The sequence below is a fragment of the Anopheles merus genome, unplaced genomic scaffold (genome assembly GCF_017562075.2).
Source record: "Anopheles merus strain MAF unplaced genomic scaffold, AmerM5.1 LNR4000161, whole genome shotgun sequence".
Classification (NCBI taxonomy): domain Eukaryota; kingdom Metazoa; phylum Arthropoda; class Insecta; order Diptera; family Culicidae; genus Anopheles; species Anopheles merus.
Window position 1 is genome coordinate 1 of NW_024427741.1, and position 70,829 is coordinate 70,829.

At 40.7% G+C, this 70,829-nt stretch overlaps 4 protein-coding genes across 4 annotated transcripts; 1 reads left to right on the forward strand and 3 right to left on the reverse strand.

Moving 5' to 3' along the window:
- Positions 1-5,709: 5,709 nt before the first annotated feature.
- Positions 5,710-13,995, reverse strand: LOC121601743. The gene is made up of 2 exons (XM_041930550.1): positions 13,893-13,995; positions 5,710-8,404 (listed from the first exon to the last, which is right to left on the reverse strand). Exon 2 carries the CDS (start codon positions 8,110-8,112, stop codon positions 6,865-6,867), a length of 1,248 nt encoding a protein of 415 aa, XP_041786484.1. The 5' UTR covers positions 8,113-8,404; positions 13,893-13,995; the 3' UTR covers positions 5,710-6,864.
- A 2,881-nt stretch (positions 13,996-16,876) lies between these two features.
- Positions 16,877-32,741, forward strand: LOC121601742. The gene is made up of 3 exons (XM_041930549.1): positions 16,877-16,926; positions 17,020-17,275; positions 30,050-32,741. Exon 3 carries the CDS (start codon positions 30,342-30,344, stop codon positions 31,587-31,589), a length of 1,248 nt encoding a protein of 415 aa, XP_041786483.1. The 5' UTR covers positions 16,877-16,926; positions 17,020-17,275; positions 30,050-30,341; the 3' UTR covers positions 31,590-32,741.
- Positions 32,742-51,523: 18,782 nt separating this feature from the next.
- Positions 51,524-57,312, reverse strand: LOC121601741. The gene is made up of 2 exons (XM_041930548.1): positions 55,063-57,312; positions 51,524-54,988 (listed from the first exon to the last, which is right to left on the reverse strand). The coding sequence occupies exons 1-2, from the start codon at positions 56,227-56,229 to the stop codon at positions 54,983-54,985; spliced, it is 1,173 nt and encodes a 390-aa protein (XP_041786482.1). The 5' UTR covers positions 56,230-57,312; the 3' UTR covers positions 51,524-54,982.
- Positions 57,313-63,866: 6,554 nt separating this feature from the next.
- On the reverse strand, positions 63,867-66,046 carry LOC121601740. Its single transcript, XM_041930547.1, has 2 exons — positions 64,589-66,046; positions 63,867-64,514 (listed from the first exon to the last, which is right to left on the reverse strand). Exons 1-2 carry the CDS (start codon positions 65,753-65,755, stop codon positions 64,509-64,511), a joined length of 1,173 nt encoding a protein of 390 aa, XP_041786481.1. The 5' UTR covers positions 65,756-66,046; the 3' UTR covers positions 63,867-64,508.
- Between the last annotated feature and the right edge of the window lie 4,783 nt (positions 66,047-70,829).

The following is a 70,829-nucleotide window of genomic DNA, read 5'->3' on the forward strand; positions in this document are numbered from 1 at the left end:
AGTTTCGACAACCCTGATTGTATGGCAGACTATAAAAACAAAGAATTCGGGAAGCGACAGTCAACCGATGTACAACCTTAACCGTAGAGTTGGCAACCAGATTTACACACGTAAGTTGGCAACCGGCATACCCGGATATTCCACAAGTTTTGATGCAAAAAATTGACGATTTTCATAGGTAAACAATGCTTTCTATATTTTAATGCTGTAAGCAAGTAATGCCGACCATATATTATCTTCTATTTCATTTTTCCTTAAATTTTTCATTTTATTATAAAAATAACGGTCAAATTTAAATTTGGAATCGCTTGAATATGACTCGAAAATAAGCGCAATACGAAAAGAGGAAGAAGAGAAACGTCATTCTCCATACAAAATGTATGGAATACCCGGGTATGCTGGTTGCCAACTTACGTGGTTAAAGTTAAAAAAAATTCAAAATAAAATACTTACAGGCTGTTTAAATTTATAACTTATGCACCAAAAAATCATAAATTAAAAGTTGGGAGGCTACGAGGAAAATTTCAGGTCAATAAAAGCAATGAATCAAAAGTTATTGCAGTTCGAAGTTGAAAAAAATACCCGGTATATCGGTTGCCAACTTAATTAAAGGTTAAAATAATTCACTTTAATAAAGAGAACTTTACATTCGGTGTCAGAAGTGGGATGAGCACGGATGATCTCGGATGAGCACGGATGAGCGCGGATAAGCAAAGAAATACGAGGACGTGAAATTGAATGATAAAGGTGTATGCGACTCGGAAATTTGCTGTTGACGAAATTCCTATGAACGACGTGTGTGCCCCGGTACCAAAATCCATGCGATTTTTCTCTAACGGATTGATTAAATGGCGCCCGATTAGGTGATCCGATAGAAGCACTTTTCAGGCTTAACGGATTGAGTCAGGTACACCGTCACGGCGACACGATACATGTTGTGTATGTGTACTACATTTTAAACCCCCCCCCCCCATCGCTTTCTTTCAGATTGCAATGAGTTCAGACACAATTAGAACTTCGTTCAAGCGATTTTCTTTTATTTTTCACTTTCTTTTCCTAAGCCCATTCTTTCATACTCACACATACACCCTGGTATTTTTCGAAGATTTTTTTTCTTCTTGAAAAACCAAAAAAAAACTGACACACACAAGGAGACCCGCGGGAGAGTGCGAAATGGCAAAGAAAAAAAACACACACACACCATCCTCCCCATGATGTTTTTCGCAAAGTGATCCACGAACGCAAAAAACACACACACACACACACACACACACACACACACACCCCTCGTGTTTTTCGCACGGTGATTCCGTAGGAGTTCGCGAAACAGCAAAAAAACACACACACACAGCCAATGCAAGCACACACACACACACACACCCCTTCATTACTCTTGGTGTTTTTCGCAAAGTGATCCCGTATGATCTCGTTACTGCGAAGCGGCCAAAACACACACAGCCACGCACGCAGGCAAGCACACACACACACAAAAGACGCGCGCGCGCACGCACGCATGAACGCACGAGGGAGCGTAAATGAAGAGGTTCTATGCTATGCGTTGCCGGTCTCCCCCTCTCGTGTTCTCGTTCTCCGACCAGACTGATGTGTGTACGTTTGTGCGTGTACCTATATATATATATATATATATATATATATATATATATATATATATATATATATATATATATATATATATATATATATATATATATCTTATATAGATATATATATATATTAAAACACACCGACAATACTTCATATCACCTGGAAGCTATACCGAAGCCACCTACCATTTCAGCGCGATACGAAGATGAGCACAAATCTGGGTGGTCTGTTTGAATTTGTTTAAATGAAGAATCGTCCAAGCCATAGTTCAACTATCTTCTGGCCAAGACTAGCACTAACTATCGATCAGGGAAGAACAAGAGCGCATTTGGGAATAAGGCGATACGAGCGGCTTCAAATTTCGTTTTTTTGTATGAAAGTCATTCAAGGCTGTATTATTTTGGTAAAACTGATTCGATTTAATTCTACTGACTATTCCACTGATTACTGATTCGAACACTTTACAAATAAATGATGCTTATACACATATTAACACTTGCGATTGCGAAAATAACGAGAAACCCGAGTTGTTCACATGTAAACTACGCGCTACGACCAAAACGACAGTGGTCAACAAAGCATCCTTAGCATACTGCGATATTTGGTACACCGAAGGTTAGTTGTACCAATTATGGACGTACAGAAAAAAGGCATATTTTCGATGAAATTTTGGTAAATTTTGATGTGTAGTCATTAAATAACTAATATTTTGCACCAAAATGATGATTTTGAGATAAAATTATGGTTAGGTGCTTGAAAATCGCTAATATCCTACAGTGCCGCTCTTAGCAAAATTGTAAGAGATACCAAAAATCTTGGCAACAAATTTTAAAAGGGTGATATTTTACAAACGGAAGTGACCGGCATGGAACTAATGAAGCACAAATGTGTTAAAATGTTCATAATTCAAATGAAAAATCCTTCCGTGGTTTTAGAATACAAATAGACTGTTTTAGAGCAATAATAGTGTTCGTCAATGCCATAATTGGTGCTATAGCCACAATTGGTACACTTACCCTATACAGAATTTAACAATATTGTAAACAGTTCGCAATAATAAATATCAAAGTAACTATACGTAAAACATGATTTCATTTATCCGATCTCATAGTACAGTCGTCAACTCGTACGACTTAACAACATACCCGCCATGGGTTCAAGCCCCAAATGGACCGTGTCGCCATACGTAGAACTGACTATCCTACTATGGGGGGACAAATAAGTCACTGAAAGCCAAGCCCACAAGTAGTAGTGGTACAGGCAGGCCTTTACCGACAACGGTTGTTGAGCCAAAAAGAAGAAGAAGAAGATACGTAAAACAATCAACCTATGTGTTAAAATTTTCGTTTTGTTACATCATTTAAATTATAACAGCAATTTATTGACTATTTTCTAAGCATACCATAAATAAATTTTTTATTCATTTTGTTTTTTCAACAGCGCCAGTCAATGAGTTACGTAATATTAATAGGTAATTAATAGCTTTAGGATGTGCACATTTTAAACATCTCATTTTCCATGTACCTCTTAAATACAAGATACTCATGAGGCCCAGATACTGCCCAAGCAAAATTTTTCGGGGATAATGTACACAAACTCATGCCATCTCTTTCTATTCATCAGCCCTACTCTCTCACACGCATCGATGAACTTTTACACATCTCTTTGTTCATAGTGCTATATTTGTAGGGTTTAAAACAGATAGATAACGTCTATACAATTTGTCATGAACTAGTTATGCTCAAATGGTAATAGTGTAATGTTTGCACCTTGGTCGACATGAGTTCAATTCTATCTTTATTGTTTTCATTGATGATTAAAATTTTATTTTTCACAGTAACTTCAGATCCCTTTACTCATTGTCAGAAATGCGTGTCAATCTGTTATTTTTATTGCTTTATTTTTTTCTTTCTTTTAATTCATTCAGTATCAGTACCCCTTCATACAACAAAACCAGCAAATAACACGATAATGAATAATTATATGGTGGCGCAACTGACTGGCGCAAGTGATTCGAAGTAGAACTAGCGATGTGGTCGGTAGCATCAAGGATGAAGCATGAGCGTGAATTGGAACATGAGGGGAGAGAGAGAATCAGAGTGTTCATTTCTATTTTTAGCTCTTTTTTTGCATGGGTTCATCCTTCACGTGTGTTCACAATCCCCGAAAATGGTCTGTATTTCGTTGATGTTTTCGGGGATAATTCGTCAAACAATTATCCCCGAAAAGACCAGCGAAAACCAGCGTGGTCGGGAGCTTGGGTGATTCTAAACCTGACACCGTAACGGTCCTGGAATTTCACTGATCTCATACCGGTTCTGGAAATGCTACAAAAACTGTAGCGGTCTTGGAACTAATCCCATACCGATCGTACTACCAACGTCGGAGAGTTGATCCCAAACCCATTCCATAGATTTACTCAGAATACATATCGGTCCTGGAAATGATCCTGACCCCATATATCCCGGAAGCTTTTTCTATCGTTCCTGGAACTGATCATTAACCCATGGTGGTCCTGGAACTGATTCCAATTATATATCAGAACTGAAACTGATCCTGACCCCATAATGGCTTGTGACCAGACATGGAGCTAACAAGTCCAGTGGTTTTCCTTTTTGTTTATTTGTTGATTGAACATTGGTGGGTCTTGCGATATTTACTGACCATCAGGCTACGTGATACTAAGGCTGCGTGATGTGTGAGTCTGTTTAGGCCTATAAGTCTTAATTTCAAAAATAACTCATTTTGATACAAGAATATTTTCGAAACGCTTTAAAACATGATTTAATTTTTACAGCCAAAAACTGAATAAGATTTTAATTATGATTTAAACTGAACAATTCTAAGCAAGAAGAATGTTGCCGTGACATTTTTATAGCTTGTTGACGCCACAACTATAACGGTCAACTCAAACCGGCGTTATAATTGATCAACGCAAGCAAATTGCGACTCACTATAATTTAACAAGACTAGTTAATGCCCGGTAAAATCTACCAGATGTCCTCAAATTTCGAATTATTTTCAAACTCTACACGTTCAGTGGGAACAACCATAACTCAAACACCTATTTGTTCTTATTTGTTCTTACAAATTTGTTAACCTTGTAACATCCTGGACAGTTCTTACTGTACATTGCAGAACCGTTAAAAATTGATGAGGCTACTTTTGAGCCATACTGATGTTAATGTTAAATATTAAATAACCATAAAAAACCACGCAATTTTGTATTTTTTTTAGTGGTGGGAGCTCGGAATCGGTCCTACCCGATTCCGATTCCGCCTCCGGAATCGATTCCGATTCCGACTCCGTCTCCGGAATCGGAATCGGCTCCGGAATCGGCTCCGGAATCGGCTCCGGAATCGGCTCCGGAATCGGAATCGGCTCCGGAATCGGAATCGGCTCCGGAATCGGAATCGGCTCCGGAATCGGAGTCGGCTCCGGAATCAGAATCGGCTCCGGAATCGGAATCGGCTCCGGAATCGGAATCGGCTCCGGAATCGGAATCGGTTCCAGAATTGAAATCGGTTCCGGAATCGGAGTCGGCTCCGGAATCGGATTCAGAATTGGCTCCGGAATCAACTCCGGAAGCAAAATCGTCTTCGGAAGCGGAATCGGCTGCGGAATCGGAATCGGCTCCGGAATCTCCATGAGAATGGATCGTTTTAAAGTATATTTGGATCTTTTGTGGTTTATTAAAAAGAGGACGAATAATCAATCAATTCGGGCAAAAACCGTGGGATCATTTTGACAGCTAGATGAAAAAGCATTCATCGTTTAATTGCAGCATGCTTTGTTTAGTTGATGTGCAATATTCTAGATGCATTTTCGTTCTTTTTTACAACGTTGGTAAAATTAAATTGATCTCCATAGCAATCAGAGCTCCAAGGAATTGGAGTACAGGTGCGTTATGCTACAATCCCTCATATGTCGATTTTTGATGTATTGATGTAAATTTGATAATGAAATTCGTAATGTAAATTCATTTCTTTATTAAATAAATTTTACCCAAATAAATCTACTTTTTCTGTTTTTTAATTACTATCTTCTTAATCTAACCTATTAAAACTATACAAACAGTTTGGGTTTGTTTTGTTATGTGTTACATTTATAGTCGTTTCGACATTCTTTCTTCAACTAAACCTTATCGATTCGAAATACCTCATTCTGGTCTGTAGTTATGTTGAATAAACATCATTTCTTTTAATTTTTGTGATGTTATGCGGCTGCGCTTTTCCGTTAAAATTTGGCCCGCTTTTGAAAAAATACGTTCACATGGAACTGAAGAGGCTGGAATTGATAAATATTGTTTCACAAACTTATGCAAGGTAGGATATACTTCACCACGAGTGTGCCACCAATGTAGAGGATCGTCTTTGATTTTAATTTTTTTATCCGATAAATATCTATCAAGTTCAGAAACGGCAGATATTCTTGGATTAAAATTGTTAACGGGTGTTTGCTCTTGGAATTTGAACACTTCCCAAACATCATCATTTTCAAATGTTTCTTGTTGTGAACCTTCATCTGAGCCATTTGCTTCTGATTGCAAAGGAATTAATTTGCTAACTAAATTATCGTAGCAAGATTCATATCGAGCAACGTCTCCTAAAAACCTTCTTTTTTGAATCGTGGATCTAGGATTATAGCGCTATTGATAATTTCTGAATCAAACATACATTCAAACTTTTGCTTAATACCTCGTACTATTTCTTTGCATAGTTTAGAAACTTCCTTACACATGCTTTCGTTTTCCATTTTTTCTGAAATTTTTTTTTTTAGCAACGATCTTATAAGAACACCCATTGTTGAAAGCGTGACTATTTTTTCACCTATAATTTCAATAGTGACTGCATTAACAAGTTCGAGAACACTTGTCGCTTGTTCGATTACGGTCCAATCACGTTGTTGCAAATGCAACTTCTTTCCTAATCGCATGGAATAAGACAGGCACGTTTTATAAAACTTTTGTTTAACGAACTATAAAGAACGTGTCTTTATTCGCGGTAGCAGGAAAAAAGGACGAGAGCGCATCTCTCGCCTCTATTTATAATATTATAATTCGCGATGGCCGCCGTCGTCTTTGATCGTTCCCTTTCGTGCGCCTCGTGGTTGACTTCTTAAACGTCAATTAGAGTCGACATTAGCCCATGCAGCAGACAGCGCTAAAGGGCCATTACACGTTTGTAATATTCTCCCCATCAGTGAAAACCGCTAGTTATCACTTTAAAACCCGTATCGCTGTTTAGTGCCCCAGGGTTCCTATCCCTCACAATCCTTAGTAGCATCAGAAACCTCGGCACTTTCTTTGTCTTCCATGGGCTTCACGTCCAGCACTGCGAGTTTTGTAGCTGGTCGCTCTAAAATTCCGTTTGCTGTTTGCACCGTGGCTCGTCTGACCTGTCCATCTCCAGATCGCACTACTGCTAGCACGCGCCCCTTTGGCCAGGTATTGCGGGGCAGGTTCGCGTCCACGATGATCACGACATCTCCTTCTTTGATGGGTCGTACCGACTGGAACCATTTCGAGCGGCGGGTGAGTGTGGGCAGGTAATCCGCGACCCACCTCTTCCAGAAGATGTCAGCGTTCCGCTGCGTTGTTCTCCACGTTACTGCTACCGCCGCCGGTGAATCATCAAACGGGACAGGGCGCTTGGTACCGTCGGAGCTGCCTAATAGAAGGTGATTAGGCGTTATAGGCATGTCCATCTCATCGTTTAGTGGTACATATGTTAGCGGCCGCGAGTTTACAATCAGCTCCACTTCGGCTAAGGTAGACTGCAGCACTTCATCCGATGGGAGTCGTGGCAGGTTGAACTTGCACAAGATTTGCTTCACACTTCGTACCAGGCGCTCCCAGCATCCACCAAAGTGGGGTGCTGCAGGGGGGTTAAACGTCCATCTAAAAGTTGAAGTAGAGAACTCACGCATTAATTCATCTTCGTTTACCTCTGATACTGCCTCCTTCAGCTCCCTAGACGCTCCGATGAAGTTTGTCCCACGGTCGCTTATGATTTCTCTCGGAGGCCCGCGCCGCGCCACGAAGCGACGTATGGCCAAGATGCACGATGTCGTATTGAGAGAATGCGCCAGTTCCAAGTGGATTGCCCTGGTTGTGAGGCACGTAAAGATAACTCCCCATCGTTTTTCTGTTCTACGTCCCACGACCACTAACATCGGTCCGAAGTAATCCAGCCCAGTATAAGTAAATGCACGTTGTCCAACCGCCGTTCGGCATCTCGGTATACTACCCATCATCGGTGGTTTCGGTGCTGCATTCGCATTTTTACAGTACTGACAAGAATGCCGTATTCGGTTATACTCGGCCAAGACTCGTGGTATGTAGTACCTCGCTCGAAGCTCGTTAACAGCGGTACGATGGTTGCAGTGGCGATATTTCACGTGATATGCCAGAAGGATCAGCTCGGTAACGTGATGTCGGCGCGGCAGGATCACCAGCTTCCTCAACGATTCACTAGCTATTGAACAGGTATCTAGACGTCCCCGCATCCTTATTAAGCCACAATCGTCCAGCTCCGGCGACAATTTGTAAAGGGCGCTGCTTTTCTGTAGTGCTATGTTAACTTCTCTTCCTTCCCTTGCTTGCTGCTTCAGCAACTTTACTTCTTCTGGGAACGCTTCCAGCTGAACTTGAGCAAATATAACGCGTTCAGATGCCAAGAGCTCCTCCTGTGTCAGCGGTCCTCGGGTTACTGGCGTTTCGGCCAGCCTATGTCGAGCATTGTTAACGAACCGGACCACGTAGCCTATCGATCTTTCAAGCCTCGTCCATCTGGAAAATCTAGCAAACGTGATTAGTGAATCAGTCACGGAATGATGGAGTACGTTACGGCGTAGTTCCTCCGGTGTATCGCTAGAGATATGGTTCTCGACGGGCCATTCGTCCTCGGGACTCCATAAAAAACTGGGCCCTCGAAACCATCTGCTCGACGGATTCATATCAGGGATCCTCTGCCACTTGGTTCCTTCGTCTGCGACGTTTGCCTTAGTAGAAAGCCACCTCCACTCCTTTACCTCTGTCGACTCTAGGAGCTCGCTAACCCGGAACGCGACAAACGGACTATATCTGCGATGATCAGATTTCAGCCAGCTCATTACATTTCTAGAATCTGTCCAGAAAATCCTCCGCGTGATCTTCATTCGATGATATGTTGCAATGCTCGTCGCTAGTCGAACCCCAATCACTGCTGCTTGTAGCTCTAGTCGCGGTATCGACAAGAACTTCAACGGGCTCACGCGCGTTTTCGACCCTATTAGCGAGCATTCAATTGTGTTGTCCTCTTCAAAACGAAAGTATGCTACTGCTACCATCCCGTTTTCACTGGCATCGCAGAAGATGTGCAACTGTACATTTCGCACCGCGGCGGAAGTTTTTACACGGTAGCAACGTGGAATCCGGACGGACTGAAGTGATGGTAAAGCGCTAATCCATTTAAGCCATTTCTCCGCACAGTCCTGATCGATCTGTTGGTCCCAGCTGTAGCCTGCACGCCAGATTTCCTGAAGCAAAATCTTCATGAACATTAGAAAATTTCCAACAAGACCCAATGGATCGTATACAAGCATCAATGTGCGCAGTACTTCCCGCTTCGTTGGCATTCGCGTACCACATAGAAGACCTTTATCGTGTTTTAAATTCAGGCGAAAAATAAAGGAATCCGTTGTAGTTTCCCACCACATTCCTAATACTTTTTCCGCCGACGAGTCGATGACCACACCCCTACCATCCTCCTGGCTGACTCCCCATCGTAGCCGCTCCAACACTTCATTAGAATTTGACACCCAGTTGCGTATTTCAAATCCTCCTTCCGCATGGATGTGCCGCACTGTCTCAGCAAGCTGCGCCGCTTCTTCGCTCGTTTCTGCGCTGGCGAGCATATCGTCCACATAGTGCTCGTATTTGATACAATAGACGGCACGCGGGAACTGTTCAGCAAACCTTTCGGCGTTATTATTCTTGACGAAGTGAGCTGTACCTGGTGAGCACGTTGCACCAAACGTCATAACAGTCACGGCGTACGTCGTTGGTTCAGCATTATGTGTCTCTTTTTCATCCCAGAAGATCAGCTGGCTGCGTTGATCTTCCTTCTTCATGTTGATTTGGAAAAACATTTCGCGGATGTCACCAGCCACAGCTACGCGAAACTCTCGAAATTTATGAAGAACGCTCATTAGTTCTGCTAGTTGATCCGGTCCTGAGAGAAGAAACGTGTTAAGGCTCACCCCATGTACCTTTGCGGCCGCGTCGAAAACCATACGAAGCTTTCCCGGCTTGTTTTGATTTATTACCGGAAATATAGGCAGATACCAATCGCGTGATTTTCGTACAACCAACTCTTCCTTTTCTACGCGTCGAATGTATCCCTTCCTCTCGTAATCTCTCATTTTTTCTATGATAGCTTCGGCTAATGCAGGATCCTTTCGCATTTTCTTCCTTAAACATTCGTTGCGCCGTAATGCCATGTCTTTATTACAAGGTAATCGAACATCATCGTATTTCCATAATAACCCGGTTTCAAACCTACCGGACTTCAGGTGAGTCTCCCTTGTCAGTATCTGAATGGCCCTGGTATCATCTGTGGACATTAGCGTTTGAGATTGGTTGGAAATCCCTAATGACTCGAGGGCGAAGTGCCTTTTTACAGCATCAGTAAGGGCTTCGTTGCCAGTTTCTTCACATTCGCATATGTGGAAGCAGTGTGTATCACTATTAGTGGATGAAGAGGCAATCGGACATCGACCATAAATCGTCCAACCGAGTCGAGTTTTTAATGCGATCGGTTCATTATTTTTCCCTTCCTTGGTCTTTATCGGTTTTCCTAGGTTACTGTTATCGGTTCCGATGAGTATTCGTGGTACCTGATTATAATACGTACTAAAAGGCACCCCACGGAGGTGCTTATATCTTTCCATGAGCTGCTTAGAAGAAACCGATTGCACGGGCAAAGATAAATTGTGCATGGTGTGAGCCCCTGATATTTCATGAATGGATGCTCCGTCATGTATCCCTGAGATGCGAAGTGAAACCTTTAGCGAACCCGCTTCGTTTCTAGTTGTGTTTCCAGTCCATTTTAGGCAAATGGGACTGGGAGTTCCCTTTACTTGAAGCTCCTCTACCAGGGAATGATCAACAAACGTAGAGGACGATCCATTATCAATGAATGCAACGGTACGAATGGTTTTATTCGAGCCGTAGAGGACCACTGGTACATATTGAAATAGGATGCCGTCGCTTGAACCACAGTGGGTAAAACAATGCTCCTGGGATACCACCGCTTGCCGGGCAGTTTCAGCTTTTTCGTGCAGCAAAGGATGATGCATTCCGTCACACCCATCTCTCCCACACTCAGACTTCACATAACAGCCATTGTTATGGAACTTCAAACACTTCCGGCACAACTCTTGTCTCCTCACAAATGCTCGCCTATCAGTAGGAGTCAAATCAAGGAATCTAAAACACTCGCCTAGACTTCTACAAGTACCGCGACACATTAGACATGAACGTTGAAGGGGTGCTTCGTTAATAGAAGTAGTTTCATGAACATTTAAATACGCCCGGGCCCTTCTAGGTGGTTGTGATCGATCGGTATTCCCACGGTTATTTTGGTCGGTATTAGTGTTGGGACTCACCTCTAGCTTTGCGCCCGCTCCTATCTCCGCAATCCACTTACCGAAATCCATAAGCGTTACCTCAGGTAGGCGCAGTTTGTACCGCCCCCATTCCAAGCGCGTCGTTGGGGGAAGCTTCGCCGATAGTTCCTTTAGAAGCGCGACGTTGCATTGATAGTCGCGTAGCCCGGAGATTCGAATCGCAGCGCACATTTTCCGTACAGCTGACCCAAACGCAGCCATCGTTTCCAGTTTTTCAATTTTGGGAGCAGGCATCGTCCTCACTTTCTCGATCAAGGTGTCTACGACCAGTTCTGGCCTTCCGAATTCCGCTTCCAGGACACTTAGCGTCTCGTTCAAGCTGTTAGGAAGTAGCAGCAGATCCTCAACAGCCTCCAAAGCAGATCCACGAAGTGCCTTTTGCAGGCGCAGAAGGTTCTCCTCCTCGGTGTAGCCACAAGCGGCAGATGAACGTTTAAAATGCGCATAAAATATTGGCCATTCTGAAATTGCACCGCTAAAGGAGGGCAGTTCACTTCCGATTGCATGCCGTGCATTCCCATGGCTTTGATTAAGCTCCGTGCTTCCGAGGCCGGCGTATGGCGAAGATGACACGTGGTTTGTACCACCATTTTGTACATTTGTCGAGTCCAAATTGTACTGCCTAACATGATGGCTTTCACGACCTTTCGTAAAGGAATTATCCACCGCGCAACGCCACGCCGCATACTCTTGCTCTTCAGCCGCTCGTTGATCACAGATCCATGTCGGATCATAATGTGGGGGAAAGCTAGCACGGCTTCCCGTGGGTGTTAACGGGTGATGACTCAGACGATGGTGCCCAGCGCTGCCGCCATCGCGTTGCACTCCGGTAGCCATACCGATACGGTCCGTGTCGGTAAGCCACGCTACAGTTTTCTCCACTTGACCCGACGAGGCTACCTGACCAAATTGCCGCAAAATTTCCAGTTCACGTTCCTCGAATTCAATCTCCTTACGAGCCTTCTCCGCTTCGAACTCAAGCCGATCAAGCTCAAGTCTTCTCCTACGTACCACATGCTCACGAGCTGCTAACGCATCCGGGGTCGCCGATACTCTCACCTTTCCTGGCGTTGCGTCCTTCGCCTCGGTGCTTCGCACAATCGAGCTCGTCGACGGCGCCGCTTGTGGCTCGTGCTGCTGAACGACCATCCCAGACGTTGCGTCCTTCGCCCCGCCACTCCGTGCGCTCGATCTCATCGTGGGTCCAGCTTGCTGCTCGTGTTCAGCGACCTGTTCGCAGGAGGCTTCTGTTTCAGGGCTGTTGCTTAACATTTTCACTTATCACTTCTAAATTCGCGTCACTTCTCGCACCGATTTACGTTACGCTCCGGATGAATACGCGTTTTACTAGCGAACTTGCGGTTCACTCCCGAGACTTACACAACGATACACACCGGCGACCTAATAGAATGATTTTCACGAGTGATGGTTTGATAGTTTTGTTAAGGACAACCAGAGTTCGAACGCGGTAGCAGTTCACCTAACACACAGTATTACACGTTCTTTATAGAATGTTGCAAATGCAACTTCTTTCCTAATCGCATGGAATAAGACAGGCACGTTTTATAAAACTTTTGTTTAACGAACTATAAAGAACGTGTCTTTATTCGCGGTAGCAGGAAAAAAGGACGAGAGCGCATCTCTCGCCTCTATTTATAATATTATAATTCGCGATGGCCGCCGTCGTCTTTGATCGTTCCCTTTCGTGCGCCTCGTGGTTGACTTCTTAAACGTCAATTAGAGTCGACATTAGCCCATGCAGCAGACAGCGCTAAAGGGCCATTACACGTTTGTAATACACGTTCTTCTAATTTTGATTTAATGTTAATTGACGCCACACAGGAAACTAACGGAATTCTGTTATTTTTTAATCTTTTCAACATTTCGTAAGTTGAATTCCAGCGAATTGGACAATCTTGTTTTAATTTCTGTTGGGCATAGTTTAATTTGGTTTGCATTTCAAACAATTTATAAGTTGCTTTAGCACTCCTTTTAAAAAACATCACAACACGCTTCGCTTCTTCAACTGTGTTTGTAATAGACGCTTTTATTGCGTTTTTTACCACCAAATTTAACGTATGAGCACTGCATGGCAAATGTGGTAAATTCAAACTATCGGCAGTAGCTACCATGTTGGCCGCGTTGTCAGTCACCAAAATGAATATTTTTTTTTCTATATCAAATCTTTGGATAATCGATCGGATCCAACTGGCTAAATTTGGTGCTGTGTGACTTTCCGATACCTCTCCGCATTCTAATAAATATGAACAAGACAAGCTATCTTTAGTAATATAGTGTGCTGTCAATGCACAATAACTTGTGTTGCTTATGCTTGTCCAGGCATCAGCCGTTAACGCAATTGTTTCGGCATCTATTAGATTTTTTTTAACATTGTTAACTGTCTCAGCATAAAGTCTAGGTAAAGCAGCGTTCGAAATAGTCTTTCTACACGGCATCTGATAATTAGGGTTCAGAGCTTCAACAAATTGTTTGAAATGATAATCTTCAACTATCGAAAACGGATAGTACTCTTTACAAATCATTAGGAGTAAAAGAGAATCTAGCTTTTCTTTGCTTTTGGAGCATAGAGGCTTAATTGACCGAAAGTAGTTGCTTACAGTATTAGAAGTGCTAATCGGTTGTGGTGTTTCTTCTGTGATCGGTTCTTCTGCAGATGATGTGCACGGTTGTTGTGTTCTATGTTGTGGAACAGTTGGGTGTTTGCGATCTATGTGTCGTTTAAGATTTGAAGTTGATCCATTGTTCCAGCTTATGACGCATTGACAATAGCGGCACTTTGCTCCTCAGTCGCATTTTGAGAAGTGTTGCCATATATCACTCGTTGGTGCCATTATATGAGGTAACGATGAATTCCTGGAATTAGGATGTATTGTTCAACACTCTTTAATATTGGTAACCTTTCCTAAACACGAACAAACATGCAAACACGAGGCAATGAAAACTTACCTAACAATCGATGAGGAAATAAAATGCTTTTCTTTGTAGCTTTGCTTGATCACTTTATTGGTTTTATATGGTTAAAATGTAGTCCTTTCTTTTCACAAACTGCTAGCTGCTATTCACACCACGATGTCTTGCCAATTCTGGTAATACGAAACAATGCGCCAGTGAGACGACACAGGTTCTGTCAAGATGAAAATTTACAGTGAACTTTCTACATACTTGTGTGTGGTCAAAAACTGTTTAATGAAATGCACTATCGGTTGAGGGTTATAAATTGGTTGTTTTTTCTTTAGAGAAATCTTGACAAACTGATTTTTTTACTAACTGTCCTGAGCAAACATTTTAGGTTTTAAAATTAAAACTATATTGATGTCAAATTTGGGAATGCAATGTGTTCCTCGCCAAATTTGACCACAGATGACATAGCAAAAGTTCACTATGGCCTTTTACCCAAGCGAAATTTTTCGGGGATAATGAACACAAACTCATGCCATCTCTTTCTATTCATCAGCCCTACTCTCTCACACGCATCGATGAACTTTTACACATCTCTTTGTTCATTGTACTATATTTGAAGGGTTTAAAAGTGATAGATAACAATTCATGTTCATGAACTAGTTATGGTCAAATGTTAATGGTGTAATGTTTGTACCATGGTCGACCTGAGTTCAATTCCATTTTTTTTTTTTTTTTTTTATGATTTAAAGTTTTATTTAATTTTTAAAACATCCAGCTCCAATAACTTCAAACCCATTTACTCATTGTTAGAAATGCGTGTTTAATAGTTAATCTGTTATTTTTATTGTTTTATTTATTTCTTTTAATTCTTTTAGTATCAGTACCCCTTCATACAAACAAACCAGTAAATAGCACGATAATGAATAATAATATGGTGGCGCAACTGGCAAAGTGATTCGAAGTAGAACTAGCGATGTGGTTGGTAGCATCAAGGATGAAGCATGATCATGAGTGGAGGGAGTGAATCCGAATGTTCATTTCTATTTTTAGCTCTTTTTTGCATGGGTTCATCTTTCACGTGTGTTCACTATCCCCGAAAATGATCTGTATTTCGTTGGTCTTTTCGGGGATAATTCGTTAACGAATTATCCCCGAAAAGACCAGCGAAAACCAGCGTGGTCGGGAGCTTGGGTACCAGATTGCAACTGCCAGGCTACCAGGCTGGCAGTGCTGCCAGTTTGTCGCAAAGCTGGCAAAGTTATTGTTTGGCTTGAATCGGCGCAATTGAAGCGCAACCGTGTGGTGAAATATAAAATCAACATTTACTACACTTAAATTTATAGTAGGTACATCAAAACGCTTTCATACTTTCTTCAATCCACGCATTATTTTTTATTTTACAAAACGACTTTTTATTTTGTACCAAATGTATTTCATTTAACGGTTGCAAGAATTAACGTTATTGTCCATTCTGTCGAGCTAAATAAAATCCTACAATTCCTACAACAATCCTACAACAATCCTAATCCTACAATCACGATTTTCTCAGCTTTGCGACAAACTGGCAGCACTGCCAGCCTGGTAGCCTCCCAAGCTCCCGACCACGCTGGTTTTCGCTGGTCTTTTCGGGGATAATTCGTTAACGAATTATCCCCGAAAAGACCAACGAAATACAGATCATTTTCGGGGATAGTGAACACACGTGAAAGATGAACCCATGCAAAAAAGAGCTAAAAATAGAAATGAACATTCGGATTCACTCCCTCCACTCATGATCATGCTTCATCCTTGATGCTACCAACCACATCGCTAGTTCTACTTCGAATCACTTTGCCAGTTGCGCCACCATATTATTATTCATTATCGTGCTATTTACTGGTTTGTTTGTATGAAGGGGTACTGATACTAAAAGAATTAAAAGAAATAAATAAAACAATAAAAATAACAGATTAACTATTAAACACGCATTTCTAACAATGAGTAAATGGGTTTGAAGTTATTGGAGCTGGATGTTTTAAAAATTAAATAAAACTTTAAATCATAAAAAAAAAACAAAAAAAATGGAATTGAACTCAGGTCGACCATGGTACAAACATTACACCATTAACATTTGACCATAACTAGTTCATGAACATGAATTGTTATCTATCACTTTTAAACCCTTCAAATATAGTACAATGAACAAAGAGATGTGTAAAAGTTCATCGATGCGTGTGAGAGAGTAGGGCTGATGAATAGAAAGAGATGGCATGAGTTTGTGTTCATTATCCCCGAAAAATTTCGCTTGGGTAAAAGGCCATAGTGAACTTTTGCTATGTCATCTGTGGTCAAATTTGGCGAGGAACACATTGCATTCCCAAATTTGACATCAATATAGTTTTAATTTTAAAACCTAAAATGTTTGCTCAGGACAGTTAGTAAAAAAATCAGTTTGTCAAGATTTCTCTAAAGAAAAAACAACCAATTTATAACCCTCAACCGATAGTGCATTTCATTAAACAGTTTTTGACCACACACAAGTATGTAGAAAGTTCACTGTAAATTTTCATCTTGACAGAACCTGTGTCGTCTCACTGGCGCATTGTTTCGTATTACCAGAATTGGCAAGACATCGTGGTGTGAATAGCAGCTAGCAGTTTGTGAAAAGAAAGGACTACATTTTAACCATATAAAACCAATAAAGTGATCAAGCTACAAAGAAAAGCATTTTATTTCCTCATCGATTGTTAGGTAAGTTTTCATTGCCTCGTGTTTGCATGTTTGTTCGTGTTTAGGAAAGGTTACCAATATTAAAGAGTGTTGAACAATACATCCTAATTCCAGGAATTCATCGTTACCTCATATAATGGCACCAACGAGTGATATATGGCAACACTTCTCAAAATGCGACTGAGGAGCAAAGTGCCGCTATTGTCAATGCGTCATAAGCTGGAACAATGGATCAACTTCAAATCTTAAACGACACATAGATCGCAAACACCCAACTGTTCCACAACATAGAACACAACAACCGTGCACATCATCTGCAGAAGAACCGATCACAGAAGAAACACCACAACCGATTAGCACTTCTAATACTGTAAGCAACTACTTTCGGTCAATTAAGCCTCTATGCTCCAAAAGCAAAGAAAAGCTAGATTCTCTTTTACTCCTAATGATTTGTAAAGAGTACTATCCGTTTTCGATAGTTGAAGATTATCATTTCAAACAATTTGTTGAAGCTCTGAACCCTAATTATCAGATGCCGTGTAGAAAGACTATTTCGAACGCTGCTTTACCTAGACTTTATGCTGAGACAGTTAACAATGTTAAAAAAAATCTAATAGATGCCGAAACAATTGCGTTAACGGCTGATGCCTGGACAAGCATAAGCAACACAAGTTATTGTGCATTGACAGCACACTATATTACTAAAGATAGCTTGTCTTGTTCATATTTATTAGAATGCGGAGAGGTATCGGAAAGTCACACAGCACCAAATTTAGCCAGTTGGATCCGATCGATTATCCAAAGATTTGATATAGAAAAAAAAAATATTCATTTTGGTGACTGACAACGCGGCCAACATGGTAGCTACTGCCGATAGTTTGAATTTACCACATTTGCCATGCAGTGCTCATACGTTAAATTTGGTGGTAAAAAACGCAATAAAAGCGTCTATTACAAACACAGTTGAAGAAGCGAAGCGTGTTGTGATGTTTTTTAAAAGGAGTGCTAAAGCAACTTATAAATTGTTTGAAATGCAAACCAAATTAAACTATGCCCAACAGAAATTAAAACAAGATTGTCCAATTCGCTGGAATTCAACTTACGAAATGTTGAAAAGATTAAAAAATAACAGAATTCCGTTAGTTTCCTGTGTGGCGTCAATTAACATTAAATCTAAATTAGAAGAACGTGTATTACAAACGTGTAATGGCCCTTTAGCGCTGTCTGCTGCATGGGCTAATGTCGACTCTAATTGACGTTTAAGAAGTCAACCACGAGGCGCACGAAAGGGAACGATCAAAGACGACGGCGGCCATCGCGAATTATAATATTATAAATAGAGGCGAGAGATGCGCTCTCGTCCTTTTTTCCTGCTACCGCGAATAAAGACACGTTCTTTATAGTTCGTTAAACAAAAGTTTTATAAAACGTGCCTGTCTTATTCCATGCGATTAGGAAAGAAGTTGCATTTGCAACATTCTATAAAGAACGTGTAATACTGTGTGTTAGGTGAACTGCTACCGCGTTCGAACTCTGGTTGTCCTTAACAAAACTATCAAACCATCACTCGTGAAAATCATTCTATTAGGTCGCCGGTGTGTATCGTTGTGTAAGTCTCGGGAGTGAACCGCAAGTTCGCTAGTAAAACGCGTATTCATCCGGAGCGTAACGTAAATCGGTGCGAGAAGTGACGCGAATTTAGAAGTGATAAGTGAAAATGTTAAGCAACAGCCCTGAAACAGAAGCCTCCTGCGAACAGGTCGCTGAACACGAGCAGCAAGCTGGACCCACGATGAGATCGAGCGCACGGAGTGGCGGGGCGAAGGACGCAACGTCTGGGATGGTCGTTCAGCAGCACGAGCCACAAGCGGCGCCGTCGACGAGCTCGATTGTGCGAAGCACCGAGGCGAAGGACGCAACGCCAGGAAAGGTGAGAGTATCGGCGACCCCGGATGCGTTAGCAGCTCGTGAGCATGTGGTACGTAGGAGAAGACTTGAGCTTGATCGGCTTGAGTTCGAAGCGGAGAAGGCTCGTAAGGAGATTGAATTCGAGGAACGTGAACTGGAAATTTTGCGGCAATTTGGTCAGGTAGCCTCGTCGGGTCAAGTGGAGAAAACTGTAGCGTGGCTTACCGACACGGACCGTATCGGTATGGCTACCGGAGTGCAACGCGATGGCGGCAGCGCTGGGCACCATCGTCTGAGTCATCACCCGTTAACACCCACGGGAAGCCGTGCTAGCTTTCCCCCACACTATGATCCGACATGGATCTGTGATCAACGAGCGGCTGAAGAGCAAGAGTATGCGGCGTGGCGTTGCGCGGTGGATAATTCCTTTACGAAAGGTCGTGAAAGCCATCATGTTAGGCAGTACAATTTGGACTCGACAAATGTACAAAATGGTGGTACAAACCACGTGTCATCTTCGCCATACGCCGGCCTCGGAAGCACGGAGCTTAATCAAAGCCATGGGAATGCACGGCATGCAATCGGAAGTGAACTGCCCTCCTTTAGCGGTGCAATTTCAGAATGGCCAATATTTTATGCGCATTTTAAACGTTCATCTGCCGCTTGTGGCTACACCGAGGAGGAGAACCTTCTGCGCCTGCAAAAGGCACTTCGTGGATCTGCTTTGGAGGCTGTTGAGGATCTGCTGCTACTTCCTAACAGCTTGAACGAGACGCTAAGTGTCCTGGAAGCGGAATTCGGAAGGCCAGAACTGGTCGTAGACACCTTGATCGAGAAAGTGAGGACGATGCCTGCTCCCAAAATTGAAAAACTGGAAACGATGGCTGCGTTTGGGTCAGCTGTACGGAAAATGTGCGCTGCGATTCGAATCTCCGGGCTACGCGACTATCAATGCAACGTCGCACTTCTAAAGGAACTATCGGCGAAGCTTCCCCCAACGACGCGCTTGGAATGGGGGCGGTACAAACTGCGCCTACCTGAGGTAACGCTTATGGATTTCGGTAAGTGGATTGCGGAGATAGGAGCGGGCGCAAAGCTAGAGGTGAGTCCCAACACTAATACCGACCAAAATAACCGTGGGAATACCGATCGATCACAACCACCTAGAAGGGCCCGGGCGTATTTAAATGTTCATGAAACTACTTCTATTAACGAAGCACCCCTTCAACGTTCATGTCTAATGTGTCGCGGTACTTGTAGAAGTCTAGGCGAGTGTTTTAGATTCCTTGATTTGACTCCTACTGATAGGCGAGCATTTGTGAGGAGACAAGAGTTGTGCCGGAAGTGTTTGAAGTTCCATAACAATGGCTGTTATGTGAAGTCTGAGTGTGGGAGAGATGGGTGTGACGGAATGCATCATCCTTTGCTGCACGAAAAAGCTGAAACTGCCCGGCAAGCGGTGGTATCCCAGGAGCATTGTTTTACCCACTGTGGTTCAAGCGACGGCATCCTATTTCAATATGTACCAGTGGTCCTCTACGGCTCGAATAAAACCATTCGTACCGTTGCATTCATTGATAATGGATCGTCCTCTACGTTTGTTGATCATTCCCTGGTAGAGGAGCTTCAAGTAAAGGGAACTCCCAGTCCCATTTGCCTAAAATGGACTGGAAACACAACTAGAAACGAAGCGGGTTCGCTAAAGGTTTCACTTCGCATCTCAGGGATACATGACGGAGCATCCATTCATGAAATATCAGGGGCTCACACCATGCACAATTTATCTTTGCCCGTGCAATCGGTTTCTTCTAAGCAGCTCATGGAAAGATATAAGCACCTCCGTGGGGTGCCTTTTAGTACGTATTATAATCAGGTACCACGAATACTCATCGGAACCGATAACAGTAACCTAGGAAAACCGATAAAGACCAAGGAAGGGAAAAATAATGAACCGATCGCATTAAAAACTCGACTCGGTTGGACGATTTATGGTCGATGTCCGATTGCCTCTTCATCCACTAATAGTGATACACACTGCTTCCACATATGCGAATGTGAAGAAACTGGCAACGAAGCCCTTACTGATGCTGTAAAAAGGCACTTCGCCCTCGAGTCATTAGGGATTTCCAACCAATCTCAAACGCTAATGTCCACAGATGATACCAGGGCCATTCAGATACTGACAAGGGAGACTCACCTGAAGTCCGGTAGGTTTGAAACCGGGTTATTATGGAAATACGATGATGTTCGATTACCTTGTAATAAAGACATGGCATTACGGCGCAACGAATGTTTAAGGAAGAAAATGCGAAAGGATCCTGCATTAGCCGAAGCTATCATAGAAAAAATGAGAGATTACGAGAGGAAGGGATACATTCGACGCGTAGAAAAGGAAGAGTTGGTTGTACGAAAATCACGCGATTGGTATCTGCCTATATTTCCGGTAATAAATCAAAACAAGCCGGGAAAGCTTCGTATGGTTTTCGACGCGGCCGCAAAGGTACATGGGGTGAGCCTTAACACGTTTCTTCTCTCAGGACCGGATCAACTAGCAGAACTAATGAGCGTTCTTCATAAATTTCGAGAGTTTCGCGTAGCTGTGGCTGGTGACATCCGCGAAATGTTTTTCCAAATCAACATGAAGAAGGAAGATCAACGCAGCCAGCTGATCTTCTGGGATGAAAAAGAGACACATAATGCTGAACCAACGACGTACGCCGTGACTGTTATGACGTTTGGTGCAACGTGCTCACCAGGTACAGCTCACTTCGTCAAGAATAATAACGCCGAAAGGTTTGCTGAACAGTTCCCGCGTGCCGTCTATTGTATCAAATACGAGCACTATGTGGACGATATGCTCGCCAGCGCAGAAACGAGCGAAGAAGCGGCGCAGCTTGCTGAGACAGTGCGGCACATCCATGCGGAAGGAGGATTTGAAATACGCAACTGGGTGTCAAATTCTAATGAAGTGTTGGAGCGGCTACGATGGGGAGTCAGCCAGGAGGATGGTAGGGGTGTGGTCATCGACTCGTCGGCGGAAAAAGTATTAGGAATGTGGTGGGAAACTACAACGGATTCCTTTATTTTTCGCCTGAATTTAAAACACGATAAAGGTCTTCTATGTGGTACGCCAACGAAGCGGGAAGTACTGCGCACATTGATGCTTGTATACGATCCATTGGGTCTTGTTGGAAATTTTCTAATGTTCATGAAGATTTTGCTTCAGGAAATCTGGCGTGCAGGCTACAGCTGGGACCAACAGATCGATCAGGACTGTGCGGAGAAATGGCTTAAATGGATTAGCGCTTTACCATCACTTCAGTCCGTCCGGATTCCACGTTGCTACCGTGTAAAAACTTCCGCCGCGGTGCGAAATGTACAGTTGCACATCTTCTGCGATGCCAGTGAAAACGGGATGGTAGCAGTAGCATACTTTCGTTTTGAAGAGGACAACACAATTGAATGCTCGCTAATAGGGTCGAAAACGCGCGTGAGCCCGTTGAAGTTCTTGTCGATACCGCGACTAGAGCTACAAGCAGCAGTGATTGGGGTTCGACTAGCGACGAGCATTGCAACATATCATCGAATGAAGATCACGCGGAGGATTTTCTGGACAGATTCTAGAAATGTAATGAGCTGGCTGAAATCTGATCATCGCAGATATAGTCCGTTTGTCGCGTTCCGGGTTAGCGAGCTCCTAGAGTCGACAGAGGTAAAGGAGTGGAGGTGGCTTTCTACTAAGGCAAACGTCGCAGACGAAGGAACCAAGTGGCAGAGGATCCCTGATATGAATCCGTCGAGCAGATGGTTTCGAGGGCCCAGTTTTTTATGGAGTCCCGAGGACGAATGGCCCGTCGAGAACCATATCTCTAGCGATACACCGGAGGAACTACGCCGTAACGTAATGTGTTTGATGACTGTTACGGTTGCCATGTGGTATGTTTTGGGATAGTCACGGTATATTCGATTTTGGGACGGTTGCTATGTAGTAACTTTGAACTCGCGTTGGTCAGGGTGGCCTTCGTCATCGTTTGCCGAATTAAGTAGAACTGAGGTGGATACTGTTTCGAAGCGGACGTTCGACACTTGATCGTCCAGGCGATCATAGAAACCTTTAGGAGGTTTCCCTTACTGGAAACGTTGGAGTTTAGAGGCCTTACCTTGGGCAGGGGGACATATCTAAACTCTTTAAATGAGAACTCGATAGATGTAGGATGGGCATAGTCCTATCCTGACAGTCCGAACGAATCTGACTTGCCACGGTCGGAATTGGTTTTATTTATACTCAAATTAAGTTGAGGGTTTCGCACATTTGGTTCCGGGTTTTATGTTGGAAAGTTATTGTTTTCACTCAGCTAGTTACGTTTGTCTTTTGTTGACAAGAACGATGGTTCTTGTCACTAAGTTCCTGTTTTGGGTTTAATGCATAAACTGTTCCTGCTTATGTTGTACGTTTCGGTTGGTTCTGTTAAGTGTGTCACAATTGTTTTTATATGAACGGTGTGGCCTGAGCTCTTCCGGGTGTGTATGGTATGATCTGATTTGCTGAGTGTTTTATAATGGATGTGTTACAATGGTGTGATTTGGCTTTCCAAAGTGTGTTACTATGTGTCTATGGCTGATAGTGTGTATTACAATATGTTCTGTATAGCAGATATGCTACACCTCCCCCCTTTAATAGAATAACGTAATGAATTACAATGATTGAAGTTATTCTCCTGTGTACTTAATTAGTCTGTTTTTGTGTACTGTAGAGGTTTTCTTTGTTGTATTGTTTTGTATTACGCAATTAGGCCCTTGGTCATTTACTACTGTGAAAGGTCCAATGTAGACTGGATCTAATTTTTTTCTGTTTTCATTTTCCAAATATACCTGATCTCCTATCTTTATAATAAGTGGTACTATATCTTTATTTAAGGTTTGCTGTCTTTTAATTTTTGCTTTTATCAAATTTTCTCTGGCAATTTCGTTTGATTTTTGGAGTTTATATTTCATTTCGAAATAATATTGGTCAATATTATAAACTGGTTCTATTTTTGTTTTGAATATATCTTGTGGTAAATTCGCCTTTCTTCCAAATACTAGTTCGTATGGTGTGTAGTTTGTGTCTGAGTGTTCTGTTGTATTGAAACAAATTCGTAAAATTTTGTCCAATCGTCCCAGTCATCATGATGTTCGTTTGTATAGCTTCTTAGGTATTCGTTTAGACATCTATGATTTCTCTCTAATGATCCTATTGTCTGTGGGTGGTAAGCTGTGCTAAAAGTTTGTTTGATTTTTAAAATTTCTGAGATTTTGTGTAATATTTCATTGTTATATTCTAGTCCTTGATCTGATTTTAATTCTATAAATGTTCCGAATGTAAGGATGAAGTTTTCTACCAATGCCTTGGCTATAGTGTTTGCTTCTTTGTTATGGATAGGTATTACTACGATATATTTCGTTAAGTCACATTGTATGGTTATTGCATACCTGTTGTTTTTGTTAGTTTTTGTTAGAGGTCCTACTGTGTCGATTGAAATTATGTTAAATGGTTTTGTCGGTGTTGTAGTTACAACTGTTTTTTCTTTAGTATGTCTAATCGTCTTATTAACTATGCATGCCTTACAATTTCGTACGTATTTCTTGATATCATCTTTCATATTTTTCCATTTGTATTTTTCCCTTATTTTCTGGTACAGTCTGTACTGGCCTATATGTCCTCCCGAAGGGGTCATATGATAATCTGAAATTATTCTCAGCCTTTCTTTTTCTGTTGTTATCCATCTAGTTGGAGTAAACAGGATTATTTCAAACTTGGTAATGGCTCTATTGGCGATTTCCTTAATAGTTTGTTGGGAATATTCTTTGAATAAGTGGTCTTCTTCTGACCATGCTAGCTTGTTTCTTCCATATTGTTTCGCGATTTTGCACATTCTTAGAAGAGCAAACTCTAATGCTTGACTTCCATTTACATCATTTCTCAAAAGAAATTTTCCTAGTGCTTTACTATATGAATGGTTGTATATAATGAATTCAACGTTGTTTTTAATTCTCTGCGTACCTATTTTTAGTACTTTTCTCACTTCTAAAGGTCTATCTGTTTTCCACATCGCGGGGTGATCAGTCCCTGTTGTTGCGATTGGTTCGTCTTTGTTTATATCAGTTTTCTCGTTATTTTTCTTAACCATGGCTCTTGTATTAACCATTAAAATCGTTTTGGATTTTGGTATTGATGCCTTTAGGTCATCCGAGTTAAGGATTATTCTTGATAGTGCGTCTGCCGCAACATTAGCTTTACCTGCTAAATATTCTATTTCAAAGTCAAATTCTTCTAAATCTAGCCTCATTCTAGTAAGCTTAGAAGTAGGATTTTTCATACCAAATAAGTAAGCTAGTGGTCTATGATCTGTTCTAACTATAAATTTTTGTCCATATACATAAGGTTTAAAATAATTAATTGCCCAATGTATAGCTGTAAGCTCTTTCTCGATAATTGGCTTATTCTTCTCTCCTGGTGTAAAACTTTTACTCGCAAACGCGACTGGTAAATCGTTTCCATCTGTTATTTGTGATAACACTGCACCACATGCCATATCCGATGCGTCTGTCGTAATTATGAATTGCTTTTTAAAATCTGGATATTGTAAAATTGTGGGTGAGAGTAAGCTTTGTTTCAAGGTATCGAAAGCTGCTTGACATTCTGAAGTCCATGCAAACTTAACATTTTTGTTAATCAAATTATTAATAGGTTTAGCTATCTTAGCAAAATTCTGTACAAATTTACGATAATAATTACAAAATGCGACAAAACGTCTTGCTTCATCAGCATTAGTAGGAATCGGGAAGTTTTTAATTGTGTCAAACTTCGCGTCGTCCGGATAAATTCCTTTATCTGTTATTTTATGACCTAAGTACGTTACTTCTGTTTTAAAGAAACAACATTTCTCTGCATTTAGTTTAAGGTTATACTTTCTTAGCCTATCAAAAACTTTACCTAAATTACTGATATGATGCCGTGCACTGCATCCAGTAACTATAATATCATCTATATATACAAATGCTAGCTCTGGTGTTAAACCAGCCATAGCGACAGCCATCATCCTTTGAAAGCTGTTTGGGCTAATGTTGAGTCCAAATGGCATTCTTGTAAACTGATAGTGACCTGTAGGCGTGGAAAAAGCTGTATATTTTCTGGATTTTTTTATCAAGCTTGATTTGATGAAACCCTGACATCAAATCCAATGTGCTGAAATATTTGGCTCTTCCTAACTGATCTAGTATCGTGTCTATGCGGGGTAAAGGGAATTTGTCTGGTAAAATTTTCTTGTTCAATTGCCGAAAATCCACTACTAAACGCCATTTCTTCTTGCCTTCAACTGATTTCTTTGGTACTAATAGTATCGGTGAATTATATGACGAAACAGAATGTTCAATAATGTTATTTTTCAACATCTTTTCTACCTGTGATTGCATTTCCTCTGTTTGTGAATGTATTTGTTTATAATTTGGTATATAAGAAGGAATATTATCTTTTAATGAAATTTCCTGGGTATAAAAATTGTTAGTAGAGACCGGTTCATCTTCTAAACAAAATATATCCGAGAATTTTGTGATAAGGTTTTCTAACTCTTCTCTTGCTATTTGTGGAATATTTTCTATATGGATTTTGTTATGAATTTTCTGAATTCGTTCCTTAGATGAGTCAAGCTTCTTCTGTAATTGCTCATACTCTCTTAATGGTTCAACTTCTGGTGTATAAGATTTTATGTTAAAAGAAACATCTTTATCCGTGGTATTAATGAATTTGATATACTGATTACGTTTTGAGACTATTGTGTTTCCGCAAAATACCCCTGGTTGGATTTCTTGTGATAAGATGATTGAATCTTCTGTCAAGTTTGGTATGGTTATTTTTCGAACTACTTCACTTCGTTTTGGTAAAATATAATTTCCATTTACATTGTCTTCTATTGGATGTGAAATCAATCCGTTATCAGATGAGAAGTATATCATCCAATTAACATAATCAACAATACATCTGTGCTTTATAAAGTCTTTTCCTAACAGTCCGTCAGAAAAAATGGATTCTACGTCTTCTATTATATGAAATTCGTGTATAATGGAATAATCGCCAAAGTGAATTGTTGTCATAGCAGTACCTAAAGTCTCTGATTCATGGTCACTAGAGCTTATCAAAGTTAATTTTTTAGATGTATTGATCTTGCAACCTGGTTTTAATTTACTAGCTTTAAGTACGGATACGGTTGCTCCTGTATCTATGATGAGTGTGCTATAGATTTCCTTTGTAATTTCTATTTTTACTTTAACAAAATTATCTGCATCAGTGTTTATGGTTAGTATAGGGTATTTTCTGATACTTGAGAGTGGCCTAAAAAATTATTCTGTTCTTCGGCTGTTACTGTGTTATGAATAGGCGCTCGATTATTTTGCCAATTGCTATTATTTCTATTTGATTGTACGTACTGGTTTCTGTTGGAATAATTTTGTCGATTTGCATGCTGATTTCTGTTGTTGTTAGTGTTATTGTTGTTATATCTGAAGTTATTATTATTTCTGTTGTTGTTCTGTTCATATCTTGCGGGTGGGAACCTGGGTGGGATTTGTGTCTGATATCTATTATTATTTGAGAATTTGTTGAATTTGTTCCTTCCTTGGTAGTTGTTTCCATACCCTCTATTGTTCCTGGTAGCGTTTGAATATAGGATCTTTGTCTGATCATTCTTTCCCTTTTTCGTTCTATCTTCTAGCTCCAACTTTACAGCTTGCTCTATTGCTTCATGCAAGGTTTCGAATTTACTTGATCTCATTATAATTTTGGTCTCGCCATCTTTAAGTCCATAACTCAATGCACTGATTCCTGATTTAGTTGCCTTCTTTCTAGCTACTTCTGGCGCTATCTCTTCTGCAATGTATGCCTCTTCTAGTTGTTGCGTTAATTTTTCAATAACGCTTCCAAAATCTTCTATCGTTCCAGTCTGTTTAGTATTGTCCATTTTTGATACTACGATCTCTGGTGTTACCTTTATGCTGCATCTGTCTTGTAGTTTGTTAACTATATCTTCTATTGAGTTAGGAGCTTCTCCTACAACAATTCGTGCTTTTCCTGTTAGACGTCCTAGTACCAGTTGTATTACTGTTTCTTTATTTTCTGGCTTTACTATTTTCTTTAATACATTTAAGTTTGACACCACACCTTTCAAATCCTTCTCATTACCATCATACTTTGATATGAGAGAAGTGGTGATTTTAATCAATTCCATAATGTCAGCCATTTTGTCAGGTTTCGTTTCTATTGTTATGTCAAATTGGTTCTCTGATAATGTTGTATTTAACGAATCTGGATGTCTTTCGAAATGTATTTTTATGCACTTATTTATTTCGTAGTATACGTATCTACTCTTCTTAACTAGCTTTGTTAATATTTCATCTTTAATAGACGATTCGTGCTTTCGTAGGAGTTCTTGTATTTCGTCGTATATTTCCTTAGTATTATCCCTTAATGTTGTTAACGCGCAAAGCCTATAACATCTGTTCAGCTGTTTCACCTGATCATAAATTTTATCTAATATTTCTATTTTCTCGAATAGTTTTTGCATATTTATGCAGCCTCATCAGTAAAATTTCATATTTACGTATGTAACCTTGTACCTTGTTTAAATACATAGCATGTATTTGTTATTGTTGCTGCTCATGGTGTAACGCTCGTTACCGGTGCTCGGTGTTTAATTGGTGCTTAATGTGAAGTTGTAGGGTGTCATCAGTCGTCGCTCGATGTCTTGTCGTCTTCCACGTTGGGAACGGTTGTTCCATTCAATCACACTAGTCACATCTCGTATACCGTAGTCTCGCCATTCATTCTATCACCTTTCAAATGAACATCACTTCTACATAGGTATTGCTTATGGTTTCACTGCACTGCTTCTCATTACTCATAACATCATTATTTCCGTTTACTTTAGTTTTGGGGTCGATGCGATGTTCCTCACTTCAAGGTAGCTCTAGTTTGCAAACTGATCGCTTAAGGGTTTATTCATAATGTTGTTGCATTTTTGCACGTTGAGGAAGGTTGTCAAAACACTTTTTTTTTTACATAATTGCTTTATATCACACTTTTTTCGCCCTTCAAACGGTTCATCACTTATATTTTCGATGAGTTGTCATTTTGTACACCACACTGTGTTTGCTTTTGGTCGCTCATTCATAGCGATTGTTTTTTTTTTATATGGGTCACTTGTGCCAGCTGCGTTGTTCAATACAAATTTGCACATTTGACACTTTTATCCGTCGTATACCGGTTATGGTCAAAAACGCACTTTTTTTTACACTATTTGATGCGTTAGCACGACACTGCTGTACGTTACCGTTGTACGTATCACAAATAATTTGTTTATACTTCTGCCCGCCGATTGCAGATTAAGGTCACGGTCGCCATGTAATGTGTTTGATGACTGTTACGGTTGCCATGTGGTATGTTTTGGGATAGTCACGGTATATTCGATTTTGGGACGGTTGCTATGTAGTAACTTTGAACTCGCGTTGGTCAGGGTGGCCTTCGTCATCGTTTGCCGAATTAAGTAGAACTGAGGTGGATACTGTTTCGAAGCGGACGTTCGACACTTGATCGTCCAGGCGATCATAGAAACCTTTAGGAGGTTTCCCTTACTGGAAACGTTGGAGTTTAGAGGCCTTACCTTGGGCAGGGGGACATATCTAAACTCTTTAAATGAGAACTCGATAGATGTAGGATGGGCATAGTCCTATCCTGACAGTCCGAACGAATCTGACTTGCCACGGTCGGAATTGGTTTTATTTATACTCAAATTAAGTTGAGGGTTTCGCACATTTGGTTCCGGGTTTTATGTTGGAAAGTTATTGTTTTCACTCAGCTAGTTACGTTTGTCTTTTGTTGACAAGAACGATGGTTCTTGTCACTAAGTTCCTGTTTTGGGTTTAATGCATAAACTGTTCCTGCTTATGTTGTACGTTTCGGTTGGTTCTGTTAAGTGTGTCACAATTGTTTTTATATGAACGGTGTGGCCTGAGCTCTTCCGGGTGTGTATGGTATGATCTGATTTGCTGAGTGTTTTATAATGGATGTGTTACAATGGTGTGATTTGGCTTTCCAAAGTGTGTTACTATGTGTCTATGGCTGATAGTGTGTATTACAATATGTTCTGTATAGCAGATATGCTACACATCATTCCGTGACTGATTCACTAATCACGTTTGCTAGATTTTCCAGATGGACGAGGCTTGAAAGATCGATAGGCTACGTGGTCCGGTTCGTTAACAATGCTCGACATAGGCTGGCCGAAACGCCAGTAACCCGAGGACCGCTGACACAGGAGGAGCTCTTGGCATCTGAACGCGTTATATTTGCTCAAGTTCAGCTGGAAGCGTTCCCAGAAGAAGTAAAGTTGCTGAAGCAGCAAGCAAGGGAAGGAAGAGAAGTTAACATAGCACTACAGAAAAGCAGCGCCCTTTACAAATTGTCGCCGGAGCTGGACGATTGTGGCTTAATAAGGATGCGGGGACGTCTAGATACCTGTTCAATAGCTAGTGAATCGTTGAGGAAGCTGGTGATCCTGCCGCGCCGACATCACGTTACCGAGCTGATCCTTCTGGCATATCACGTGAAATATCGCCACTGCAACCATCGTACCGCTGTTAACGAGCTTCGAGCGAGGTACTACATACCACGAGTCTTGGCCGAGTATAACCGAATACGGCATTCTTGTCAGTACTGTAAAAATGCGAATGCCGCACCGAAACCACCGATGATGGGTAGTATACCGAGATGCCGAACGGCGGTTGGACAACGTGCATTTACTTATACTGGGCTGGATTACTTCGGACCGATGTTAGTGGTCGTGGGACGTAGAACAGAAAAACGATGGGGAGTTATCTTTACGTGCCTCACAACCAGGGCAATCCACTTGGAACTGGCGCATTCTTTCAATACGACATCGTGCATCTTGGCCATACGTCGCTTCGTGGCGCGGCGCGGGCCTCCGAGAGAAATCATAAGCGACCGTGGGACAAACTTCATCGGAGCGTCTAGGGAGCTGAAGGAGGCAGTATCAGAGGTAAACGAAGATGAATTAATGCGTGAGTTCTCTACTTCAACTTTTAGATGGACGTTTAACCCCCCTGCAGCACCCCACTTTGGTGGATGCTGGGAGCGCCTGGTACGAAGTGTGAAGCAAATCTTGTGCAAGTTCAACCTGCCACGACTCCCATCGGATGAAGTGCTGCAGTCTACCTTAGCCGAAGTGGAGCTGATTGTAAACTCGCGGCCGCTAACATATGTACCACTAAACGATGAGATGGACATGCCTATAACGCCTAATCACCTTCTATTAGGCAGCTCCGACGGTACCAAGCGCCCTGTCCCGTTTGATGATTCACCGGCGGCGGTAGCAGTAACGTGGAGAACAACGCAGCGGAACGCTGACATCTTCTGGAAGAGGTGGGTCGCGGATTACCTGCCCACACTCACCCGCCGCTCGAAATGGTTCCAGTCGGTACGACCCATCAAAGAAGGAGATGTCGTGATCATCGTGGACGCGAACCTGCCCCGCAATACCTGGCCAAAGGGGCGCGTGCTAGCAGTAGTGCGATCTGGAGATGGACAGGTCAGACGAGCCACGGTGCAAACAGCAAACGGAATTTTAGAGCGACCAGCTACAAAACTCGCAGTGCTGGACGTGAAGCCCATGGAAGACAAAGAAAGTGCCGAGGTTTCTGATGCTACTAAGGATTGTGAGGGATAGGAACCCTGGGGCACTAAACAGCGATACGGGTTTTAAAGTGATAACTAGCGGTTTTCACTGATGGGGAGAATATTACAAACGTGTAATGGCCCTTTAGCGCTGTCTGCTGCATGGGCTAATGTCGACTCTAATTGACGTTTAAGAAGTCAACCACGAGGCGCACGAAAGGGAACGATCAAAGACGACGGCGGCCATCGCGAATTATAATATTATAAATAGAGGCGAGAGATGCGCTCTCGTCCTTTTTTCCTGCTACCGCGAATAAAGACACGTTCTTTATAGTTCGTTAAACAAAAGTTTTATAAAACGTGCCTGTCTTATTCCATGCGATTAGGAAAGAAGTTGCATTTGCAACAACGTGATTGGACCGTAATCGAACAAGCGACAAGTGTTCTCGAACTTGTTAATGCAGTCACTATTGAAATTATAGGTGAAAAAATAGTCACGCTTTCAACAATGGGTGTTCTTATAAGATCGTTGTTAAAAAAAATTTCAGAAAAAATGGAAAACGAAAGCATGTGTAAGGAAGTTTCTAAACTATGCAAAGAAATAGTACGAGGTATTAAGCAAAAGTTTGAATGTATGTTTGATTCAGAAATTATCAATAGCGCTATAATCCTAGATCCACGATTCAAAAAAGAAGGTTTTTAGGAGACGTTGCTCGATATGAATCTTGCTACGATAATTTAGTTAGCAAATTAATTCCTTTGCAATCAGAAGCAAATGGCTCAGATGAAGGTTCACAACAAGAAACATTTGAAAATGATGATGTTTGGGAAGTGTTCAAATTCCAAGAGCAAACACCCGTTAACAATTTTAATCCAAGAATATCTGCCGTTTCTGAACTTGATAGATATTTATCGGATAAAAAAATTAAAATCAAAGACGATCCTCTACATTGGTGGCACACTCGTGGTGAAGTATATCCTACCTTGCATAAGTTTGTGAAACAATATTTATCAATTCCAGCCTCTTCAGTTCCATGTGAACGTATTTTTTCAAAAGCGGGCCAAATTTTAACGGAAAAGCGCAGCCGCATAACATCACAAAAATTAAAAGAAATGATGTTTATTCAACATAACTACAGACCAGAATGAGGTATTTCGAATCGATAAGGTTTAGTTGAAGAAAGAATGTCGAAACGACTATAAATGTAACACATAACAAAACAAACCCAAACTGTTTGTATAGTTTTAATAGGTTAGATTAAGAAGATAGTAATTAAAAAACAGAAAAAGTAGATTTATTTGGGTAAAATTTATTTAATAAAGAAATGAATTTACATTACGAATTTCATTATCAAATTTACATCAATACATCAAAAATCGACATATGAGGGATTGTAGCATAACGCACCTGTACTCCAATTCCTTGGAGCTCTGATTGCTATGGAGATCAATTTAATTTTACCAACGTTGTAAAAAAGAACGAAAATGCATCTAGAATATTGCACATCAACTAAACAAAGCATGCTGCAATTAAACGATGAATGCTTTTTCATCTAGCTGTCAAAATGATCCCACGGTTTTTGCCCGAATTGATTGATTATTCGTCCTCTTTTTAATAAACCACAAAAGATCCAAATATACTTTAAAACGATCCATTCTCATGGAGATTCCGGAGCCGATTCCGATTCCGCAGCCGATTCCGCTTCCGAAGACGATTTTGCTTCCGGAGTTGATTCCGGAGCCAATTCTGAATCCGATTCCGGAGCCGACTCCGATTCCGGAACCGATTTCTATTCTGGAACCGATTTCGATTCCGGAGCCGATTCCGATTCCGGAGCCGATTCCGATTCCGGAGCCGATTCCGATTCCGGAGCCGATTCCGATTCCGGAACCGATTCCGATTCCGGAGCCGATTCCGATTCCGGAGCCGATTCCGATTCCGGAGCCGATTCCTAAAACTGATTCTGGACCTACGAAGTGGAATCGATTCCACAAAATTTCGGAGCTAGTCGGAATCGATTCCGACCAAAACTTCATTTTTCCCATCACTAATTTTTTTTAACTGGTGTTCAAAAATAAGGTTATTTGTTACGCACGTAAAGTACCAATGAATCTTATTTACTAACACTTATAAGTAATAACAATTATAATCATGATGCTGATCCGGCTAAATGAAGTGCGCACAGTTGTCTCACCTAACGCGCAGTATGTTGTAGACATGTTGCGCATTGAACCATCTCTCCCTTTAGTGCTTTGTTCTGTAAGGACATCCTGAAATAAGTAGTTCTTCCCACCCGCGAGCAAATCGTTACAAATTCAATTTTAACTTTCAAGCCATCAACATCCGCCGCTTTCTCGCTCGGAACTTCAGCAAGGCTTTTTAGCATATGGCCGCTTAGGGCCTCTCGACTACATCCGCCTCTTGCGTTTTCCTTGTCCTGACTCAACCAATATTGCGGAGTAGTAGATTTGAGGGAGTAGTAGATTTCGGGCGGTCCCGTGGTACGTGGTCGACAACTCGAACGACTCAATAACATGCCCGTCATGGGTTCAAGCCCAGAATGGACCGTCCGCCCATAGCAAGGATTGAATATCCGGCTACGTGGTAATGAATTAAGTCTCGAGCCTGTATAGGCCGGCATGTCCGCGTAGGACGTTACGCCAAATAAAAGAAGATTTGAGGGAGTTTATATGTTTGACGTCCTGGGTATAACAACCCGTTTTACAGGATATTATGTACTACACTTATCTGCCGATGATGACGGTGTATGTAGTACTCGAGGTGCTTAAGGTGCATAAAGCCAACTATACTGGCTTAATGAATAATTGATTTAATTGGAATATCAACCATTTCATAATAAATTTAATTCGCATGTTTTCGAAATAGGATTTTTTTATATTGCCTTGAATATCTTGATTTATAATGGGAAGGTATGAGATGGAATACGTTATCAGCAGGTGGCCAATTTGCGTCTTCAATTACTAAAAAAAATCATTATATCCAATACCATGTGATTTCAAATCGGTTTGTGTAAACAAACAATCTAAGTGACCATTGCCCTAATTACCCGCGAGCTAGCAGTGGTGCATGGAGCAAGTCCTTTCGCAGCAACGCGCGTTGCTAAGAGAGCTCTGTTCTCACCGCTTTCTTTCTCTCTCTCGCTGAATGTTTACTCTCACGTCATTGTGGCGATTTTCGATTTTACATATAGTGTGATAACTTCCATGAAGACCGCGGAAGTCAAAAAAAAAAAGGGTGACATAAGTTGTAAATGGATCGAGTTGTGTTTTTTGCCAACAAGTAAAACCGCAGAAATATCACCAGATTGAATCTCTACTCATCATAGCTATTTATTTTAAACTTTCTCAGGAGTATTGAGAAGTAATGCAATAAAAGCTAATCTTTCCTTACTGCTCAAAGCACTCAAAGCCTATTCATCTCACTGCATAACTCCTACGCAAAAAGCATTTTTGCAGCGACTGGAAAGTAACTCAGCGTCAAACTTCACTAAAGTTAAAGTAGAGAGATTATGAAGAAATTATAGGTATTGGAGCAAAATGGCTTTACTCTCTTTTTATTTTTTTATTATGATCCTTATCACTAGAAATGATAGTCGAAGTATAAATTTAAATTATAATCGTAAGATTACAAACAAATACAGGGTTTTTCAATTGAGTATAGACTAACAGCATACTTTTTTTGAATAGTCGCAATAGATTCTTAACTAGCATCCTCTGTTTTTGATTACGAGCAATCACGCAATTATTTATTTTGTAGTGACCGTTACGGCTTTAGACCGGTTCTAACCGTTCGATTCGCGTTAGACCAGTTCTAGCGATCTTCGCCTAGCAGGCAACAAATTATAGCAGGTACGCCACCTGTCGCTGTGCACCTCAACCTTCCACTGAATCAAGTTAGGCCATGGTTGCCAACTGCGTTGGCAACCGGAGTGAGAATTAGGGAACTAAGGACATGCGGCCCTTAGCTCGGTCTCTTTTGCTCGCTGACCGTTGTAGAGACAGGACGCAATAAAAGTAATTGATAACTCACACACGAGAGTTATAAGTGGTGACCCCGACGAGTGAAATAAAGTAGCTTGTGTTTGTGCAGTGAAGTGAAAAAGCAGTTATTTTTTGTCTTCTCTACGCCAACTGAGTAGACATACGGCAAACGCTAATTGTCGCGAAAAAAATCCTAATACTCGTTAGAGTGGATACATTGCGATAGCGGTGACGCCACGTGTAAAAGCCGTGCTCACGATATACACGAGCACACGCTGATACAGCTAGGACGGCAGGTTAACGGCCGCGCTCACGTCACACGGGCACACGCTGCTTCAGCTGAACGGCTCTGCATTCACGCGAAATTCTCCGGCAGCAGCAAAGAAAGAACGTACGTTAGTACGTATTCAGCGTACGCTACACACACGCTGACAAAAAGGTACATCCAGCGCACGGATTCTGCACAGCAGATTCCCCCGGCAACGGCATTTACGAGGTAAGGTACGTAATAAGTGCACGCTACGCACACTTACACACCTCACGACCTCATGCGCACGGATACGGTACCTCATCGGAAATCCGTCGACGAGCGGCGACCACGAGGTGACTTACGTATTACGTACTAAGTGCACGCTACGCACACCTGCACACCAGTGGCGCAGGAGGAGAGCTATCATCATCGCATCCTCCGTCGGTGACACCAAGTACCACGAGGCAATTGCATTGTCGTCGCACACACATATCGACACACCTCGGTACATGCGTCGCAGTACGTCCAGTGCATCGCAGTTGTACGAGAGCGAGACGTTTAAGGACAAGGAAGTGATCTACAGGTCGACGATCGGCACTATATCCTACAAGTTCGACGGCGCGGGAGAGCGGTAAGCAGCAGCTCACAACGGCAGGGATCGTCACATCATCATCGGAACGGCGGTGTTACCGCTGAAGACCATCTCATCACCATCGGACCGGCGGTGTTACCGCTAAGATCGTCACATCATCACCGGAACGGCAGTGTTACCGCTGCGAACCATCTCATCACCATCGGACCGGCGGTGTTACCGCTGAAGACCGTCGCATCATCATCGGAACGGCGGTGTGACCACTGAAGACCATCACAGCATCTTCCAGGAGCGGAACAACCGCTGAACACCATCGCTGCATCCCCCGGCAGCAGGGTAACCGTTGAAGCATACGGTTAAGGGAAACATCTACTCGGTGATTCAATAATTGGCGGTGAGCACGTTCCTTTTTTTATCCTGTTTATATTTTTTTTTTCTCACGCACTTTTCGATCTTGAGATCCAATCATATCATCTAATTATTATATTATAAGAATATTAAGATTAAGATAGCACTAGGATTAGCAGTTAGATTTTTTATCTTATTTTTATAGTTCAATTTCATTTTCTGGTATATTTTTTATCCATTATCCGCTTTCAATCATTCATTGCATTATCGCATTTTCTTTATATTTTTATTACTCGCTAAATTTTCATTATATTTTTTTGCGTTAAATTTTTATCTTAATTCACATACACATAAAATTTGAATTGTATAACATGACATTAGAACGGGAGGTTGAGAGGCCTAGTGCCAGCACGGCGCAGAACCCCACATCAGTGCCACAGGTGGAGCGCATCGCCACCAAGCTACCCCCATTCTAGGATGATATGCCTGAAATTTGGTTTGCTCAGGCGGAGGCTGAGTTTGAGGTATCTCAAATTACAAGGGAGCGCACCCGATACTCGTATCTTATAGGCGCTCTTCCTAAGCAAACCTTAGCGAAAGTGTTGGATGTTATCAAGGCTCCACATGAAAAAACACCATACACTCATTTGAAGGAACAGGTTTTGAGTCGCCTTTCAACCAGTGAGGAGGCCCGACTTTCGAAACTTTTATATCACTTGGAGATGGGTGACAGGTCACCATCCGAACTTTATCGGCACATGGTGCAGCTCGCGGGTGGTTCAGCTGATATCTCTGCTACACTTATACAAAAGTTGTGGAAATCGAGATTACCAAAATCCATTGAGGTAGCACTCATTGCAGTCGATTCTAAGGACCACGATGAGCAAATGAAAATCGCTGATAGACTCTGGGAATGCACCAATTCAGGTAGCGTTTCTGCAATTGAATCTAAGCCAAATCATTTTTCGCACAATTATGCGACTGACGATATTCGTCAAGAAATATCGGAGCTGCGAAACATGATTCGCCAAATGGCTGTCAATTCTAATCATCAGCGGAGGGGACGACAGAGAAATCGCTCAAAATCGCGAAATAGGAACAACACACCCTCACAACAGGGACAACGTCCACTATGTTGGTACCACCACAAATATGGACGGAACGCAACAAAGTGTATCAATCCTTGCAATTTTCATTCAACGCAGGGAGGGAACAATTTATCTCTTCAAAAAAACTAATTTGCTCTGAAGCGTTGACGGATAGCCCACGAGCAATTTTAAGCTCCTCACGTCGTCTCTTCATCAATGATGAGATTACTTTATTCACATTTCTTATAGATACCGGAGCTGACATATCCGTCATTCCACAAAATTTGGTAGGCATTGTAGCCAAACCAACTGACCACATATTAGCTGCAGCCAACGGTAGTACCATTGCTACATATGGCACCAAGCTAATACAAGTATCTCTTGGATTGAGGCGGTCTTTCACTCATACTTTCGTTATAGCAGCGGTGAATCGTCCCATAATAGGAGCTGACTTTATTCACAAACACGGTTTGTTAGTTGATCTTAAGGAACGGCGCCTAATTGATCCAACCACAAATCTTGTGTCAAAAGCTACTATAGCGACAGTGGACACTCCCACACCAAAACATTTTTCTGTGGAAACAAATGAGTTCGGTGAAGTCTTACGACAATACCCTTCGTTGATCGAGCCCCCTGACTACAACACACCAGTCAGTCATTCTGTTTCACACTACATTGAAACAAAAGGCTCTCTACCATTTGCTAAGCCTCGTCGTCTGGAACCGAAGAAACTTAAGATTGCCCAGGCAGAGTTCCAGCATATGCTGAACTTAGGTATTTGCCGGCCGTCTTCTTCTCCAGCTTCTTCGCCACTGCACATGGTTCCCAAAGCAGATCATGACTGGCGACCATGTGGGGATTATCGACGACTAAACGCCATAACTACACCCGATCGATATCCCATACCACACGTGCAAGATTTCACAATGAACTTGCATGGGTGCAAATTTTTCTCAAAATTGGACATTGTACGGGCGTACCACCTTATTCCTATCGCCGAGGAAGATGTCCACAAAACTGCTATTACCACTCCATTCGGATTGTTTGAGTTCCTAAGAATGCCATTTGGTCTTAGGAACGCGAGCCAAACTTTCCAAAGATTCATGAATAGCATTTTTAGAGATCTGGAATTTGTGTTTGTCTATATTGACGACATCCTTATAGCTAGTCCGACGAAAGAAATGCACATTGAACATTTACATAAAGTGTTCCATCGGCTGGCTAGTCATGACATAAAAATAAAGTCATCTAAATGTGTTCTTGGCGTACCATCGTTGGATTTCCTTAGCCACAACATTTCTGAAAAAGGAATAACTCCTTCTTCTTCTAAGGTAGAGGTCATTACTAAATTTCCCTCTCCGTCATCCGTTAAACAACTTCAGCGATTGGTAGGAATGATAAATTACTACCATCGATTTATTCCACAGGTTTCCGACAAGTTGAGACCCTTGTATCAACTCATCGCTGAGCACAACGGCAAAAAGAGTAAACAAAATTTTGAATGGTCAGAGGAATGTGAACAAGCAGTACTTCAAGTAAAACATGACCTATCAAATGCAACCATGTTAGCTCATCCACAGAGTAATGCCAACTATTCTCTCACTACCGACGCTTCTAACTATGCAGTTGGTGCAGTACTACAACAACATCTTAATGGTGAAAGTCAACCATTGGCGTTTTTCTCAAAAACACTAACACCAACCGAACAGAGATACTCAACCTTTGATAGAGAACTACTTGCCATTTTCCTAGGAATCAAACATTTTCGGCATTTTCTCGAAGGGAGAGACTTTACGGTATTAACAGACCACAAACCCCTAACAATGGCGTTAAAATCCAAGGCTGAAAAGTCTCCGCGACAAAGTCGACATCTCGACTTCATCTCCCAGTACACATCTGATATACAGTACATTCGGGGAGAGAGCAATGTAGTAGCGGACGCCTTATCTAGGATTGGGGGCATGGATTCCATAACGGTGTTAACGGATCAAACTTTCTCAAAAGAGCAAAAGAAAGATTCACATTTAAAAATATTGCTGGAAAAACAGAACAGAAAAACTAAATATAAACTGACACAAATATCTTCAAACAATGTTGAGCTATTTATTGAGTCTTCGACAGGAAGACAACGCTTGTATGTTCCCTTGTCTTTGCGCAAGCTTACATTCCAAGGGATCCACAATAACTCACATCCTGGCATTCGGGCTACTAGAAAGCTTACAACCGATCGTTATTTTTGGCCTTCCATGAACAAGGACGTGGGAGATTGGACACGTGCCTGTATTGGATGCCAAAAGGCCAAAATAACACGCCATACTCACTCGCCATTGGAAACTTTCGACATTCCAAAAGGCAGGTTTGACCACATCCACATGGACATCGTTGGTCCTCTACCTCCTTCGGAAGACATGTGTTACCTACTCACAATAGTAGATAGATTTACAAGATGGCCAGAGTGCTATCCAATGGCAGATATGTCAGCAGCTACCATCGCAAAAACATTTGTCGACAATTATGTCTCGCGTTTTGGATGCCCTGAAACCATCACAACTGACCGTGGAAGACAATTTATCTCTAAACTGTTTCAGGAGCTAACCAAGCTCCTTGGGGCCCATCACATAAAGACCACAGCATACCACCCACAATCAAATGGGATGGTCGAAAGATTTCACCGACAACTAAAAGGTGCTATCATGGCAAGTGAAGACTCCATGCGATGGATGAGACGATTACCATTGGTCTTGTTAGGTATTAGGTTGTCTTTTAAAGACGACATTAAGGGATCACCAGCAGAGATGGTATACGGCCAGAGCCTTAGGCTCCCAGCTGAAGTATCTGTACCATCCTCTAAAAACAACTCAGAAGATCTCCCTGACTTTATCGTCAATCTGAAAAAGGCATTTCAAACTTTGAAGCCTACAGCCACTACACAAAAAACTTCGATCACTCCGTATGTTCCTAAAAATCTAAACGAATGCGAACAAGTTTTTGCACGAGTGGACAAAGTAAAAACTGGACTGCAAGCTCCTTACGAAGGACCATTCGACGTAGTTCGGCGTTTCAGAAAATTTTTCATAATCAATAGGAAAGGAAAAAAACGAGTCTATCTCAATAGATCGCCTGAAACCAGCATACCGCTCGTCAAGCATACCAAAGATCAGGCAGAGTGGAGCGGTGATTGGAGAGGTGCGATTCCGCCTTTAACGCTCATATCAAATTCATCTCGTGACTCCGTCACTGGTGGGGGGTTCTGTAGTGACCGTTACGGCTTTAGACCGGTTCTAACCGTTCGATTCGCGTTAGACCAGTTCTAGCGATCTTCGCCTAGCAGGCAACAAATTATAGCAGGTACGCCACCTGTCGCTGTGCACCTCAACCTTCCACTGAATCAAGTTAGGCCATGGTTGCCAACTGCGTTGGCAACCGGAGTGAGAATTAGGGAACTAAGGACATGCGGCCCTTAGCTCGGTCTCTTTTGCTCGCTGACCGTTGTAGAGACAGGACGCAATAAAAGTAATTGATAACTCACACACGAGAGTTATAATTTATTTACCAACATACATGTCTTGCACTCTTGAAGCTGTGACAAATTAAGTACTTAAAAGTTTAAAAATTCAAATTAAGTACTTAAATTAAGTACTCCTACATTATCGGACAATAAGATAGGGCCTTTTTTTCAACGCACCATGCACCCGTTGGTACAGGTTTATGTGTGGTTTGTATCTGTTTGTGTGTGCATGTGTTTGTGTGTGTGTGTGTGTGTGTGTGTGTGTGTTTTTTTTTTTTTTTTTTTTTTTTTAACAAGGAGGGGGAATCTTCGAAAGACTCCCGTTGTCCCACTCGTGTTGACATAGGATTTTTACCCAGTAAACCCCCTCCTTTGGCCATCTACCCTTCCCCATGGGTTCACCTTTCGGTATGCTTCTTGTGGAAGGGCTATGCATTAGCATTACATCTCGCTATTGCAACATGGACCACATTCGCGAGACAGAATGACAGTCCTAGAGACACTCGTAATACCACACAAAAGCACAGAAAGTACGCATTCCCTTGAGTTACAGGCTCACTTCAATTCGTGCATAGATACACTAAACACTTTCACAATACGCACAACACTATTTACGAACGCCCAAGTCATTGATCCGCTTTCCATAAACGCCAGCAGCTTCAACAGTATTGATCGCATGCCGTTTGCTATGACTTCCCATGTTTCAACATTCTTTAACATCACCTCGGTCAGGTTTGTTCCGTTGATTGTTGTTCCGCACTTTACGGTGATTTCATGACGTTCCTCAGCAAAACGAGGGCAATGAAAAAGCACATGTTCTGCTGACTCCACGATGCTCACACACGCTGGGCAGTCTGGCGAGCTTGCGTGACGGTACTTGTGAAGATAACTCAGGAAACACCCATGGCCGGAGAGGAACTGAGTTATGTAGAAGTTAACTTCGCCGTGATGTTCGGGATCAGTGCATGTATCGTACGCCCCTTTGTTGAACAATCCCATTCAGACTGTCACTTTCTCATAGAGAGCTGCTTTGCTGAGGATCTGGATAATCTCGCGATTGAAACTCCGGAGAAACTGCAACACTCAGAATCCTCTGCTAATATGAGGCAGATGGGAACCATGCTTGCGATAACACAAACTGCCACGTGTGATATTGTTTTGTAGGCACAAACAACTCGGATAGCTAGCAATCGGTGCACTCTGTTCACCAACTGTCGGTTTTCCTTTAGCACCAGAACTTGTGTCCAGATCACAGCGTTATAACGCAACCGTGAGATGGCCACGTCAGCTAGAAGTCACCTACAGCTACTCTTGGGCCCTCCAATGTTCGGCATTATTTGTATCAACGAGTTTGCTGCCTTAAAGACGTTGTTACAGGCGTACTCGACATGCTTCCAGAAACTTAAGCGGTCATCGATGATCACACCAAGATATTTTAGATGACGTATCGACTCAATACGTTCATCACCGACCTGGATGCTACCTGACTGCACTGTCTTGTGGCTACTTATGATGAGGAATTCCGTCTTTTTATGGGCGATTTCTAGCCTCATTTGTTGCATCCACGACTCGATTCTGTTTACGGAGTCGGATGTGAGGAGTTCAATCTCTTCTATTGACTCACCAAGGACAATAAGAGCAATATCATCAGAAAAACCTATCACTTCAGCTCCTGGAGGAATCCTTAGGGTCAAAACTCCGTTGTACATAACATTCCAGAGAGTTGGAACCAAAATCGAACCTTGAGGAACGCCAGCGGTGATGCTCATTTTTTGATTCCCAGATCTGTGTCGTATAAAGCACCCGGTGATCCAAATAGCTTTTCAGCAGCCTACAGAGGTACGGTGGAACCATCATCTTGGAGAGAGCTGCATGTATGGCCTCCCAGTTGGCACTGTTGAAAGCATTCTTTACGTCAATCGTAACGATCGCGCAGTATCTGTTTCCTGTCCTCTTTTTTAGCAAGGCGCTTCGTCCTTTCTTTAAAACAGCTGCGATCGCTTCACCAGTAGACCGCCCTTTTCTAAAGCCAAACTTTCTGTCCGACAGTCCGTGTTCGCCTTCCGTATAGACAACTAATCGGTTGAGTATTAGGATTTCTAGTATCTTGGCGAAATTGTCTATCAATCCTAAAGGCCTTAGTGCTGATGCGTCGCCGGGGGGCTTCCCAGGCTTTGGTAGAAGAACGAGTTTTTGTCGCTTCCAGGGTATAGGAAAAAAGCCAGTATCGAAGCAGTTCTGGAACACTGATAAAAAAGCTTCCGGGTACGCTTTGATAGCTGCTTTGATCGCTTCAATGGGAATACCGTCCGGACCAGGTGCCTTCCCCAGTTTGAGATGGTCTGCAGCCTTCTGTAGTTCATCAGCGGATATTGAAACAAGTTCAACATCAGGATTGCGGGGTATATCATGTGGAGTTTGTGGCTCATGGATAGGAAACTCATGTGTTCAATGATAGACTTGAGCACGGTTGGGTTCCTTTCCCTAGGTAGGTCTTGGCCGACCATCTTTCCCATTAGCGTTCGGTAAGCACCAAACGGGTTGTTTTCGGGTTGTGATGTGTGTGTGTGTGTGTGTGTGTGTGTGTGTGTGTGTGTGTGTGTGTGTGAGTGCGCGGGTTTGTGTCTAAAGAAACGTAGCTTGACATGTGCACGGTGCGATGAAAAAAAAGGTCCTATCTTATTGTCCGATACTGTTTCCAACACCTAAGTCCTAAATTATTCTCCTAACATCTCCCTTGATCCAGTGTCGCCAAAATTGAAGATTAATAAAATATTTTCTTACAATGCGTCGGTCGTTAAATTATAATCAAAGTGATGGGACCATGTATTCAATTGCCTTTTCATAGCTACTAACGGTTCGTTATATCCATATAAGGTACGCCTGTTCTCGCCGACAAGTAAGTTACGAGAGCGAAGAGGTCTCGATAGCGCGTTGATATTGATCTTCTCTAGTAAATAAGGGACGTCTAATTCGTTTTTAAATATTTTGGCTACAAATACACATTGGTTAACCTTAAACCGGTGTTGGAGCGTTTGTAGGCTAAGCAGAAGACATCGCGAGCGATAATTTAGCATGGTTGTAACTCCTCTTAATTGGTCACATTTTAAAGCAAGTCTTGTAAACTTCAGTTGTATTGCAACTCTATTCTGTTAATCATCGTAGTGCAATTCGGAAACCAAATAATTGAGCAATACTCCACGCACGAGCGCACAAGACCAGTAAACAACGACTTAAGACATAAGACATCATTACATTCACGGAATTGTCCAAAGATAAAACCTGACATCTTGTATGCCTTGTTAACAGTGTTGTCAATATGTAAACGGAAATTTAAACTAGATTCTAGTGTAACACCTAGATCACAGACTTCCTGGCGACGATCTAACAACGCCTAATAATGCCAAACAACGAATAATTATACTTGATAGTTTTATTTTAGTCTATGAAACGTAATAATGAAACAATTATCAAGGCTAACTCTCAGTCGCAATCCAGCTCCGATCGAGAGCAGGCGTAAATTTGCTAATCTCTAATCTGATAAGCAATCGATAGCGATAGAATCACAAACAAATACTAACAAGCAGCAGGTGTCCTGTTCCTACCAACAAGATGGGGGGGGGAGAGGAAGACACAGAGGTAAAAGGTTTAGACCAATACCAAGAAACAGAGATCCTTCATGCGACGATACACGCGTTAGATCTGATAGTTCCGAAAACAGCTAAGCGCTACTAAGCGAGTATAAAGATACACCAGCAAAGCTTCAGGACGCTGTCCCGAATACCACTACTACAAAAAACTCCACCAGTGCGACGGTAACGTACAAAGTGCCACCTATTGTCGTTTAAAGTTCATTCGTATATTTTGTGCAAAAGTGTGTCATAGAAGCAGGTGTAGTGAGGTACAGCACCAAACAGACAAACAACGGGACCAACGTTCATGTCACTAACACAAGCGTTTACCGAAGCGTGATAAAACACCTACAAAACAGCAACGTTGCATATCATACTAATCAACTTCTTCTTCTTTGGCTCAACAACCGATGCCGGTCAAGGCCTGCCAACACACTTGTGGGGTTGGCTTTCAGTGACTTATCAACTAATCAACTAGATGAAGAAAAATCTACAAAAATAGTTTTGTATGGCCTACACGATCTCCCAACCGATGAAGTGATGGAGATCTTAAAAGAATTTGCAACCAACCAATATAAAAAAGTTACAGATCAGGCAAAAGCGATACGATGATCAAGCAGTATACCTACTGCACTTTCCGGTGGGTACAATATCCATGCATCTTCCCAGAACCATCCCTGCTCTAGGTCACTGTGTAGTAAAATGGAGCTATTTTTCGAAGCAAATAATTGTAATCGCGTCTCTAGATGCAACAAATGTGCTGACGATCATAATTCGTCAGTATGCCCATTCACAGCTGGGTCATCTTTAAGTGATGGCAAAGTGCCAGAGCACAAACTTAAATGCGCGAATTGCGGCGGCAACCATACAGCTACTTTCAGCGGATGTCCTAAAAGTCCCGCTGCCAATATACCTAAAGAACCGAAACGTAGAACTTCTTTCAACATGGAAAAATAGTTTTCCTGCTCTACCACAGACAAAAACAATTCAGGGATGAAAACAACTTGAACAAAACACAGCCAAATTTGTTAACTTTAGACAAAATGAGGCCGCGTCAGACGAACTATTTAATTCTTCTGAAATCATTACAATTGTAGGCGAAGTATTTCAGAAGCTACAAAAGTTCAAAACAAAGCAGGATCAAATAACAGTGATCTTTAAGGTAGTTGCTAAATTTTGTTTCCCGTGATGGATTGTCCAGATAATTTTAATATTTCCTACTGGAATGCTAATGGCATTGCCAACAAAAAAATAATTTAATCTAGTATTTCAGCCGATATGATATTGATGCAATATTGATTGTGGAGACATTTCTGAAACCAGTGCACGCTTTTTCTATTCCGAATTACATAGTATACAGAGTTGATAGATTATCGGGACCAAAAGGTGGTGTTCCAATAGATCAAATCCAATGATCAAATACATTTTTAGACACCAATTGCTAAAACAAAATAAACTAGGGATAATCGAAACATTAAGTGTTAAAGTGCTCACTAGACTAGGAGAATTTACTTTAAAAGCAGCATATCATCCAGATAAAAACACAAACTTAGCTACTTTTCAACAAGATATCAAGAAACTTTCAGCGCGAAACGACAACTATTTCATCTGTGGCGATTTAAACGCTCGACATAAATCATCGAATTGTGTCTATACAAATTCAGCTGGAAAACTCCTCTTTGCAGAAGCACAAAAAGGTAAATTTTCTATACATTTTCCAGATAAACCAACATACATTCCTATCGACCCCACAAGAAATACTTCAACGTTGGACTTAATGCTATCAAAAAATCTGTGTACAATATCAAACACTCATCAGCTAATTTGGTTTCCAAGAAAGGTATTTATAGCTTCAAAAAGCAAACTGGAATATTTTCAAAAATATTATAAATAATAGTATCGACTTGACCACAATACACCGAAATGACATAATTAACGCTACACAAATCGATCATATGCTACATAACTTAACCCCACTTATTACAACAGCTAAACAATGAGCCATTCCGAAAGCAATTCCTGTAAAATAAATCATTATCATTCCAGATTATATTATTGCTCTAATAAAACTAAGAAATAAATACAAGAAAAAATGGCTAAGCCACTGACTTAATATTACCTTTAGGAATTATTATAATGCACTTAAAACAGAGATAGAGCATCAAATGTCACTAGCCCGTAACAGAGCTTGGTCTGATGAATTAAAAAGCATAAATAAATAACAAAATAATACAAATAACCTGTTCAATTTTGTAAAAATAGTTAAAAACAAACAACATACTATACAAACTCTAAAGCTAGGAAACAACATCTTCCTAAGAGTCACTGAAAAATGTAACGCCCTCAAAACAAATTTTGAAAACTCTCATTACTTAACTTACAACACAATTCCAATGGAAAGGAAAGTAACGAAAAACAATAGAATTTTTTTGCGAGAAACCAAAATCACTCCTTGGATCCAGTTTACTTAGTAAAACCAAAATTACTCATGAACATAATCAAAAATCTTAAAAATAAAAAGTCAGCAGGCTGTGACGAGATTAACAACACAGAGATGAAAATACTTCCTTAAAAGGCAGTTCTCCACCTCAAAATAATATTTAATGGTTGTCTTAAACTAGGTTACTTTCCTTCACAATGGAAAAAAGCAAATATAGTGGCTATTCCAAAACCCGGAAAAGATCATTCTAATCCTGGAAACTATAGACCAATGAGCTGCCATACAGACCATACAGACATTAACAACATCATCCCACAACTCACCAGATACATTGACTCAAAAATCATATTATAGAAAATCGGAATAGAAAAAGATCCACGGGTCAAGTTTTGTTAGACACTGAAAAAGTTTTCGATTCCATTTGGCACGACGGCCTGGTATATAAACTAATTCAATCTAATTCTCCTGCGTATATTATAAAAATAATTCGGTCCTTACTCAGCAATCGAAAAAGCTTAGTTCATATTGGTCACACTAAATCAAATTTCTTTAAACCCATAGAGGGAGTACCACAAGGTAGTATATTATCGCCAATACTATTTAATATATTTATTTCTGACATTCCCACTAAAAATAACTGTATAAATTAACTATATGCAGACGACCTAGCAATCGTGGCTACGGCCAGAAGTCCGAGCTCGATAATCAAAGCCTTAAAAGGCACATTGAAAGCATACGCCAAGTTCTGTAATAGATGGAAGCTTAAAACAAACGCAAATAGAACTGAGACAATCTTCTTTACAAGAAAAACTAGTTTACGCAAATTACCTAGTAATGAAGTTAGCTTTGCAAGGAAACATTATATGGAAAGGTCAAGTTAAATACCTTGGAATATATTTAGAAAAACGCATGACATTTAAAACCCACATAGAAAATTAATTAGAAAAAGTAGGCAAATCACTAAAAATTTTATATCCTCTCCTAAATAGGAAATCAAATCTAACATTGCAAAACAAAAAAATTGGTTTACAAGGCTTATATACGCCTGGTTTTTACGTACGCAGCGCCGGCATGGATTACTTGTGCGTACTCACATAGAAAAAAAACTTCAAGTTAAACAAATCAAAATATTGAAAATGGTCATCAACTTACCGCCTTGGCATAACACAAACAATTTACACAAAAGAAGTAATTTAGTAAAAATGGAAGAATTCATTGGAAATCAAAATGGAAATTACGCAAACAAATGCCACCATAGCTCAATTAGCATAATCAATCAACTACTTGAACAACGTATCTAAGCATAAAATATGAGTTCATAATTTTCTGTACAAAGCTCTCCTCTTCTCTATCGAATTAAGGATTAGGTTTAGCAAATGTAGGTTAAGAAATAAGTAAGATATATTTATTTTTAGGGTAAGTCTAAAATTGCATGGTTTTTTTTTGCACTTTTCCCATATACTCAGATTTAAAATCAGCAAACAACATATACAGTGAATCCTCTCTTAATTGACACCTCTCCAATTTGAAAAACCTCTCTTATTTGAACATTTTGCACAGTCCCTTGATTTCCAGTACATTTTTGTTCCTCTAATTTGGAAAACCTCTGAAATCTGTGTCCCTCTTATTTGTGTATGGTGTTGCCATGGTTATTGAATGATGTATGCTCAAATTGGCAATCGTATGCACAGTTTCCTATAGTAACAGTTGAGGCTGCATACTAAATGTTCTGTCTCTTTCTTGTTTGTATGGACCTTTCATTCACTTTCAACCTCTCTAATTTGAAACCCCCTCTTATTCGACAGTCCCATCGCCTCTCAAATAAGAGAGGGTTCACTGTATTCAACTCAGCTATGCTAAATAAATTCCCGATTTTTGAGGAGAGCACTTTGCGTACCCAATGTTAAAGAACGATTGATTATATATGTTTTTTTCTTTCTATTCACAATAAACATCTCTACTACTACTACTCAAGGCTAACTCTAGATCATTTTTTAGACACCAAGTACCAAACCCATTTATAATATTTTGAAGGATGATGCAATCGTTAGGACTCTTAAAACTCGGTAAAAACAGTTTGACGTCGTCAGCATACATTAAACAAGTATCAGGCGGCACACAATAAGTCAAATCATTAAATAACCGACCTGCATTTGTCTAGTAGAGCTTTATGAACAGCAATTTCGATTTGCCCCACCACACATGGATGTGATTAAAAGGTCACCCTTCTTATTCACTGGGAACATCGTTCTATACGTCGGGAAAGGTGCTAGAATCCAAAGATGCTTTAAAAATTTGTTGTAGTGGTGCGATCAAGATACTACTACATCGCTTAAAAATAAACTACTAGATCGCTTATTACGGACAGAATCCATCTGGCCCAGGAGAGTACGAGCATTTCATTTTACGTATTCCATCTTCAATGGTCTTTGCAGATGAGTAGATGTCAGAAATCTGGCTATCAACCGAATCACGGCTTAACTCATACCCTCGGAACACCACACCTATTGGCTAAATAGACGGGGATAATGCCTGATCTCGAAATGATTCAGGAAATCCGATTTTAAATTATATAAAAGTTACTGAGATGCGATTTTTTGGCAGCAGCTTGAACACTAGCACATCATTTATACCTAGTTTTTGTATTACATATGACATCAACTCATCTTCTGTTGTATCAGGTGAAAGACGTGAGACAAACATCCAAAATTGGCGCTGAGTTGGGTAAGGTACCGTTCTCAGTTCAGTTCCTGATTGTACCATGCCTTGTTGGAGGGACAGGCGGATGCTATGGGTTGGGGGTGACCGGTCAACCAATCTCCGCTTAGGTGCACTTGCTAATTGATGTTCATCTGTGGTGCGATCAGTGCGTTCATGTCGTGGTGTATTTGATGAATTTACAGTGGCATATGAAGGTATTAGTGATGGTGCAGTATAGGTGGGTGTTGGTGCTAAGGACACAGCTCGTGTATCTGCTAGTTGTTGACGTAGAGACACTAATACATCGTTCTTGTGTGTTTCTAACATTGTCGAGACTTGTTGATCGAGATGCCCTAAAACATCTTTCTTTATATCGGCTATTGCAGTGTTGATTATGGATTCAATAACTGACTTACTATCTTGACGATTTTGTTTACATTGACCGCAGAACCAGGATAGGGGTGTAGCTGAGCGTTTCAGCTCCTTGATACAGGTGTTGTTGATACCCAGACAGCCGCAATGATAAATGCCCTTACAAATACCATCACACACGTAGTGCTCTGTATTGCCAATATCGATATTACAAACAGGACACACGCCAGACATGTTGATGTGGGTGAGTTTTGGCTTGTTGGCAAAATACGTAATTATAAATGCAGCCAGAACAGGTTTAAATTAATGGTGATAAACAAACTGCTGTTAACACGGATCCACACACTACACAGCAACCGATCACGCACAACTTAGAGAGTAATGGACTCAAAACAACCGTTTATCACAAATGTAAACACGGGGCGTCAATATGAGCGTCTGCTTCCAGTGACGTTAATTCATATTATTAAATTAAGTTTAGTGTAACATCTGAACAATTTTTAAGTCTTAAAACCTATGCTCATACCACCATAAGGTGTGTGCAAAGTTTCGTTGAAAATGATCCAGCCGTTTCGGAGGTTGCTCGCAACAAACACCGTGACACGAGATTTTTATATACATAGATAATTCCAGAAATAAAGCGGTATTTTTTTTTTTAAATCTTATTTTGGATATTTTTTTATATAGCACCTTTTGAGGTAGTGGTTTTGATGTCGGTAAATGTTGTTCGCTACAACGAAATTCATTTTAGCAAGTTGCGTTCTCGTTCGTTTGTATACGCCATATAGAGATTTTTTTTCTTTTTGAGCAGGCGAAGATGTTTAATAAACCACAGTGGACCAACATGGGGAACCCAAGCGAAATTTTTCGGGGATAATGAACACAAACTCATACCATCTCTTTCTATTCATCAGCCCTACTCTCTCACACGCATCGATGAACTTTAACACATCTCTTTGTTCATTGTACTATATTTGAAGGGTTTAAAAGTGATAGATAACAATTCATGTTCATGAACTAGTTATGGTCTGTAATCTTTCTTAATTTCGGAAGAATTAACTGAAGGCTGAAGAATTGCGTGTTTTCTGTTTTAGCGCTCAATCACGAATGACATCTCTATTTGACAGTATTGCCTGAGATACTTAAACCTAGGTGTGATCGCACAAACAAGATGTACATATAGAAAAGGTGTATGTGTAAGGATGTCAAGGTGTATGTGTGAGGTATATACAAATTCGAATTTCTAATTTCTACAGCTCGGCCATCCTGACGAGAAATTGACCTCAATTTTTCCTGCATATGTATAGCCCTACCCTTAATCTTAAGTGTAGCTTTATGAACATATTCCGATCAAGCTCCCCCCAGAGGCACTATCCATCTTCTCAACTTGTCCGACTCCAACACTCCATCATATGGTATTTGCGTCATTTGTATTCCATCGATATCACGTATAACATATCTGTCATTAGGTAAACGTTTGTGGATAACGTATGGACCTTTATATCTGGCAATGAGTTTTTTGTTTGAATTTGGTGTGTTATCTACATTTTTAATTACAACAAACTCTCCTTCATTGAATACGGGAGCAGGGCGATGGTGTTTAGCATGTTGTTTCTCATTATTTTGTTGTGATTTTAAAATATTGAATGATGCTTCTGCACGTATAGTTTCTAAATCTGAAAATGCTTTGTTTTTGTCTTCTAAATATTCGGTCAATATATCTACTGAAGGGCCTCGTTGGTTAACACCAAACAATAGCATAGAAGGGGAAAAACGAGTGGACGAATGAATGGTATTATTAAGAGCGTATTCTGTAGATAGCAAATGGGTCACCCAATCTACATGGTCGGTCTGATTTGATAATTTGCTCAATATGGGACGAATAATGCGATTGACCCTTTCCACTTGACCATTAGCTTGTGGTGATCCTGTGGCATTCAACACATGGCTAATTCCGCGAGAAGAAAGGAAATTGGAAAATGCGGCTGAAGTGAAGCATGTACCTCGATCGCTAATTATTCTTTTAGGTCGACTGTAGTAAGAGAAATATTGTTTTAGAGCATTGCACACCTCTTTTGTACTAGTGGAAGTTGTTGGATACAATTTAACGAATTTCGTAAATGCGTCTATTACTACCAATAAGTATTTTTTCTTTAAAGATGATGTAGGTAGCGGTCCAAAATGGTCAATGTGCAAGGTATCAAATGGGTAAGGTTCTTTTTGGATGCTATGAAGGTTCCGATTATTTACTCTAGATGGAGCAGAGTGAATAATGCACTTCAAGCAGTTATTTATAAAGTTTATTATCCGTGTTTTTCTGTTAGGAAACCAATAATTCTGATCTATTTGGTTGCAACATTTTTCGGCTCCCAAATGACCTATTTGTTCGTGTATTGATCGTATCAGATTATTAACCATTTCTGTTGGCACGTATAATTTTAGCCTATTAGAAGGTGATCGTTTGAATACAATACCGTCTTGTAATTGGTAACCTTCGACATCCGTCGTCTCTAACTCTTTTTTCAGAGTTTGGATAAGCGGATCCCTAGCTTGAGCTACACGTATTTGGAAGTCAATATCAACATCATCGAAGGCAGCCAAATGTTCCAGTCGGCTTAATGCGTCTACATGACTCATTGCTAATCCAGGGCGATGTTGAATAATGTAATTATAATTCTCCAGGAACAGTGACCAACGTGCTATCTTTGCGGACGAATTTCTATTTTTAAGCGTTTCTACCAGAGAATTACAATCAGTCACTATCTTTATTGGAATGCCGTGTACATAGGTATGGAAACGTTTGAGCGCATATATAACGGCCAATGTTTCAAGCTCGTAGCTGTGCAATTTAGCTTCATCAGCCGAAGTGGTTTTGGAAAAATACGAAATAGGGTGATATCTACCATCATCCTGTTTTTGCAAAAGCACAGAACCAAAAGCTATCGAACTTGCGTCACAGTGAAGTTCAGTTTCGCGTTTAGGGTCGTATATGGCAAGCACCGGAGCTACTATCAATTTATCTCGGAGTGTTTCAAATGCTTTTTTACACTCATCATCAAAAATAAATGGAACATTGTTTTTCAAAAGATTAGTAAGTGGTTTTGCAATACTAGAGAAATGTGGAACAAACCTCCGGAAAAACGAAAAAAGACCTAAACATTGTTGTACCTGTTTTGTGTTCTGAGGAACAGGATAGTTTTTGATAATTTTTACATGATTATCGCTAGGACATATACCTGAATGATTGGCCTTGTATCCTAAGTAATCCAATTCATCGTAAGCAAACTTACATTTATCAAGCCGTAGCTCCAACCCATTATTTCGTAGAGTATGCAAAACTTCACTAACTATTTCAAGATGTTCTTTAAAGTCTTGAGAAGCTATGAGAATGTCGTCAATGTATACAACCAGCTTTTCATTCTCGATGAATTTCCGCAAAATTGTATTAATGAAACGCTGAAATTCAGCTGGCGCGTTTTTTAATCCGAAGGGCATACGCGTGTACTCGTACTGGCCGTCTGGAGTAACAAACGCTGTGAATTTAATTGAATCCTCGTCCATTGCCACTTGATGAAAACCACTCTTTAGGTCTAGTAACGTAAAGAATTTTTTATTGCCCAAGTGTTCTAGGCACGTCTCTATGAGTGGAAGCGGGTAGTTGTCGCGGATTGTTACTTTATTAAGAGGTCGGTAGTCGACACACTTACGAATTTCGCCATTTTTCTTCCTAACGAGTACCAGTGCGGAAGCATAAGGAGAGTTACTGGGTCTTATTATATTTTTCTCTAATAAATCCTTCACAATGACTTTTACTTTATTCCTTTCATCGAAAGAAAGTCGTCTAGGCTTTGTGAAAATAGGAGTATCATGAGTTAAGCTAATTCGCATTTTATGAGCAGATGGTATTATATGTTTATCCGGAAAATTAATGTAATTATTGGACACTATTGATCTTAAAGCAATGCCTTGTTCTTTAGAAAGATGTTCTCCAACATTTATAGTGCTAGCCTCATCGCTAATATTTATAGAACACATTTCAGAAAAAGTTGTGTCATATTGTTGTTTATGTTCAGATTTGTCTGATATCGAAATGAATTTTGAAGAAATATTGGGATCGGACAATTTCGAATCTTTGCATACCTCTGGTAAGGGAGCCTGGATCGAACTACGTAAAAGACCCAACGTTTGGAGCTTATGGTAAAAACCCGGTTTTTTTAAGTTCAGAATTTTATCTTTATTTAAATTCATCAGCATAAGTTTGCTGTAATGTTTACGGAATTGAGCGAGTGTGATGTTAAATTCTGATAACAAATCTCTCCCTACTATCATGGATAGGGACATGTAGCTTTTTGGTAAAATATAGAAATTGTGAATGAATGTTTGATTACGAAAACTAAGTTTTAGCTGTACTGTTCCAAGAGTTTGTAAATTCACATTTCCTATTCCTCGAAATCCACTTGGTTGGGGAGCGCTTAGTTTTGTAACCGGAACAATGGCTTCATTTATGAAGCTTTTAGAGCTACCGGAATCAAAAAGAGATGTTATAATTAACCCTGGGCTCCAAACATTGTTTCTCTTAAAAGCTACACTTACCTCCTGATAGGCCTCAAGTTGAACGAAGTTTCCATTTTCCCCAGAATCTAGATGCGCTGTTTCATTGTCGTTGCCCTGTACCGCAGCAACCGTTAGTTGACGTCTATCTGGGACAGGACAGTTGCGAATGACATGTGATGTGCTACCACATCGGAAACAGGAACCCGGAGCTCGGCGAGGTTGTGTGCATTGCGATGAATGATGTCCATGATTCGAGCAGTTATAACATCGAAGAGGTTCTGTCGTCGTTTGTCTTGGTGGAATCGGTCTCGGGGAAATGGTGTTGATGTGAGATGGGCTGCGGCGTTCTGGGTTTTTGCGCAACAGAAGATGGGATTCATATCGCTTAATGTTGTCAATCAGGTCGTAAATATCGCGGTAATCCTTGGTCACAAGGCTATCATAGAGAGGGTCACGAGAAAGTCCTCTGATGACATAAGTTATGATAGCCTCCTCACTCACGTGGCCTGACATTCCCAGCGCATTTACTCGGTATACATAGCTTGTGTACGACTCAGAAATTTTCTTGTAGACCGATGCTAATTGGCTATGAATAACGGCTTCGTTACAGCGATCAGGAAAAGCCTTTTTAATTGTGTCAGCGAATTCGTCGAATGTCTTCAAAGTGTTACGGAAGCCATTGTACCATTCGCTTGCTGCTCCAGTCAACCGACTGCCTGCATATAAAAGCATCGTGCGATCCTGCCATCCATATAATTCGCTATTGTAGCGAATCGTATTGATCCACTTATTGATACCGAGGCCGTCAGAAAATTCCGGTATCAAATGTTTCAACTCCTCGGGATGAACCAATCGACCATCCGTAAACGTCTGCCGCTGTTCCATTTCCATAATTTTTGCTCGTAGCGCCATTAATTCCAATTGATGAGAAGTTGCGTCGAATGAAGCACCTTGCGTCGAAGATGTCGGAGCAGCTTTGTCTTTCATCAAGATGGCGGCTGCTGCAACGTGGTTTCCATTGTTCGTCACTTCGTCTTCATCTGCACACACTCTTTGAGGAATGAAATTCTGGGTTGATTGTTCCTCCATTTTGTTTTTCGGTACACTTTGCTCGTACAACATGCGTAGTTGTGGTAAAGTTGCTTTCGGAGGCACTTCGATGTTAGCAACTTCCAAAGCACAAAGAAGTTCCTCTTTTGTAAGCATTTTTCGGCACAAACGGTTTATCCCACTTCTGAATTGTAATCTTTCTTAATTTCGGAAGAATTAACTGAAGGCTGAAGAATTGCGTGTTTTCTGTTTTAGCGCTCAATCACGAATGACATCTCTATTTGACAGTATTGCCTGAGATACTTAAACCTAGGTGTGATCGCACAAACAAGATGTACATATAGAAAAGGTGTATGTGTAAGGATGTCAAGGTGTATGTGTGAGGTATATACAAATTCGAATTTCTAATTTCTACAGCTCGGCCATCCTGACGAGAAATTGACCTCAATTTTTCCTGCATATGTATAGCCCTACCCTTAATCTTAAGTGTAGCTTTATGAACATATTCCGATCAAGCTCCCCCCAGAGGCACTATCCATCTTCTCAACTTGTCCGACTCCAACACTCCATCATATGGTATTTGCGTCATTTGTATTCCATCGATATCACGTATAACATATCTGTCATTAGGTAAACGTTTGTGGATAACGTATGGACCTTTATATCTGGCAATGAGTTTTTTGTTTGAATTTGGTGTGTTATCTACATTTTTAATTACAACAAACTCTCCTTCATTGAATACGGGAGCAGGGCGATGGTGTTTAGCATGTTGTTTCTCATTATTTTGTTGTGATTTTAAAATATTGAATGATGCTTCTGCACGTATAGTTTCTAAATCTGAAAATGCTTTGTTTTTGTCTTCTAAATATTCGGTCAATATATCTACTGAAGGGCCTCGTTGGTTAACACCAAACAATAGCATAGAAGGGGAAAAACGAGTGGACGAATGAATGGTATTATTAAGAGCGTATTCTGTAGATAGCAAATGGGTCACCCAATCTACATGGTCGGTCTGATTTGATAATTTGCTCAATATGGGACGAATAATGCGATTGACCCTTTCCACTTGACCATTAGCTTGTGGTGATCCTGTGGCATTCAACACATGGCTAATTCCGCGAGAAGAAAGGAAATTGGAAAATGCGGCTGAAGTAAAGCATGTACCTCGATCGCTAATTATTCTTTTAGGTCGACTGTAGTAAGAGAAATATTGTTTTAGAGCATTGCACACCTCTTTTGTACTAGTGGAAGTTGTTGGATACAATTAACGAATTTCGTAAATGCGTCTATTACTACCAATAAGTATTTTTTCTTTAAAGATGATGTAGGTAGCGGTCCAAAATGGTCAATGTGCAAGGTATCAAATGGGTAAGGTTCTTTTTGGATGCTATGAAGGTTCCGATTATTTACTCTAGATGGAGCAGAGTGAATAATGCACTTCAAGCAGTTATTTATAAAGTTTATTATCCGTGTTTTTCTGTTAGGAAACCAATAATTCTGATCTATTTGGTTGCAACATTTTTCGGCTCCCAAATGACCTATTTGTTCGTGTATTGATCGTATCAGATTATTAACCATTTCTGTTGGCACGTATAATTTTAGCCTATTAGAAGGTGATCGTTTGAATACAATACCGTCTTGTAATTGGTAACCTTCGACATCCGTCGTCTCTAACTCTTTTTTCAGAGTTTGGATAAGCGGATCCCTAGCTTGAGCTACACGTATTTGGAAGTCAATATCAACATCATCGAAGGCAGCCAAATGTTCCAGTCGGCTTAATGCGTCTACATGACTCATTGCTAATCCAGGGCGATGTTGAATAATGTAATTATAATTCTCCAGGAACAGTGACCAACGTGCTATCTTTGCGGACGAATTTCTATTTTTAAGCGTTTCTACCAGAGAATTACAATCAGTCACTATCTTTATTGGAATGCCGTGTACATAGGTATGGAAACGTTTGAGCGCATATATAACGGCCAATGTTTCAAGCTCGTAGCTGTGCAATTTAGCTTCATCAGCCGAAGTGGTTTTGGAAAAATACGAAATAGGGTGATATCTACCATCATCCTGTTTTTGCAAAAGCACAGAACCAAAAGCTATCGAACTTGCGTCACAGTGAAGTTCAGTTTCGCGTTTAGGGTCGTATATGGCAAGCACCGGAGCTACTATCAATTTATCTCGGAGTGTTTCAAATGCTTTTTTACACTCATCATCAAAAATAAATGGAACATTGTTTTTCAAAAGATTAGTAAGTGGTTTTGCAATACTAGAGAAATGTGGAACAAACCTCCGGAAAAACGAAAAAAGACCTAAACATTGTTGTACCTGTTTTGTGTTCTGAGGAACAGGATAGTTTTTGATAATTTTTACATGATTATCGCTAGGACATATACCTGAATGATTGGCCTTGTATCCTAAGTAATCCAATTCATCGTAAGCAAACTTACATTTATCAAGCCGTAGCTCCAACCCATTATTTCGTAGAGTATGCAAAACTTCACTAACTATTTCAAGATGTTCTTTAAAGTCTTGAGAAGCTATGAGAATGTCGTCAATGTATACAACCAGCTTTTCATTCTCGATGAATTTCCGCAAAATTGTATTAATGAAACGCTGAAATTCAGCTGGCGCGTTTTTTAATCCGAAGGGCATACGCGTGTACTCGTACTGGCCGTCTGGAGTAACAAACGCTGTGAATTTAATTGAATCCTCGTCCATTGCCACTTGATGAAAACCACTCTTTAGGTCTAGTAACGTAAAGAATTTTTTATTGCCCAAGTGTTCTAGGCACGTCTCTATGAGTGGAAGCGGGTAGTTGTCGCGGATTGTTACTTTATTAAGAGGTCGGTAGTCGACACACTTACGAATTTCGCCATTTTTCTTCCTAACGAGTACCAGTGCGGAAGCATAAGGAGAGTTACTGGGTCTTATTATATTTTTCTCTAATAAATCCTTCACAATGACTTTTACTTTATTCCTTTCATCGAAAGAAAGTCGTCTAGGCTTTGTGAAAATAGGAGTATCATGAGTTAAGCTAATTCGCATTTTATGAGCAGATGGTATTATATGTTTATCCGGAAAATTAATGTAATTATTGGACACTATTGATCTTAAAGCAATGCTTGTTCTTTAGAAAGGTGTTCTCCAACATTTATAGTGCTAGCCTCATCGCTAATATTTATAGAACACATTTCAGAAAAAGTTGTGTCATATTGTTGTTTATGTTCAGATTTGTCTGATATCGAAATGAATTTTGAAGAAATATTGGGATCGGACAATTTCGAATCTTTGCATACCTCTGGTAAGGGAGCCTGGATCGAACTACGTAAAAGACCCAACGTTTGGAGCTTATGGTAAAAACCCGGTTTTTTTAAGTTCAGAATTTTATCTTTATTTAAATTCATCAGCATAAGTTTGCTGTAATGTTTACGGAATTGAGCGAGTGTGATGTTAAATTCTGATAACAAATCTCTCCCTACTATCATGGATAGGGACATGTAGCTTTTTGGTAAAATATAGAAATTGTGAATGAATGTTTGATTACGAAAACTAAGTTTTAGCTGTACTGTTCCAAGAGTTTGTAAATTCACATTTCCTATTCCTCGAAATCCACTTGGTTGGGGAGCGCTTAGTTTTGTAACCGGAACAATGGCTTCATTTATGAAGCTTTTAGAGCTACCGGAATCAAAAAGAGATGTTATAATTAACCCTGGGCTCCAAACATTGTTTCTCTTAAAAGCTACACTTACCTCCTGATAGGCCTCAAGTTGAACGAAGTTTCCATTTTCCCCAGAATCTAGATGCGCTGTTTCATTGTCGTTGCCCTGTACCGCAGCAACCGTTAGTTGACGTCTATCTGGGACAGGACAGTTGCGAATGACATGTGATGTGCTACCACATCGGAAACAGGAACCCGGAGCTCGGCGAGGTTGTGTGCATTGCGATGAATGATGTCCATGATTCGAGCAGTTATAACATCGAAGAGGTTCTGTCGTCGTTTGTCTTGGTGGAATCGGTCTCGGGGAAATGGTGTTGATGTGAGATGGGCTGCGGCGTTCTGGGTTTTTGCGCAACAGAAGATGGGATTCATATCGCTTAATGTTGTCAATCAGGTCGTAAATATCGCGGTAATCCTTGGTCACAAGGCTATCATAGAGAGGGTCACGAGAAAGTCCTCTGATGACATAAGTTATGATAGCCTCCTCACTCACGTGGCCTGACATTCCCAGCGCATTTACTCGGTATACATAGCTTGTGTACGACTCAGAAATTTTCTTGTAGACCGATGCTAATTGGCTATGAATAACGGCTTCGTTACAGCGATCAGGAAAAGCCTTTTTAATTGTGTCAGCGAATTCGTCGAATGTCTTCAAAGTGTTACGGAAGCCATTGTACCATTCGCTTGCTGCTCCAGTCAACCGACTGCCTGCATATAAAAGCATCGTGCGATCCTGCCATCCATATAATTCGCTATTGTAGCGAATCGTATTGATCCACTTATTGATACCGAGGCCGTCAGAAAATTCCGGTATCAAATGTTTCAACTCCTCGGGATGAACCAATCGACCATCCGTAAACGTCTGCCGCTGTTCCATTTCCATAATTTTTGCTCGTAGCGCCATTAATTCCAATTGATGAGAAGTTGCGTCGAATGAAGCACCTTGCGTCGAAGATGTCGGAGCAGCTTTGTCTTTCATCAAGATGGCGGCTGCTGCAACGTGGTTTCCATTGTTCGTCACTTCGTCTTCATCTGCACACACTCTTTGAGGAATGAAATTCTGGGTTGATTGTTCCTCCATTTTGTTTTTCGGTACACTTTGCTCGTACAACATGCGTAGTTGTGGTAAAGTTGCTTTCGGAGGCACTTCGATGTTAGCAACTTCCAAAGCACAAAGAAGTTCCTCTTTTGTAAGCATTTTTCGGCACAAACGGTTTATCCCACTTCTGAATTGTAATCTTTCTTAATTTCGGAAGAATTAACTGAAGGCTGAAGAATTGCGTGTTTTCTGTTTTAGCGCTCAATCACGAATGACATCTCTATTTGACAGTATTGCCTGAGATACTTAAACCTAGGTGTGATCGCACAAACAAGATGTACATATAGAAAAGGTGTATGTGTAAGGATGTCAAGGTGTATGTGTGAGGTATATACAAATTCGAATTTCTAATTTCTACAGCTCGGCCATCCTGACGAGAAATTGACCTCAATTTTTCCTGCATATGTATAGCCCTACCCTTAATCTTAAGTGTAGCTTTATGAACATATTCCGATCAAGCTCCCCCCAGAGGCACTATCCATCTTCTCAACTTGTCCGACTCCAACACTCCATCATATGGTATTTGCGTCATTTGTATTCCATCGATATCACGTATAACATATCTGTCATTAGGTAAACGTTTGTGGATAACGTATGGACCTTTATATCTGGCAATGAGTTTTTTGTTTGAATTTGGTGTGTTATCTACATTTTTAATTACAACAAACTCTCCTTCATTGAATACGGGAGCAGGGCGATGGTGTTTAGCATGTTGTTTCTCATTATTTTGTTGTGATTTTAAAATATTGAATGATGCTTCTGCACGTATAGTTTCTAAATCTGAAAATGCTTTGTTTTTGTCTTCTAAATATTCGGTCAATATATCTACTGAAGGGCCTCGTTGGTTAACACCAAACAATAGCATAGAAGGGGAAAAACGAGTGGACGAATGAATGGTATTATTAAGAGCGTATTCTGTAGATAGCAAATGGGTCACCCAATCTACATGGTCGGTCTGATTTGATAATTTGCTCAATATGGGACGAATAATGCGATTGACCCTTTCCACTTGACCATTAGCTTGTGGTGATCCTGTGGCATTCAACACATGGCTAATTCCGCGAGAAGAAAGGAAATTGGAAAATGCGGCTGAAGTAAAGCATGTACCTCGATCGCTAATTATTCTTTTAGGTCGACTGTAGTAAGAGAAATATTGTTTTAGAGCATTGCACACCTCTTTTGTACTAGTGGAAGTTGTTGGATACAATTTAACGAATTTCGTAAATGCGTCTATTACTACCAATAAGTATTTTTTCTTTAAAGATGATGTAGGTAGCGGTCCAAAATGGTCAATGTGCAAGGTATCAAATGGGTAAGGTTCTTTTTGGATGCTATGAAGGTTCCGATTATTTACTCTAGATGGAGCAGAGTGAATAATGCACTTCAAGCAGTTATTTATAAAGTTTATTATCCGTGTTTTTCTGTTAGGAAACCAATAATTCTGATCTATTTGGTTGCAACATTTTTCGGCTCCCAAATGACCTATTTGTTCGTGTATTGATCGTATCAGATTATTAACCATTTCTGTTGGCACGTATAATTTTAGCCTATTAGAAGGTGATCGTTTGAATACAATACCGTCTTGTAATTGGTAACCTTCGACATCCGTCGTCTCTAACTCTTTTTTCAGAGTTTGGATAAGCGGATCCCTAGCTTGAGCTACACGTATTTGGAAGTCAATATCAACATCATCGAAGGCAGCCAAATGTTCCAGTCGGCTTAATGCGTCTACATGACTCATTGCTAATCCAGGGCGATGTTGAATAATGTAATTATAATTCTCCAGGAACAGTGACCAACGTGCTATCTTTGCGGACGAATTTCTATTTTTAAGCGTTTCTACCAGAGAATTACAATCAGTCACTATCTTTATTGGAATGCCGTGTACATAGGTATGGAAACGTTTGAGCGCATATATAACGGCCAATGTTTCAAGCTCGTAGCTGTGCAATTTAGCTCCATCAGCCGAAGTGGTTTGGAAAAATACGAAATAGGGTGATATCTACCATCATCCTGTTTTTGCAAAAGCACAGAACCAAAAGCTATCGAACTTGCGTCACAGTGAAGTTCAGTTTCGCGTTTAGGGTCGTATATGGCAAGCACCGGAGCTACTATCAATTTATCTCGGAGTGTTTCAAATGCTTTTTTACACTCATCATCAAAAATAAATGGAACATTGTTTTTCAAAAGATTAGTAAGTGGTTTTGCAATACTAGAGAAATGTGGAACAAACCTCCGGAAAAACGAAAAAAGACCTAAACATTGTTGTACCTGTTTTGTGTTCTGAGGAACAGGATAGTTTTTGATAATTTTTACATGATTATCGCTAGGACATATACCTGAATGATTGGCCTTGTATCCTAAGTAATCCAATTCATCGTAAGCAAACTTACATTTATCAAGCCGTAGCTCCAACCCATTATTTCGTAGAGTATGCAAAACTTCACTAACTATTTCAAGATGTTCTTTAAAGTCTTGAGAAGCTATGAGAATGTCGTCAATGTATACAACCAGCATTTCATTCTCGATGAATTTCCGCAAAATTGTATTAATGAAACGCTGAAATTCAGCTGGCGCGTTTTTTAATCCGAAGGGCATACGCGTGTACTCGTACTGGCCGTCTGGAGTAACAAACGCTGTGAATTTAATTGAATCCTCGTCCATTGCCACTTGATGAAAACCACTCTTTAGGTCTAGTAACGTAAAGAATTTTTTATTGCCCAAGTGTTCTAGGCACGTCTCTATGAGTGGAAGCGGGTAGTTGTAGCGGATTGTTACTTTATTAAGAGGTCGGTAGTCGACACACTTACGAATTTCGCCATTTTTCTTCCTAACGAGTACCAGTGCGGAAGCATAAGGAGAGTTACTGGGTCTTATTATATTTTTCTCTAATAAATCCTTCACAATGACTTTTACTTTATTCCTTTCATCGAAAGAAAGTCGTCTAGGCTTTGTGAAAATAGGGTATCATGAGTTAAGCTAATTCGCATTTTATGAGCAGATGGTATTATATGTTTATCCGGAAAATTAATGTAATTATTGGACACTATTGATCTTAAAGCAATGCCTTGTTCTTTAGAAAGGTGTTCTCCAACATTTATAGTGCTAGCCTCATCGCTAATATTTATAGAACACATTTCAGAAAAAGTTGTGTCATATTGTTGTTTATGTTCAGATTTGTCTGATATCGAAATGAATTTTGAAGAAATATTGGGATCGGACAATTTCGAATCTTTGCATACCTCTGGTAAGGGAGCCTGGATCGAACTACGTAAAAGACCCAACGTTTGGAGCTTATGGTAAAAACCCGGTTTTTTTAAGTTCAGAATTTTATCTTTATTTAAATTCATCAGCATAAGTTTGCTGTAATGTTTACGGAATTGAGCGAGTGTGATGTTAAATTCTGATAACAAATCTCTCCCTACTATCATGGATAGGGACATGTAGCTTTTTGGTAAAATATAGAAATTGTGAATGAATGTTTGATTACGAAAACTAAGTTTTAGCTGTACTGTTCCAAGAGTTTGTAAATTCACATTTCCTATTCCTCGAAATCCACTTGGTTGGGGAGCGCTTAGTTTTGTAACCGGAACAATGGCTTCATTTATGAAGCTTTTAGAGCTACCGGAATCAAAAAGAGATGTTATAATTAACCCTGGGCTCCAAACATTGTTTCTCTTAAAAGCTACACTTACCTCCTGATAGGCCTCAAGTTGAACGAAGTTTCCATTTTCCCCAGAATCTAGATGCGCTGTTTCATTGTCGTTGCCCTGTACCGCAGCAACCGTTAGTTGACGTCTATCTGGGACAGGACAGTTGCGAATGACATGTGATGTGCTACCACATCGGAAACAGGAACCCGGAGCTCGGCGAGGTTGTGTGCATTGCGATGAATGATGTCCATGATTCGAGCAGTTATAACATCGAAGAGGTTCTGTCGTCGTTTGTCTTGGTGGAATCGGTCTCGGGGAAATGGTGTTGATGTGAGATGGGCTGCGGCGTTCTGGGTTTTTGCGCAACAGAAGATGGGATTCATATCGCTTAATGTTGTCAATCAGGTCGTAAATATCGCGGTAATCCTTGGTCACAAGGCTATCATAGAGAGGGTCACGAGAAAGTCCTCTGATGACATAAGTTATGATAGCCTCCTCACTCACGTGGCCTGACATTCCCAGCGCATTTACTCGGTATACATAGCTTGTGTACGACTCAGAAATTTTCTTGTAGACCGATGCTAATTGGCTATGAATAACGGCTTCGTTACAGCGATCAGGAAAAGCCTTTTTAATTGTGTCAGCGAATTCGTCGAATGTCTTCAAAGTGTTACGGAAGCCATTGTACCATTCGCTTGCTGCTCCAGTCAACCGACTGCCTGCATATAAAAGCATCGTGCGATCCTGCCATCCATATAATTCGCTATTGTAGCGAATCGTATTGATCCACTTATTGATACCGAGGCCGTCAGAAAATTCCGGTATCAAATGTTTCAACTCCTCGGGATGAACCAATCGACCATCCGTAAACGTCTGCCGCTGTTCCATTTCCATAATTTTTGCTCGTAGCGCCATTAATTCCAATTGATGAGAAGTTGCGTCGAATGAAGCACCTTGCGTCGAAGATGTCGGAGCAGCTTTGTCTTTCATCAAGATGGCGGCTGCTGCAACGTGGTTTCCATTGTTCGTCACTTCGTCTTCATCTGCACACACTCTTTGAGGAATGAAATTCTGGGTTGATTGTTCCTCCATTTTGTTTTTCGGTACACTTTGCTCGTACAACATGCGTAGTTGTGGTAAAGTTGCTTTCGGAGGCACTTCGATGTTAGCAACTTCCAAAGCACAAAGAAGTTCCTCTTTTGTAAGCATTTTTCGGCACAAACGGTTTATCCCACTTCTGAATTGTAATCTTTCTTAATTTCGGAAGAATTAACTGAAGGCTGAAGAATTGCGTGTTTTCTGTTTTAGCGCTCAATCACGAATGACATCTCTATTTGACAGTATTGCCTGAGATACTTAAACCTAGGTGTGATCGCACAAACAAGATGTACATATAGAAAAGGTGTATGTGTAAGGATGTCAAGGTGTATGTGTGAGGTATATACAAATTCGAATTTCTAATTTCTACAGCTCGGCCATCCTGACGAGAAATTGACCTCAATTTTTCCTGCATATGTAGCCCTACCCTTAATCTTAAGTGTAGCTTTATGAACATATTCCGATCAAGCTCCCCCCAGAGGCACTATCCATCTTCTCAACTTGTCCGACTCCACCACCCATCATATGGTATTTGCGTCATTTGTATTCCATCGATATCACGTATAACATATCTGTCATTAGGTAAACGTTTGTGGATAACGTATGGACCTTTATATCTGGCAATGAGTTTTTTGTTTGAATTTGGTGTGTTATCTACATTTTTAATTACAACAAACTCTCCTTCATTGAATACGGGAGCAGGGCGATGGTGTTTAGCATGTTGTTTCTCATTATTTTGTTGTGATTTCAAAATATTGAATGATGCTTCTGCACGTATAGTTTTCTAAATCTGAAAATGCTTTGTTTTTGTCTTCTAAATATTCGGTCAATATATCTACTGAAGGGCCTCGTTGGTTAACACCAAACAATAGCATAGAAGGGAAAAAAACGAGTGGACGAATGAATGGTATTATTAAGAGCGTATTCTGTAGATAGCAAATGGGTCACCCAATCTACATGGTCGGTCTGATTTGATAATTTGCTCAATATGGGACGAATAATGCGATTGACCCTTTCCACTTGACCATTAGCTTGTGGTGATCCTGTGGCATTCAACACATGGCTAATTCCGCGAGAAGAAAGGAAATTGGAAAATGCGGCTGAAGTAAAGCATGTACCTCGATCGCTAATTATTCTTTTAGGTCGACTGTAGTAAGAGAAATATTGTTTTAGAGCATTGCACACCTCTTTTGTACTAGTGGAAGTTGTTGGATACAATTTAACGAATTTCGTAAATGCGTCTATTACTACCAATAAGTATTTTTTCTTTAAAGATGATGTAGGTAGCGTCCAAAATGGTCAATGTGCAAGGTATCAAATGGGTAAGGTTCTTTTTGGATGCTATGAAGGTTCCGATTATTTACTCTAGATGGAGCAGAGTGAATAATGCACTTCAAGCAGTTATTTATAAAGTTTATTATCCGTGTTTTTCTGTTAGGAAACCAATAATTCTGATCTATTTGGTTGCAACATTTTTCGGCTCCCAAATGACCTATTTGTTCGTGTATTGATCGTATCAGATTATTAACCATTTCTGTTGGCACGTATAATTTTAGCCTATTAGAAGGTGATCGTTTGAATACAATACCGTCTTGTAATTGGTAACCTTCGACATCCGTCGTCTCTAACTCTTTTTTCAGAGTTTGGATAAGCGGATCCCTAGCTTGAGCTACACGTATTTGGAAGTCAATATCAACATCATCGAAGGCAGCCAAATGTTCCAGTCGGCTTAATGCGTCTACATGACTCATTGCTAATCCAGGGCGATGTTGAATAATGTAATTATAATTCTCCAGGAACAGTGACCAACGTGCTATCTTTGCGGACGAATTCTATTTTTAAGCGTGTTCTACCAGAGAATTACAATCAGTCACTATCTTTATTGGAATGCCGTGTACATAGGTATGGAAACGTTTGAGCGCATATATAACGGCCAATGTTTCAAGCTCGTAGCTGTGCAATTAGCTCCATCAGCCGAAGTGGTTTTGGAAAAATACGAAATAGGGTGATATCTACCATCATCCTGTTTTTGCAAAAGCACAGAACCAAAAGCTATCGAACTTGCGTCACAGTGAAGTTCAGTTTCGCGTTTAGGGTCGTATATGGCAAGCACCGGAGCTACTATCAATTTATCTCGGAGTGTTTCAAATGCTTTTTACACTCATCATCAAAAATAAATGGAACATTGTTTTCAAAGTTAGTAAGTGGTTTTGCAATACTAGAGAAATGTGGAAAAACCTCCGGAAAAACGAAAAAAGACCTAAACATTGTTGTACCTGTTTTGTGTTCTGAGGAACAGGTAGTTTTTGATATTTTTACATGATTATCGCTAGGACATATACCTGAATGATTGGCCTTGTATCCTAAGTAATCCAATTCATCGTAAGCAAACTTACATTTATCAAGCCGTAGCTCCAACCCATTATTCGTAGAGTATGCAAAACTTCACTAACTATTTCAAGATGTTCTTTAAAGTCTTGAGAAGCTATGAGAATGTCGTCAATGTATACAACCAGCATTTCATTCTCGATGAATTTCCGCAAAATTGTATTAATGAAACGCTGAAATTCAGCTGGCGCGTTTTTTAATCCGAAGGGCATACGCGTGTACTCGTACTGGCCGTCTGGAGTAACAAACGCTGTGAATTTAATTGAATCCTCGTCCATTGCCACTTGATGAAAACCACTCTTTAGGTCTAGTAACGTAAAGAATTTTTTATTGCCCAGTTTCTAGGCACGTCTCTATGAGTGGAAGCGGGTAGTTGTAGCGGATTGTTACTTTATTAAGAGGTCGGTAGTCGACACACTTACGAATTTCGCCATTTTTCTTCCTAACGAGTACCAGTGCGGAAGCATAAGGAGAGTTACGGGTCTTATATATTTTCTCTAATAAATCCTTCACAATGACTTTTACTTTATTCTTTCATCGAAAGAAAGTCGTCTAGGCTTTGTGAAAATAGGAGTATCATGAGTGTAAGCTAATTCGCATTTTATGAGCAGATGGTTATATGTTTACCGGAAAATTAATGGTAATAGGACACTATTGATCTTAAAGCAATGCCTTGTTCTTTAGAAAGATGTTCTCCAACATTTATAGTGCTAGCTCATCGCTAATATTTATAGAACACATTTCAGAAAAAGTTGTGTCATATTGTTGTTTATGTTCAGATTTGTCTGATATCGAAATGAATTTTGAAGAAATATTGGGATCGGACAATTTCGAATCTTTGCATACCTCTGGTAAGGGAGCCTGGATCGAACTACGTAAAAGACCCAACGTTTGGAGCTTATGGTAAAAACCCGGTTTTTTAAGTTCAGAATTTTATCTTTATTTAATTCATCAGCATAAGTTTGCTGTAATGTTTACGGAATTGAGCGAGTGTGATGTTAAATTCTGATAACAATCTCTCCCTACTATCATGGATAGGGACATGTAGCTTTTTGGTAAAATATTAGAAATTGTGAATGAATGTTTGTACGAAAACTAAGTTTTAGCTGTACTGTTCCAAGAGTTGTAAATTCACATTTCCTATTCCTCGAAATCCACTTGGTTGGGGAGCGCTTAGTTTTGTAACCGGAACAATGGCTTCATTTATGAAGCTTTAGAGCTACCGGAATCAAAAAGAGATGTTATAATTAACCCTGGGCTCCAAACATTGTTTCTCTTAAAAGCTACACTTACCTCCTGATAGGCCTCAAGTTGAACGAAGTTTCATTTTCCCCAGAATCTAGATGCGCTGTTTCATTGTCGTTGCCCTGTACCGCAGCAACCGTTAGTTGACGTCTATCTGGGACAGGACAGTTGCGATGAATGATGTGATGTGCTACCACATCGGAAACAGGAACCCGGAGCTCGGCGAGGTTGTGTGCATTGCGATGAATGATGTCCATGATTCGAGCAGTTATAACATCGAAGAGGTTCTGTCGTCGTTTGTCTTGGTGGAATCGGTCTCGGGGAAATGGTGTTGATGTGAGATGGGCTGCGGCGTTCTGGGTTTTTGCGCAACAGAAGATGGGATTCATATCGCTTAATGTTGTCAATCAGGTCGTAAATATCGCGGTAATCCTTGGTCAGGCTATCATAGAGAGGGTCAAGAGAGGTCACGAGAAAGTCCTCTGATGACATAAGTTATGATAGCTCCTCACTCACGTGGCCTGACATTCCCAGCGCATTTACTCGGTATACATAGCTTGTGTACGACTCAGAAATTTTCTTGTAGACCGATGCTAATTGGCTATGAATAACGGCTTCGTTACAGCGATCAGGAAAAGCCTTTTTAATTGTGTCAGCGAATTCGTCGAATGTCTTCAAAGTGTTACGGAAGCCAATTGTACCATTCGCTTGCTGCTCCAGTCACCGACTGCCTGCATATAAAAGCATCGTGCGATCCTGCCATCCATATAATTCGCTATTGTAGCGAATCGTAGATCCACTTATTGATACCGAGGCCGTCAGAAAATTCCGGTATCAAATGTTTCAACTCCTCGGGATGAACCAATCGACCATCCGTAAACGTCTGCCGCTGTTCATTTCCATAATTTTGCTCGTAGCGCCATTAATTCCAATTGATGAGAAGTTGCGTCGAATGAGCACCTTGCGTCGAAGATGTCGGAGCAGCTTTGTCTTTCATCAAGATGGCGGCTGCCTGCAACGGGTTTCCATGTTCGTCACTTCGTCTTCATCTGCACACACTCTTTGAGGAATGAAATTCTGGGTTGATTGTTCCTCCATTTTGTTTTTCGGTACACTTGCTCGTACAACATGCGTAGTTGTGGTAAAGTTGCTTCGGAGGCACTTCGATGTTAGCAACTTCCAAAGCACAAAGAAGTTCCTCTTTTGTAGCATTTTCGGCACAACGGTTTATCCCACTTCTGAATTGTAATCTTTCTTAATTTCGGAAGAATTAACTGAAGGCTGAAAGAATTGCGTGTTTCTGTTTTAGCGCTCAATCACGAATGACATCTCTATTTGACAGTATGCCTGAGATACTTAAACCTAGGTGTGATCGCACAAACAAGATGTACATATAGAAAAGGTGTATGTGAAGGATGTCAAGGTGTATGTGTGAGGTATATACAAATTCGAATTTCTAATTTCTACAGCTCGGCATCCTGACGAGAAATTGACCCAATTTTCCTGCATATGTATAGCCCTACCCTTAATCTTAAGTGTAGCTTTATGAACA

Excerpts from the sequence above, each read along its gene's own strand:
- LOC121601741 (XM_041930548.1), bottom strand. The coding sequence starts at position 56,229 with ATGCTTACAAAAGAGGAACTTCTTTGTGCTTTGGAAGTTGCTAACATC.
- LOC121601740 (XM_041930547.1), bottom strand. The coding sequence starts at position 65,755 with ATGCTTACAAAAGAGGAACTTCTTTGTGCTTTGGAAGTTGCTAACATC.
- LOC121601743 (XM_041930550.1), bottom strand. The coding sequence starts at position 8,112 with ATGCGGGGACGTCTAGATACCTGTTCAATAGCTAGTGAATCGTTGAGG.
- LOC121601742 (XM_041930549.1), top strand. The coding sequence starts at position 30,342 with ATGCGGGGACGTCTAGATACCTGTTCAATAGCTAGTGAATCGTTGAGG.